General features: G+C 41.8%; 1 protein-coding gene across 1 annotated transcript; it reads left to right on the top strand.

The window, feature by feature from the left end:
• Positions 1-23,096: 23,096 nt before the first annotated feature.
• On the top strand, positions 23,097-58,512 carry LOC138629405 (carbohydrate sulfotransferase 15-like). The gene is made up of 8 exons (XM_069713070.1): positions 23,097-23,355; positions 43,162-43,768; positions 45,375-45,714; positions 49,480-49,623; positions 53,665-53,821; positions 54,723-54,879; positions 56,051-56,198; positions 57,988-58,512. Exons 2-8 carry the CDS (start codon positions 43,328-43,330, stop codon positions 58,185-58,187), a joined length of 1,587 nt encoding a protein of 528 aa, XP_069569171.1. The 5' UTR covers positions 23,097-23,355; positions 43,162-43,327; the 3' UTR covers positions 58,188-58,512.
• Positions 58,513-60,948: the final 2,436 nt, after the last annotated feature.

Genomic DNA, 60,948 nt, shown 5'->3' with positions numbered 1-60,948 from the left:
GCACCGAGTGAATAGAGCTCCAGGCAAATAAATGGTTTGTTATTATGAGAGGCACAAACAAGAAAAAAACAAGAGAATGAATGAGAGGCTGATAACAAAAACAGAAAGTATATTGTGAGTGTCAGCTCCAGCTAGATTCCCTCAGTTGCGTGTCTTTCTTTTATGTTAAGACTATTGATAATTACAGCTGTCACGTGAGACATTTGCTCAAAGAGAGCTTGTGTAACTTCTTTTTTTTTTTTTTTTTTTTTTTTTTTTTTTTTGTTGCTTTCTCTACCATGCTGGAGGAATTTGTGTTGCCTTCCAGACGCCTCAGGACATGAATATTGCATTCAGTTCGACCTCAAACACTGACATTATTTATAAAGGCAATCATCATCAACCATGAAGTGAACCCTGTCTGCCTCAAAGCAGCAGCTGACCTTCCAACAGTCTTCTTTGTGTTTGTAACTGATGCTTTCTGTGGGTTAATAAAGTTGGGATTCAATCAACACAGTATATAATTTTATATTCGCTACAAAATTTCTATTGTCTCTTTTGGTGCTTAATGATCTGAACGATTTGCATTATTATGTCCCGTGTCTGAGCTGTTTCTTCCCTCGGCAGAGTGATGAAGATCCCCCCTCTTCCTCCATCCCTGCATAGTGACTGTATCTTCATTGTGTGGTTGATGAGGCTGTCAAAGAGACCGTGTCTGGCCGTGTGATGAGATAAGACAGGGGTGATGAGTAGCCTCAGCCTCACCTGCAGCTGCTGGCAAAGTCAGGATGCGTGCGTGCCTTGTGACTCATACGCTATTGTGTGGAAATGAATCTGTGAAACCTCAGGTGCTCACTTTTAGTTCTACCCACAAAATGTACTGTGGAGAACACCAACGGGGCTTTAAAACCAAGTTATTTGCAGTCAGAGATAAATTCTTTTGTTGTGTTTGACTCTGGTGTGTTGGCGTTTAAGTGTAGGCTGAGCGATATGGACAAAATCAAAAATCATTATATATTTGACCAAATACGTCGATGTTGATATGTAACAATGTCATCGGGACGCCTTTTAGTGCATTCACTAAATATTTACAGATTTTTTTTTTTTTTATAAATAATCATCAGTAATGTGGATATGATGACTATAGGTGGGTACAAATAATAGAAGATTCTATAATTCAAAAATAATTCATGACCTTACAGCAATGGAGCCTTTAAAACCAGGAAAACAATACAAATATCACAATATTACATTATTCCAAATATATATACAAACATATCTAGTGTCGGAAAACTGATATAATGTCAATATATTTCCCAGACTAAACAATGAACATCAGAGTAAAATGTTGGCTTACAGCTGCACAGTAAAAGTGCATACATTTATATTGGGTGAGCAGTTTAGGAACTGCAGCTCTAAGATACTAATGACAATACAAAGAAAGAAGAAGAAAACAATTATTTAATTTCTAAAGCAAAGGGAAACCTTCAATGTTTGTTTATGTGGTTTGATTTACAAGCAGTATATTAATTGTTCATAACACAATATGATGCGTGACGGACATTTTGGGTGCTTATTGATGTGCTGCATTTCCATCAATTACAGCTTCTCCAATGAAGGCATATTTCATATAATTGCACCAATGTTGCATCATTCATCACCATCTGTTTATGTATCACCACCCAGTTAAGGATGCCTCGCAAGTTGGGGTTACAATACCATACTGCGAATTTATTTATGTTATTATACAAATTTATGAGACATCAATATCAATATTTGCCTGAAAAATTAAGTATCAAGTTGGCTCCAATAACGATAGAAGTTTTTGTTGTTGTTTTTTTGTGATAAAAAGATGCGACTGAATCTGCAGATTGTTGTTTACTTCCACCGCTGTAATCATTGTTTTAAATCTAATGTGCTGGATCACAGAACCAAAACAACAGAAAATGTTTTTGCTGTCCAAATTCTTACGGTCTACATGCAAAGTAGGTCAGGAGGAATGAAAAGTGGAGCTGGGGAGGACGGCTTGTGTGAAGTGATGAACAGAGGAGAGTTCATGAGTCATCACGGGTGGCGAGGTGGTGAGCAAACAACCTTTCCGTGTCAATAATGAAGGAGGTGCTCGGCGATCGAGCCGAGCCATCACCGGGCAATCTGCGAATTATCAATTCACAGCAGCTCACAAATGAATTGGAAAGTGTACATGCGCTTTTACCTTTAGAGCGATGGGAGGTGAAGACAGAGCCCAGTTAATTTCCCCAACTTGAAAGCAACACACACGCACACACACGCACGCACACGGACGGCACAAAATCATCTGGCACCAACTTTCTTATTGACTGCAGGTCATTAAGGTGCCACACTAGCTTCCACCGTAAACAGCCCACCGGGGCTGGACGCCTTTCCCTAATGAGCATCTGCACCACCGTCAGCAGCACAGTACATGTTTGATGGCAAACATTTGTAATGCATTATTCTGTTCAAGTGAGGAACAACAAACAACGTGGAGAGAGAAAAAATAAAGTCCAGGACACACAATCAGGGCCTGCAAATCCAGAGTATGAATAAAACATGAGCAGAAGAACACGAAGAGTTTTCGTTATGCGTCTTGGTGGACTTTTTCCTGAACACAGAAAAACTCTTCCAGGCAGCGGGTGATGATGCGCAGTGGGAGATGTCAAGAGCTGTGCATTTTTGTGCTCTGCAGGTATTCTGCTATACATGAAGGCTCATGGCAACTGGACTCGAAATATGGAATAATGAGGGAATACATGACGATATTGTCGGAGCTCAGCCTAGTGAATATTCTTTTAGGGTCCAGAAAACCTATTTTCTCAATCAGCTTCTTAATGAGAGATAGAATCCTACATGAAACAACCACTATTGGTAATTTCACAGGGGGCATTTCTATATTTGTATTTTTGTCTGTGTATAATATGATATATAATACTTACAGGGGCTTCAAAATCGGAACTTTTAGCCAGTATGAAGATCTGAAGTGCCGCCTTCCTTTTTAAAAAGATACATCTTTGTTGCCAAAATGGCAGCACAAGTGTGTCACACAAAACAACATAAAGAAGGAAAAAGAGGAAAGAAACAGGAAAACATTTAAATGGTGTTGAATATTTAACCACAAGAGGAAAATGGTGAATTACAACACTTGCAGTAGCCATTTCCTTCCTTAAAATGTAAATCTGCCTGCATTACTATAGCCAGCTTTCTCTTTGCATGTCTTGTTTGTATGTGCCTTAAGGCTGGAAGGTGCCCAGACTACTGTATATCAAATCAAAGCCTCCGTGCTCTTCCAAAATAAGCAAAATGAGATGTTTGTTTGCATCCAAAAGTGTGATTTAAGGATCCTGTGTCATAAAAAAACATGATCAGATATAGGAGTCATGATCACATGAGGAAATATGAAGTATAATCGTAGCCTTCAGATACTCTCCTGATTGTCTAGCCTCCGTAAAGGTGCTGTGATTCTGTCTGCAATTTTCCTCCAGCCCTGTGAAATCTGTGAGAAGTTTGCTGTTCCACTCAGCTCACCGGCACCTTGGTGACAGGCCAAGCCAGAGTTTACATCCAGGAGAGGCCCCAACTTTTCATATTACAACATCAGAAATTCCTGAGGGGTTGCTGCACAGTGCTCTGACTGTTCGTGGCTCCTGCCAAGTCCATAGTAACAGACAAGCCTATATTTAGCCGTGTTTACCGGCTGTTGGAAAGCGCTTAAAATAGTTTGGGGGGGGGGGGACACTTCTATAATGCTGCCCCACAGGGGTCCATCACACTTGGGAATATCAAAATTGCATGAACACAGCTCTTATTGTGCCATAAATCTTGGCACTCGAACGTGGACACTGCAAATGTGAAGAACATTCAAGAACTAAACTGTAACGTCTTTTAAGACTCAGTGAATCATTTACAGCCTAAAAGTTGTCCAGTAAGACTTTTTCCTCCTTTGTTAGTGGATACAGGAGCTTTTTTTTTTTTTTTTTTTTTTCAGCAAATTTGACCCAAAGCACGGTGTACTTTTAACGCAGCCCCGGTCCTCTTTTCTCACAGGTTCACCGCTTCACATCTATTCCAGGGGGAGGCCTGCAGCTTTAAAGAAAATGTCTGATACTGGAAAAGCTCCATATCTACAGGAAACAATGACTGACAGCCTTCAACATCAAAGGTTTAACCCCTTGTCGGCTTGATGCAAGAGTTTGACAGACACAAGCAGAGGAACATCAAAACTCCAGAGTCTCCAGCCTGAAGCGTGCGCACGGACAGACAGAGACACACACACACACACACACACACACACACACACACACACACACACACACACACACACACACACACACACACACACACACACACACACACACACACGCGCGCACGCACGCAGATGATCATACAGATCCACACAGCTCCGATGGATGTCAACCATCTCTCTGCATTTGAAATGAGTCTTTGAAAGGCCCGCACAATCAAAGGCTCAAAGGGAATTATAATATCATATGGGCTGCACCTTCGACATTATACGTATCTGATGTATTTTTAACTCTCAGATTTACAATAACTTTGACAAGCAACTCCGCACAGCTTCTTTTAAAACTTCTCAAAATGAAACACCACATCCTATTGTTTCCATCACTTTCCCCGGTGATTCTAACTGTGTGTATGACCTGTCATGAAGTGATCCATCTAACGAAGCATTACGTGCAGTGTTGGGCAAACAAAAATCCGATGCGAAAGTCGTTGGAACTTGCGAGCGAGAGCGTGATGACAGCCAGATGAGACCGCAATTGCTGTTTAAGCGTAGAAAGAGTCAGAAAATTGCTGGAAGCTGACATAATTATGTGGCATCAGCAGTTAAACCATGCATGCACTCAGCAATAACCTTAAACCAGCTGTAAAACTACAACCAGTAAATATTCAAATTCAGCCTGAAAATTGGTTTTCCAATTGCAGGAGCCAGAAGGAGGTGGAAATTCAGGTGTCCGAAGATAGCGATAGCAGAGAGGTGGAACTGTTATTTGGGAAGCGCAGTAGGCTCCAAGTAGCAGGGTGGTCCAGTCTTATGACCCTTGTGTGCGATGGTGTGAGGGGATTTTTTTTTTTTTCAGACTAATATTTAGCAAGCTGGAACAAGTTCCGAGAGAGTTCTTGGCTTGTTCACTGTGGTGTTGACAGCGAAGCCGGCACCCTGATTGCCCGGCTCCCTCCCTCCGCTCTTTGGACCTGAAAAGCTGCTCCAGTGAAGCACTGAGACGCTAATTATGCAGAGCAACGGGTGCTGGGAAGAGCACCAATTACCCTGATGTGCCTTTTCATGTTTGCACATTGTTGAGCAGCACATGGGCTGGTGTCCCAGGAGCACATAACATGCACACATGTCTGAGGAGGCAGTGCCAGCGACAGCAGAGGTGACTTTCTGCGAAGGACGGCGAGAGAAAACGGAGGGCACGGTCGCGATTGTCACAGGAAACATCATGAGAGTGAATATATGCCAAGAATGTGCCAATGACAACTGCTCTCAGTCCTTTATCAGTCATGGTGACAACAAAGGAAAAAAACACTCCTAAAGCTTCTTAATCGTTTTTCATAAAATATGTTTAATGCTGAAATTAATTGGGATTATTTTTTTTTTAAATTACTGGTTAATCTCTTGAAACCAGTTTATTGTTTGGTCCACAAGTTAGTCCCAAATTCCTTTGCAATGATAGAAAAGCAGAGAAAAGAGCAACACATTTGAACATTTAAGAAGTTTAAACCAGCAAAAACGATTTTACTCCAGGGACGTTGATGTGTGTGCCATGAAGTTGGTATTTTGACTTTTAGTCCCTCATATGGGTCAATCTCCCAAAATACTGTATCCTACTTTTTCCATAGGGCAGCCAAGGCCATCTTTTATTATTCATGTTGAGTGACCCAAACTTTATTTGTAAAATTGGGTCAATTAATTTTCAGTCATATAACTGAAATGACCATGTTTTGTTTTTGATTTAAATTTGTTTTGTTTGACTGCTCTAAAAAAAAAATAATATTTCAGTTAAGTTTCTTCTCTCCAAAAGTATACATTGGCCTAAAAAAAACATATTTCACACGTCAACTCCAAATCACACTTTTTCTGCTTAGCATTCACAAAGTGCTTGAGGTTTGATGTGAACTGCAATAAATAGATGACCCCATGTCAACTCCGCACCAGCACCCCGACCTTCCACATCCTCTGCGCCGTTAATAGCCTCATTGGCACTGAGCTGATGCAGCTTCTCACATTCCCCCCCCCCCCCATAACAACACCAGCAGAAAACCAAGAAGGGAGCACAAAAGGAAGCAAACTGCAACATTTAAATTCAGAACTGATAAGCCGTGATTTTTTTTTTCAGCTGTTGCAACAAATCGTTTAGTATCCATTTCAGAAAAACAGCAATCTGTGCTTTTTAAGCAGCTTCATACAATGAATACATGAAATTATAACTACTGAATGCTGACGTGTACATTAGGATGAATGAAAAGCATTTATCCCTTTTAAAGCTCTTTATTACCATAAGCTTCAGCTGACTCATGGCATGTGTTTGTGTAGTTACTGCTGCAATCGTGTTCTTATTTGTTTGACTCGACAAAGACAGCACACACACACACGTTATGTCTAAACGGATTTGCTGTAAAAGGGTCCAAACCTGTGATGTCATTCTGTTCATATCTGACAACATCTCTGCAGGCAACTCATCTCAAAAGGTGATTTGTTATTGTCTCCACGGGTCACAATTTCAGTCACATAGTTCAGATGTTGAGTGGGTGAAGCAGGTCCACAGTGCCAGTTTTACTTTGGGTTTTGAAGCCACTGATTTGCTTCTGGGCTCGTTTGAAAAAATATCAATTTAATTTTCGAGGTTGCTGCAGGAGGCATAGAGCAGCCGTGAAGCTCTGGTGTCATAATGCCTCATAATGCCATAATGCCTCTATCTAACCTCTCAGGCTGAAAAACAATCATGTGTGAGCCGGGGCGTCCTCCAAGCGTCTGCCTCCAGTAATAGCACCTGCCTCCGTCTGGTAGAGACACGTGCGACCGGGCAGCCATGTTGGAGGGCTTAACAGGGGCTCGTTTTGTCATCGCCGGTCCTGGCCCAGAGGAGGCTGATATGCTCTTAACAGAGCCCCAAACTCAGGCCGAGTTATAACAGTCTGTGGGGATGAAATCCACCTAACAACGATAACACAGGAGTAAGGTGTGTTGGAAAACATACGGGAAGGAAGCAAATAAAGACAAAAGTGCAAAGAAACGTGTGTGTTAAAATGCTAAAACCACAAATACACACAAAAAGCTGTGATTTTACTGGCACTGAGAGGAAACTACGAGTTAATTTAGGATGCATCATTAATCAAAGGCATGGGTTTGATTAAGATATTCAGCTTCGAAGCGCGAGGTTGATGGATGGCAGCTTTTAAAGGGTCAGAGATGTGCATTTCCATGTGATATTTAGCTATAGATGTAACATGCAAACACGAGGGATTATCCACAATTAGGGATGCATCCTCGTGAATATGCATGAGCAGAGGTTGATTGTGCAACAGAATCTCTCTCTTTATCAGCTCCATGCAGACACTTGACTGGGGGCTTTTTCAGGGAAATCAGAGGCCTCCTTTGATCTTCTCTAGTCAGTTTTATCTTTCCTTAAACTTTGAATTTGACAGATTCCTTCGGTAGATTATTTCATGTACAGTAAATCATATGGGTGAAGTAAACAAATTTGAGCCTGCTCGCATGCTTCCATGTAACGTATGAGCTAAGATTTCACTCGTGTTAACGAGTGTGAGAAATGACACGTATAGGCAGAAAAAGATCAATATCTGCCTCCATCTCATCTTCCTCTGACATCCTGCGAATGTGACAGCTTCAACCAAGCATGTGGCCTGCCCCGCGGTTTCACTCAGATCCCGGCGCAAAGCGAAAAGTGTCCGCACTGTATTTCACTCTGCAGATGTTTTCCACCAGCAAGCCGAGCAGAACGAGACAATCACTACGAAATTCATCCATGAACAAGCAAGTCTGTCGATCTTGAAGTTCATCTCCTCCTCAAACTGCTTCCTTTGTCACAACCAGCCACTTTGTTTACTGGAAAGTCCATAAGCGTGCAGCTGCCATTACAGCAACACTGACCTTTTCTAGGGATAAATGAGGAGGAAACTCTGCCTGGATGTTGTGAGACAGACTGTACCGACTGCTGAAAAACTTGGCGACCTGAGAGGCCATCAGCGCTGACCAGAAAGCAGTTTTTCCACTGGAATGTGGCCTTCATACTTTCCCTATTAAAGAAACATGAGCGCGGAAAATGTTCAGAACCGCATCTTCTTCAAGTCCAAAATTGCATTGACAGGCAACTGAGTCCCTCACAGGTTTTTATGTGGTCGAGATGATATTTCCATTAGCACACCAAAACAGGCCACTGCAGCACAGTTGACAGTGCCGATCGATCCAACACTCTAATGTCATCTATCAAAGGAAAGAGAGCTGTGATGTATGGCTACTAATTACGTACCATTCAAGTACTGTAGCATCACGGAACAGCTATGAATCCATAAACTAGAAAAAGACCTTTGTTGTACCAATAATCTCCAAAGTTCATTCTGTTTCTTGTTCTGTAAGTGGACAAAGAAAACGTTGAAACCCTTGAAAGGACTTTTATGATTCACTACTATTTACAACTTTCCTTCTATTTTTAGCTATTGTAAATTTGTAAATATTTTCTTTTCTTTTAAACTGTTTTCATTTCATTCATCTTAATATGACTGAGTTATATTTTTTGTACGGAATCTCACAGAGAATATTTACAGTGAAATTGTTTCTTTAATGGCAGATTTAATCCACAGGGCTAATTTCAAAGAAGAAAAAATAACAGCACAGTTCTTTACTTGAGGTTTACAGCAGGGTGCCACAGAACCTGGACAAGATGAAACATTGTCAAGTGACACTGCTGGTCAGTAAGATTGAGAACATTTTGCCATATTTTAACAACGATTAAGCAGTTTATCAAAAATATTTACAGAAGAGGCCCAGTCGGATTTCAGCGGTAGGTATATCTGGGTATCATCAGCATAAAAGTGATGGGAAATATTGTGTGTTTCTCAAAATAGACCCATATATAAAGAAAACAGAATCGGGCCCAAAATGGACCCTTGAGGGACATCACAGGTCTGAGGGGCTGACTGAGAGGAGTAATCACCCCTGGTAACAGAAAAGGATCAGACGGAAAGGGTTTAAACCAGTTTAGAGCCGAGGATACTGGCACATTGCTCAGGACAAGAGATAATACTGTCACGATCCACAGAATCAAATGCTGCAGTGAGATGACGAAAGTCAAATGCTCTGCTCATTGCTCAAATCACACAGACTGTTCTGTAGATCAGTGACGCTATCCTGTGGTAGCTAGAAAAACATTCATATATATGTTATGATTGATTTTTTTTTTTTCTCTTTTGACATGTGGTAGTATTTTTTGAAATGTTTCAATCTATGATTACAACTTTGGAAATATCTGTAAAATGCGTCTTTTCTCATTTGAAGCTCCTGCTGCAATAACCATTCAGTGAAGTAAGCACTAAAAATGCTGTTGACAGATGCATGGTGTTAATAATGAAAATGACCACTGGACACGACACTTTGCACATCATGCTGATGATGACAGACCGCCGGCTGTGTTTGGTCTGATGTGTTTCTGCCAAGTTATGGTCTGGAATTTTAAGCATTACTCCTCTGCATTGGTGACAACAAATACGCAGCAAATTGAAACCCTAAACAGTTTAAAAACCCTACCTGCATTTTTCTTACAGTATTTACGACCTAGCCTGTTACAATGAATAAGAAAGCATCCTTAATCATTGTGATTCACTGCTGTAATCCGGATTAAAAAAAAAATCATTCTAAATGTACTTTTCCTGGGCTCCACAAGATACAGCATAATTCAGGCTCCTGCGCACACTCTCTGCTGTTTTTATACTTCTTCTACACAGAATGCAGTACTAACTACTGTTGTCTGTAAAATGTGAATGTGTCCCTGCTCATCTGTTCGGACTCCCGTTCTGTTTGCGGGTTAATTTAGAGTGTCTCTTGTCTCCTCGTACACAAAAATGAGTTATTGCCCAGCAGCGGTGATATGCGCCTGATTAAGCATCTCAGAAAAGATCAACTGCTAAGCATACGGCGGAAATGAAATCCAAACCATCACTTGGTGATAAACAGACGAAAACATGGAGGGTGACAGCACAGACGGGGTACAAGTAACAGCTGTCAGTTTAGAGCACAGTTCATAAGATTTAATTCGAGCAATATCAGTTTGAGAGTAACTAAACCACTTAAAACCACTGAAGTGCTCACAAATAGCTTTAATGTGCATATATATGTAGACTGAGTCACTGTCGCATGGAAAATGTGAGGCAGTTGTGAGGAATTTGAGCTCCCTGTGCCTGCGTTGTGGGACGCAGAGCTGAGCCCACTTTGAACTTTATGCCCCAGTTTCTCTGTCGGACACAGCAGGCATCATCCCACTGTTTCCCCATGAAAGCGGAGCGGACCGACCATTATCCAGCAATAAAGCCTTTGGCTGTGCTGTATGGTGGCCAAAAGCCCCGGGGGATGAGATAAGACGTGAGGGTGGATTTGGCTCTCAAAGCTGTAAATCTTTTTTACATGCCCTCGTCTCAGCTAATGTTGGAGGCTGTTGCTGTCTGAGCTAATTGGCTGAAAGGACTCTCCCATCTCAAGGCTATGAAAAGAAAATGAGCGGCAGAATCCGATTGGCTCTGCCTACACGCACCGGAGTCCAGAAAATGACTGAGAGGGATAAAATGGGGGCGGAGAAATGAAAAAGAAAGAACAATGACGGGGGTGAAACACTATTTTGCAACACAAAAATGCATAAATATTCAATGTGCACCAAAATGTTGAAAGAATATTTGCATTGCTGATTTGCTTTTTTCATAAGAGATTACACCTCCCTCATATCTCTTATTATAGACTAAAACCATCAGGCATTAGCTTAGCTAAGCATAAACAGGTGGACTTGCTTTTTCAAAAGAGAACAAAGAGAGAAAATACAGCTATACAAACAAGTGGTAACAACAATAACAACAAGTGGTATTGATCTTCTCAAGGATGCAAATAAGGACAGAGTGATCCTAATAAACTCAAATTCATTTTCGATGTCAAAAACGAGGCAGTGGCACGTCCATGTAGGTTGACACCAATTCAGGTTTAGGCGAGTGTCCTGTATTTGTTCCTTTCAACCACTTGCAACCTTTTCACTCTAATGACTTTGTGACTCTTTGTACTTCGTCACATGACCTCCTCCCTCGACAGCACGTGTTTGTTTTTTTCCACATCTTGGCGAAGCAAAACGCGACACTGACACGGTAACCTGTAGTGCACTCACAGTTGTATTACCAGCTTTGGCACGATACCGTCCTTCATGCAGACATTATTATTCCTTTGTTTACGTTTATGTGGATGGAGATCCACATGTACAAGATGTAAAAAAATATATATTTTCTTAGTTTTAAAAATCCTGTTTTGAAAATATGTACAGAAACCTTGTTCTAAATATCATGACGGTGGAGTTAAACTGTGAACTACGCGCTGCGTATCGTATCGAGCTGAAATACGCATTGCTAAAGATGAAGAGATAACGGCAAGAGATGAAATCAGAGCGGGAAGTGTTCACAAACCTGTGTTTTGGAAACAGCAGCCTGAATAATGACCTTGGACATGTGCCCATGTCTGTTTCACTCAGCAGACTGTGTGCTGCTGCTGTGAGCGCTGCAGCTACAACACCCGAATGAGTGTGAAACAGCAAGCCGTCACAATAATGCTCGAGAGAGAGAGGAAGTGTGCGTGTGCGTGCGCGTGTGTGTGTGTGTGTGTGTGTGTGTGCGTGTGTGTGAATCTGCGTATTTGTGGGTGTTTGAATGGGAACATTGATTTGAAGGTTACAGCCCGTTCCGAGTACTAGATTCATGAATATTATCTCTGCATTATTTACTCTAACTCCAAATAAGCCAACACGTCAGAATGAAACAAGACAAGTCATTTGTGATGATGACAAGTAACCCCCTGTGGCGGCTTTTAATTTAAACTGTGCTTAATTATCATCGCCAGGGGAGTCGCATCTGTCTCAGAGGTCTTTGTCTCGGACTTAACTTCTACTGTGAATTTTGCATTTTGATACAAAACAAATGGGGACAAACTGACATGATGTACGGGTGAGAGACTTTTGATAAATTGTCAGTGCTGAAATGATGAAGTCAATCAACTGATGAGCCATTCAAAAGAAAATAAACAACTAACAACCAAAAGTATTTAAGAGTGTCATTGAGACATATGGAAGTCAACCCGTTATCACAGCAAAGTGTGTCATACACCTGTCAGTCCACTAGAAGATACCGTATCAGTGTCACGTTTTGCTTCGCCGAGGCGTGAAAAGTAAGTGGTCTTAGGTCTGGGCACAAAAATGGAAAAGATCATGGTTTGGGTTGAACAGTCATAAATTGGTTAGGTTGAGGAACCAAATCTACTTGGTTAGGAACAGAAAACATCCAAACAAGTCCTGTGTTTGTTCAAGCCGACCACCCCTGACCTCATCCTAATTTGTCATATGACTTCCCACACATGATCTCCTTCTTCGACTCTGATCATACATGCGTGTACTTTTCACAATTAGGCGAGGCAAAACCACAGACTGTACATACAAGTAGACGTATGTGGAAGTGCCTAAAGTACAATACCACCAAGGGCAGCTAGGGGTGGGGTCCAAAAAACCCTCCGGCTCCACTGATTCACATTAAACTTCTCATAAAATGCAAAGTCAATATATTTTTTCCATGAGTCGTAATGGTGTTATTCACTACCTTCACTCCTTCTCATTAGTTTTCTGGTGGTAAATCTGAAAATATTGCCATTATTAATTAGTTACATTACATTAGATTTCATTTAGCTTCATGACGCTTTTATCCAAAGCGACTTACAATAAGTGCATTTCAACCATGAGGGTACAAAACCCAGAACAACAGGAATCAAGAAAATACAATTTCTTCAAGAAAGTCAAACTACAAAGTGCTATCAGTAAGTGTCATTTTTAAGTGCTACTAAAGTTCTACTGTTCAAGGTAAAGTCGGAAGAGGTGTGTTTTTAGTTTGCGGCGGAAGATGTACAGAGTTTCCGCTGTCCTGATGTCGGTGGGGAGCTCATTCCACCATTTAGCAGCCAGGACAGCAAACAGTTGTGATTTTGTTGAGTGTTTAGCTCGCAGTGAGGGAGCAGCAAGCCGATTGGTAGATGCAGAGCGGAGGAAGCGGGCTGGGATGTAGGGTTGGACCATGTCCTGGATGTGGACTGGACCCGATCTGTTCAGAGCACGGTACGCAAGTACCAATGTTTTGAAACGGATGCGGGCAGTTACTGGTAACCAGTGAAGGGAGCGGAGGAGCGGAGTAGTGGGAGTGAATGTAGGAGGTTAAAGACCAGTCGAACTGCGGCATTCTGGATGAGCTGCAGAGGTCGGATGGCGCTAACAGGTAGACCTGCCAGGAGGGAGTTACAGTAGTCCAGACGTGCGATAACCAGAGCCTGGACCAGAGCCTGGACCAGAACCTGGACCAGAACCTGCGCCGCCTTCTGAGTGAGAAGAGGACATATTCTCCAACGACCTATGGACGTTGGACGTTGGACGTTGTCCAAGGTAATAGTCAGGTCGAGGGTGGGAGAGTCTTTCCCTGGAAGGAAGAGCAGTTCGGTCTTGTTGAGGTTAATTTTGAGGTGGTGTGAGGACATCCACTGAGAGATGTCAGTCAGACAGGCAGAGGTTCGTGCGGCTACCTGTGTTTCAGATCGGGGAAAAGAGAGGATCAGCTGGGTGTCATCAGCATAGCTGTGGTAGGAAAAGCCATGTGAGTGAATGACAGAGCTGAGAGAGTTGGTGTACAGAGAGAAGAGGAGGGGACCCAGGACGGAGCCTTGAGGGACACCAGTAGTGAGAGGACAAGGTTCAGACACCGATCCTCTCCAAGTTACCCGGTAGGGTGCAGTCGTTGAGGTAGTTACAGTCCTCAAAAAGCAGTACGTTGATCACTTAATGTTCAAATTGTCAACAGACGAGTCATCGATGAAAATAATCATTAGCTGCAGCCTAAATCTTAATTCCTTACTATACCTCGTAAGTATTTCCAATTTTAGAAGGAAACAAAAATAATCAATGTTGCCATGTTGTGATGAATACTTTGTGTCCACTTTCCATTTCCTTGGCTTCTTTTTTTAACTCTTGCCTGATCCTCCCCGCACTCCTCCAATATCCTCCCAGTTGTGAATGAAAGGGACTCAGTGTTAATGGAGGATGTGAAGTCACCCCTCTTGGCAGAGGAACACAGGTTGGCACCTGGACGGAGCAGCTGTCTCGCTGTCTGTGACTGACAGATTGCAGTTTGGGAAGCCGGACAAGCCGAAACACAGCCAGGCAGACAGCGCCCTGGATGCCGGCCACCCAATTAATCTCCACCGCCATCAGCCTCACAGCCATTTTGACTCAGCCACTACTCCGGCGTAGATTTACTCACCTGGGTTTCTACTCCAGAGGAGTGGAGCCCAGTTAGACAATATCCCCCTTTTCCATTTCTACAACTGAGGAAAAATACAGACGGGCTTCCAAATGGTGCGACGATACGTCTGGAATGCTGAATTATAAACAGACCTCTATGTCCCTTTAATTTAACACAACAACGTTTGACAGGTTCCATAACTTCAGTCCAGCCGGATGCACTTCGACGAAAATTCGATCAAGTAATCTGAGGCTGATTTTGGCTCTTGTGAAAATACAGTTGGCTGTCTCTTCTTGAATCTTTAACTTCAGGACTGTCAGTCTGCGGACCCGAGTCAAATTTAATTTGTTTTGACAAGTTTGGTTAAAATGCGGAAAATGGACGATGAAGTGTGCTTAGAAATGAGATGCATTTTATAGGTGAAATGATCAATTAAGAACCTCAGAGGTATTTTTGACCGGAATGTGTCCTTTAAATCACACACAAAGTAATTCTCTCCGACAGCCTTCTTTCAGCTACACAATATTGTCAAAATCAGGGACATCATGTCTCAGGGCGATGCAGAAAACTGAATACATGCATTTGTTACTTCCAGGGTGGACTATTGTAATTCCTTATTATCAGGATGTCTCCTCTTTGAAAAGACTCAAGTTGATCCAAAACGCTGCAGTGAGACAACTGGCAGGATTTAGCAAAAGATATCGTATGTCTGTCATATTAGCATCTCTTCATTAGCTCCCTATAAAATGAAGAATAGGATTTAGCTTCCTTCTTTTAAATAAAGTCCTTAATGACCAATCTCCATTATAGCTTAAAGAGATCATATTACTCTATCGCAATAGAACAGTCGGCTCTCAGTGTGTCCCTTAGTTATGCTGTTATAATTCTGCTTAGGCGCAAAATTTCCTTTCTTTACCATTTTATTTGCTGGATGATTGGTTCTTTTTGGGGTTCTTAGTTTTTCTGGGACAATGCTGGTGATTTTGAACTGAATTAGTTTAGAGACAGATAATCCCTCATCAGTTTTTTGAGTCAATTATTCAAGATATTTATTAAGTAAAATTGACAAACATTTCCTGGTTTTAGCATCTTTACTTTTTCTTTGTTTAATATCACTGAAGATGAATATGTTTGGGTTTTGGATTGTTAGTTGGACAAAACAAATGATTTTGTGTCAGCTCAACTTCTGATTGGCACTCTAAGTAAACACAAATATAGATTTTGACTATTTATCTAATATTTTATCAACTTACAAATCTAAATCTTCACAATCAGCTCTTGTATCTGCACTTAAACTGTGAATCATCAGATATATTTAGTGTTGTGAGTAATTGTTTTTGTTCCAGTGTCTCTTCATGAATAACCTGAGCTCGTCCTGCTGTGCACCACGCCGAGGACCTGCCATCACTTTTCTTGTCCATTTAGAAATATAATACTGGGCTGTGCTTCATAAGTACACACAATCCTCTTTAATGGAACTTCTCTTCATGCTCAATCTGCACATTACATTTTCCTTGACAAATTCATGGGCTTTATGACCTTACGGTCTTTGAAAAGCTCTTGTGATCACAGCTAAAAGAAAATCCAATTTAGGTTCCTCACGCACGTCCTGATGTTTAATGAAATGGCTGCCGTTAGCCGCTCCGCTGGGGCACCTCTACATGTGAAGGTTCAGACAGGCATCCTGCAGAATGGTAACCCATCAGAGCCATGCTCATTCCTCCACGGTCAGATGTGAAGACGAAAGTTATCGTGATGTAATAAATTACATTTATCATATTATGCGATGCGAAGTGCGAAGCTTTTGTAGTTATCTATGTTTGATCTGTGACCGGAACATCAATGAGTCCTCGTGCTTGTCTAATCAGCTTTAATCACTCGTATTTGCATGAAAATTTATATCGACTGGCGGACACAGTCGCAAAGCCATGTTACCGCTGGGCCGCTGAAAACATTCCTCATTTACTCCTTGTTCTGTTCTCTCAGGGAAAACAACGATGACAAGATAAAAATGTGGTTCGGAGCCTCCGGGTCCTCAGCGTGAATTCCAGCAGCAGGATGGAGGTATGCAAAAGGTGAGAATATCAAAGCTGGATATCCTCTCAAACTGTTTCATATGAAGCAGGGGAAATCTGATCTCCCTGTGGTGCACCTGAAACACTATGCACAAGATTTGAAGTCAGCTGAATGAAAAATAACATGTGCATCCACGCGCTGGCACACAGTGAGAATTCAAAACTCAGCATCACTTCAGAGGCTCCTGTGTATCGTCGTCCCCCCTCCCCGCCCCGCTTCACCTTCGAACATAAACATCGCAAAAATATACTCCTCAAGTTGCGTCTGCGGCGACCGAACCGACAGTGCAGGTTTGCTGTTGCCTGTCAGACAAGTAAAGCAATATGCCGAGCCAAAGGCTGACAGAAACCCAGGTCTGACTGACAGGTTTCCATTACTCTCTAATAATTGCTTCAACATAACCCTCTGAGGGTCTGCAGTTTATTTACATGACCGTGCCATTTAAAATCTCATTAGATAACCAGAAAATGCAAATGGGAAAAAAAAATGCTATGTACTTCTATTTACATCCAGCCATCTTTCAGTTCATGTTTGTGTCTCAGTTGCTATTCCGCTGTCGGCTCATTAAAATCTTCAGTCCCAAACCCATGATGTTTGTTTCACGGCATCGGGCATGGAAACAACTTTCCTCAGGAAGACGTGAAGGTGCTGGAGGAAGAATTTCTTACCCACTAAAATAGAATTTATGTCCTGTTACTGTGTGGAAGTGCACATATATCCTGTCAAAAAAAAAAACACGTTTCAATATTTTCCCAGAAATAACCCGCAGAACTGATATTGCTAATTGCATCATTAGTCTATTAGAACAGTAATTACCAAGAAGGACGTGACATTATTGCTGTGTGTACTGTTTATATGTAACTGCAGAAACAGCCAACGAGCTCTGTGAATATATTGCATTTAAGCAATGTGTTTCACATAATAGCAAATGCAAGAGATGTAACATCGTCGTGGCTAAAGAATTTGATATATTGGTCATTGTCTGCTGTTCTTGGAGCTTTTATGACTGCTATCTGTACTATTGGTAATTTGAAAGCTTAAATTTAATGTTTTCTTTCAACACATTTAGCCAACACAAAAATAAAGTCTTAAAAGACAGTGAGCTCAAGGTGAAGACGCAAACAATTAGACTGTTTCTATTCACTGGAATCTTGAAGTCTGCTAAAAAAAAAATCTGTCTGTTTGGACGAGTAAATGAACGGGCTGTCAGTTTTTTTCTTTGAAATGGGAGCACCACAAAGTCTTTTTATTGCTTCACTTTGAAGAAAAAAAAAAAGGCGCCACATAAAAATGCTCTCTGTTTTTTGAAGCCCAATCTTTTATTTTTTTTCTTTACTTGAAGTTGCTATCAAGTTTAGTTTATAAATTGCCATACAATACTAATGGCCTTCACAATTTCACAAAGTCACGTCTTCGATTTCTTGTTTTGTCCGACCAAATGTCCAAAACATGTAATCTAAATATTCAATCTATAACAGAGAAAAGGGGCAAATCTTCACATTTCAGCAGCTGAAACCAACAAGGGTTTGGAATTTGATAAATAATTTATCGAGTTTATAATTTGTTGATTAATATTCTGTCAGTTAGATAAATCTGCCATTTTATTTTTTCATTAATTATTCAGGCTATACAATGTTAAAAATTACCATACCCATGGTGATGTATACAGTTTCTGTTGCTTTTTCAGTGCAAAACCAAGAGCAAATTTAATATTATAATAATATATAACAAAGAAATGCCACACACTGAGAGTATGAAAGAAGAAAATATTGAACATTTTTGCTTGAAAAATAGCTGAAATGATTCACTAAGTATCAATTATTTTGGAATAGCTGATTCAGAAGATATTTCTTGCAGTTCTACTGTCAATCAAGTGTCTGCTCATCTAATTTTCTCAGCACCTCTGAGTTTATTTACTCAGCGTGCATAGATGCATTTTCCATGATGTTTTACATATAATTTGTTTGTGTTGGGAGTGTGTACGTGTTTCTGGAAACTGTGTGCATTTGGACTGTCATGGAAAAATGGGTGTTGATCCTGCCTGCTAAACTGATGTATGGCATCCTGTCCAGTACTGCAGGATTTGGCTGTATTGGCTGTCTCCAGGGACGGGACCTCTTCAAGAAAACAACAGAAAGTATTTTCCACAAGGAACAGAAGAAAGCCCTCATAAATCAACAGCATTCCAAGGAGAAAATTATTCTGATTCCCTTCCAATAACTCTTTTAGCTCAGCTTAGTCAACACATGATGCGGTTTATTGATTCTATTGAGTATTGCAACAGAAATATTCCATTTTCCCATTCATCCACGGATGCAAAAACGAGCATGCAGCCTCCAAAGCGCAGAGAGGTATGAAGAAGACAATGGAGTGTGGCAGCCTTGATCGAAACTCCCTGTTTGCTGAAGTGCTGAGGCAGCACTGTGCGCTGTGGCGTCAGGTATAGCGATGTCTCTGTCTGATTGTTGAGTCAAACATCTTACAGAGATTATAGCAGATTAACACATGCAGATGTTATCCTTTTTTTTTATCTGGGCGAAGGGCATACGTCCGCTTTAGTCATCTGAATTCAGAGGAACTCTTGTATCCTTCGAAATAGATGAACTGATGGAGATACATTTAGCCCGCTCTGTATGAAGCCATAGGATTCTCCATGATTTATTAATGTTAGTCCATAGTTTAGCAGACTTGAACAAATTATGAGTCCCTTTAGATTCGCGGTCATTTCATGTCTCCTTGACCAGATCTGTCAGGATAAAACTTTTAAACTACGAGAGGTAATAAGAGGTAATTTACTGATCTTATTAATCTATTCCTTTGTGTCGTAGACCTTGAGTACCATTTCAAGGTTATGGTCGAGGACAGTTCATTTTGACAAGACTAAGTAAAAACCTAGTATTTAGTATATTGGATTTTTTTTTTAAGCAGTTTTTCCAAGACTGATGTTATTAGTTCCGATTTTTAGGCAGAAGCACAGTTTTTCAGCAATTAACTTTTAGAATCAAATATTCTATCTTTGAAATTGCAACTCCGTCATCTTTGTTTGATCCTTATATTGGTGCTGAATATTTTGTACAAACATCATTAGGGTCAGGCTGTAATCACTGTGAGGCCTTGACACACACAACATGGAATGAAAGAGATGAGTAATACTCAGGCTGGAAAGAACCGCACGGCAGCAGCTGGCAGAGCTCCTGGGAGTTCAAACCAGACTTAGCAACAAACACATTCGCACTGAAGACAAAATAAAGACAGTTCATTCCCTGTGCATGACCAGAGATATCGGAAACATGTTGCTTTCAGTGGAAATTGTGAAACACACATTAGGTCAGCGTTCTTTCCTTCCCTTCCTGAACATGACTTTTATCAGACACCCCCCCCCCACCCCAACAGGCATGCGTAAAAGCTATTACTTCTACTTTCATTTTACTGTCCCGCTGGGTTCTTTAAAACATTTTAAACTCTTCCCATTATGCAGATTTGATAGTGGTGTGCTCTCCATAAAAGTACTCCTTAACAGATAAACCGCAGGGGGTCTTGCTCTGCTCAGAGACTCTTTGTTGAGTTTATTCCTCAAAATTTTAATTCATAAAGCTGATCCCTTGTTGCCTCAAGCCAGGTGAGACAGAAACCTAAAATATCATAAATGCTGAGATGGATGTTGCTCTCATGTCCACATGAGTTTATTACTTATTAAAAAAAAAAAAAAAAACGACACCGCGGTCATAGTTGACTCAACTACAAAATAATAGTTTTTGATTTGATTTATTTTGGACTCCCATTTTATAAAACCTGAGTATAAATTAAACTTCATAGACTTTTTTTTGTGGTTCTTTGATCAATATCGGAGGATTACTAATACAGTGGTGCGGTGGAAAACTGTCACACTATGATTTTTATTTGCTGACCACCAATATTGTGCAAGTCATGATGCTGAATTGAAGTTACGATAATCAAGAACACCGATAAGGGAAGCAATCATATCTAACAATACTGCCAAATATTAGCACTTTGATCTTTGACAAACCATTTTGAGAAAGCGCTACTGGAATATCGTGGCGAATCAAGAAATTGAATGCCAGAGACAAAACTGCACCACTTAGGTATTCATTTCTTTGGAATTGGCTGGAAGGTGAAGAAACTGGCACATGAACAGACATATTTTATCCTGTCGCCTTCGTATTGTGTGTGATGTAACACGCAAAACATCCTCAGGTATGCAATTTTCTGAGCTCAAAACACACAGCGAGATAAAACAAACAAGACCAGCGACTTTTTTTCTTTTTTGTGTCGGTTTCCTTTTCAGTTATTTCCACCGGGCTTTACTAGAAACAGAGGCTGGGACAGGCTGCTGGTGACAGGCATGTCTGACTGCAGGCGCGAGGCACACTGCAGGCAGCGTGACTCACATGCACTGAATGACTTGCTGAAGAGACAACCAGCCATTACACAATCACTTAATCACAATCATCACCGTGTTGTTGGCCTTACCAGTCGATTAGATTGAGAGCAGCGAGGAGCGAGATGACATGAATTCATATTGCGAGAAGATGAAATTCTAAAAAAAATCTATAGCATCCTTAGGGTTAGTTCTTTATTGCAATAAAGAAAAAGGACATACAGTACATTGACAATAGTGGATGCTGCAGGCTTATGAAACTGGCACGGGGAACAATACAACTGAAGGTTTAACGGTACTCATTACAACAACTGTGGGAAGGATGACAGCAGTAACAAAATTGTGGCAGCAACACTGAAAACATGATGTGAAACAACATATTTCCCAGGTGAGCGCGCACTTAACCCTCCTGTTGTCCTCGGCTCAGAATGACCCACAGCTGTGTTCAACCAAGTTCTATTTTATTTATTTATTTTTATATTTTTTGGGGATCATTGGTCATCATTCTTTAAAGAAACCCTCACAGCCTCCATGTCACCAATGATCCCAAAAAATATGAAAATAAAACAGAACTTGTTTGAACACAGCTGCGGGTCATTTTGGCCCGAGGACAACAGGAGGGTTAAAAGAAACACCCGCTCGAAGACAGAATTGCGGCCGCATGGAACACGGTCACCGCCGTGGAGCTTTGATTCATGCACCTCAGAATCGTCCGGATGCATCACGATGAATCACCTCCCACATCTATGGGCCAGATGCATTTCATTGTTGGATTTTGTTTTTTCAAGCACCACCGCGATAAAGAATCACACATTTTCACATGAATGTGACATTATCGCCCGTTGCGTCCCACAGTAGGCGCAGTGGATTCTGTTATATTCCTTTGTCCTGGAGGCAAATACATTATTCTTGCTTAAGTTTGCCCCGTTTCAACTCCCGTAGGAAAGGCACCACAGTAGTCCAATAATCAACATGTCCTCATACCGAGAGGACAAAATAGATCTATTTCCAACGGTTACCACAACAACATCTATGACCAGTGGAGAGTACCGGCGACCGTCCTTCTCACCATAACAATAATAAACACAAGGTTTGACATTGTGAAATGGTTTGAGTACAAATAAATACATTTGTTACATTATGTACATGATTTAAGTTAAATGCGTTACGCAAGTTATCTTATGTACGCGAGTTGAAATAAGTCGATGCCAACTTTGGTTTTCACATCAGACACGAACATCCAACCACCTCCGATGAGAACAGACCAATGACGTGAGCATTAGTTTGCGACATCACAAACTTACAGAAGTCCGAATGGCACAGTTGCTGAATATGGGCTGTGCGCATTATTTGTGTTTTGACACTTTCACAGAAACCCAGAAACACACGAAATGAAAACGGATATGATTATCTGAATTTATACAATATGGGACCTTTAATACACCAAGCAGTTGTTATGTAGCCCTTTAGAACAATGGTTTTTACATGGGAGAACTGGAACCAGTGTAACAGCTAAGATTTGAGCACAAGCGTGTTTTGACATTATTCTGACAGATTTTGAAATATATCCAGACATATCATGTCTTCATAGTGGAGTATTGGCCTTGTCAGAGGTCTGCGCTCTGCCAGTGCCCTTCTAGTTTATTACATAATCTTTCAATAGACAAAGTGTGTGCGCAGCAAATTAAGTTCTATTTACTTACCTCCCTTGTATTTGGATGAGTTAGAAATTTGAAACTGGTATCTAAAACCCTGTGCAAATAAACTACGTGCATGAATGTGCACCATTAGGGTAGGTGAAAAAAAAAAAAGAAAAGCCTTTATTATTATTATTTGTACGAAATGAACCTTGATCATGTTTTTTGTTCTCATTATATTCCAGCTGAGGTAGTTTTCCCGTCTGTGTAGCGGTTATTATAGTTCTTCTTAAGAACTCCCTCCCCCATTTGTCCCCTCTCACCTCTCACCCATACCAACCCCACCAGAGAGAGAGAGAGAGAGGAGAGGGGGAGAGAGAGAGAGAGAGAGAGAGAGAGAGAGAGAGAGAGGCTGACTGACTCCCACAGTTCATATCGGCAGCTTGAGAGAGAAGCAGAAGAGAGAGACTGTCTCACAGCAGACACTCCACAACTTGTTCTCATGTAACCGCCAGCGGAGGGGGGAAAAAAAAAAAAAAAAAAAAATTAATAATAATTACACGGATTTACAAATGCTATTAATCCCGTGACCAGTGACCGGAATGGAAATATACGAGCAGGCAATGAGAAGTTATTTGATCCGGCTGGACGTGTGAGCGCTGCCGGCTCCAAGACAGACACAAACTCATGGTAGGTTTTATTTGACACACTGTTATTATTTAGTTGTTGTTGTTTTTTTTTTCTCCCCCAGTGCCGTTTATCTAGCCTCGTGCTTTTTGAGTTGTGTCAGTGCATTCATTTCCTTTTCTTCGTTTCATTGCTGCGAAATCGTGTTGTCGTCTCCGCCAGTTTCTATGTCAATGAAGTTCATGCACCCGTTTTTTTTTTTTTTTTTTTTTTTTTTTTTTTTTATAGGCTTCACCTCTCTGAGGGGAGTGGGTACAGAAATGGAAAAGTTTTTGGCTGATTTGTGTATGCCCTGTATACAACCGGAGACATCACCAATATAACGGGCTCCTTTCAGCGGAGAGGCGCGCGCTGCTATAGAGAATGAATGGGTCACTATGTATTCTAATCTAACTCAAGAGTTGACTCATTTTTCCTCGGGTTTAAAGTGGGGGGGGGGGAAGAGCTGCTGTCTGTTAAAAGCTCGACCGCTCGACCGTCGCGAAGGAATATTAAGTAGGATAATTATTAATCATAACTATCGAAAAAAAAAAAAATCAGTCACGTCGCGATCAGTTATAATAAACCGCTTATATATATATATATATATATATATTTTTTTTAAATAAAAATCCAGAGTGAGGCATTTTATTGTCACATTTTCTACAGGAATATGTCGCTTCCATTCATGAGATGTAGGATTTTCAACCGTGAGATCCAAAACAATAGGATTTCCCACTGACCAATGAGCGCAGGGGAAGCCTCAAGAGGGACGGTGTGGTCCTCTCTTCTCTTTGTCCTGAGACACCAAACAGACCACACACTGCCGCGAAGCAAAATGTGCGACTGACTTGAGACTGTTAGTCAGACACCAGCGTCCTTTTCCCGTTTGCTTTCTCACCAGTTTTATGGGAAATCGCACACACAGCAAGAGACGCACCTCCTTCCTTCTATTTCAGATCATTACATGTTACGAAGACCGGTAGTGTGTCGAGCATCAGAGGAGCCATCAAAGCACCTGCTTATTAATCTTCCTCCCCCCCCCTTGTTCACACCACAAGATTCATAACTTATAACGGTTTACAGATCAAAGCCTCCTCAGCCGAAGCCAAGACATAAACATCTACAGTGTGTAGCTGCAACATGGAGTCATGAGAGGGCTTGCAGACATGTCTTTAGGGTGCATCACACTACTTTAACCCCCCACAAAACCCTTTTTTTTTTTCCAGGTTCGAGTTGCAACAATGAGCCGTCAAATCACTCGGTTCAATCTCCAACTATACTGATAATCGATGATTTGTTTTGGGTCATTTTTGAGTTTAAAAGAATGCAACATTTTTCTGACAAAAGCTTCTTAAATGTGAATATTATCTCCTTCCTTTCATCCTCCATGGTAAGACTGAATGTCTCTTGGTTGTGTACTGTTGTTTAAAACAAAATAAACACATTTTAGGCTGACCTTCGGGCTTCGGGGCACACTATTTGACAAATTTCACCATTTTCTGACTTTTGAATCAAGAAAAAGACTCCGAAAATGGATCCCTGATGACAATAATTGTTATAGCTCTTGTGTAAAGTACAAGAGTTTGTAATTGCTGTAATTGAGTTTTCAGTTAAGCACATGCTTGCCACCCGTTTCTCAATGACAGAGTAAAGTTAATGGGAGACAAAGCAGGTAAATGGGATGACAATGCAATCTGTCAAGAGCAGTTGTGCTGGAAGAGCTCATCGATCAGTTGAATGCCAGGAAATGAATCAACTATTTAAACTGTCATTCATCATGCAAAAATGACAATTACTGTATGTTCCAGGTATGTCACATGTGAGGATTTGCTGCCTTTTTGTTGATTGGATTATTACAGATTTAATATTTGTGGGTTTTGGACTGTTAACTGAACTACACCAGCAATTTAAGAGACATCCCCTTGGGCTGAGAAAATTCACGGTGAGCCTTTTTTTTTTTTTTTAAAGCTTACACTCGAATATTCACAAAAATTGCAAATAATGAAAACAACTATTCTTCACAGGCTTAAAGAGCACTCCGTTTTAAAGCACATATTTCATAATGGTACTGTTTACATGGCGTGGCTAGACACACTCTGTGTGTGTGTGCGTGTGTGTGTGTGTGCGTGCGTGTATGTGTGCGTGTGTGTGTGTGCCATGTCAGGGTGAGTAGCTGTTTGCAAGTTGACACAGTGTGTGTGGGAAGCCGAGACGTAGGCGTTGCAAATGTGGTGGGGATTCTCTTTCTCACTGCAATATATTATTATACAGTGAGTGGGATGGATGATTAGAATGATTTAAATGCCATGACTGGGTGTAGTGTGCGTGGCCTCAAGCAGGCACTCTGTTTTGTTTGAGCTCATTTCATCTCTCCCACCGCAGATTTCTCTGGAGTGACTGAAGCACTTTGATGAATTACTCTGTCCACGAGAAGTTGAGTTACAATACGTCTGGCTGATCAGTTTGATTTAGATGCAGAAATAACTTCGCTCTCTGTAGTGGCGCGGCGAAGTATTCATTTATAAAAACTTAAAAGGCAGAACCATGAATGAAGCACATTACTTACAGTGTGTCATAACTCTTCAGTCAAATATCAAAAGGAAGACGTCGGTTCGTCGCTCAGACTTTGATTCTATGTCATCACAGCAGGAAACGCAGCTTTTAGGTTGAATTTTCCAACACTGGTTTTCATCCGAGATTCCTGTGATAATGCTTCTCTCAGTAAAGGACCAGCTGTACCCTCTTAATTATTGCAACACAGACAAAGAGGGAATGCCTTTGTTATTGAAATCTTTGTTAGAGATTTCTCAAAGGAGGGGAATTCAATTGAAACAGCAGAGGGGATCTATGCAGCAATTCAATTTAAATGGGCTTTTTAAGGTCACTTCATCGTGAAAACTGAGAAAGAATTTGGCAGCGAACGTGCAAAGAGCCGTGCCCTTTTCAGATTTATGGATTTAAGGTCACTAGACACTGACCGTGACAGAACGCATCCCCCATTTCTGGACTACACGCTGGATTAGTGCGAGCTCAGTAGATAAAACAAGTGAGTTGAGTTTTTGTTCAATGTTTTTTTGTGTTTTGCAAATCATGCACTGTGCAATTTGTGCAACGGAGCACTTTTTATTAGCCGAGACACCTGCAGTCCAAATGAAGACTTTCATGTAAGTCGGTGTACCATTCTGCATTTAATGTCACGTAGATTTAACATGCTGGTGATCTTGTTTATTCACACAGTTTTAACTTAATGAAGAAGAATGCTGGCTTTATTCCCATCTTTAAATGTTCGGTTCAGTGATTTAGTAAAGCAAATTAGAAATCGGAAGCAATAATGAACATTGGCGCTGCACGGCTGACTAGCTTTCTTTTGCCCCACATTTGCCTGTCTGGGACATTTGCACCAGACGGGGCAACCCACTGTCCCTGAGCCTCTGTGTCTCTGACCAGTCCCTGTAGATATTCTTTGGTTTTCCCAGTGACTCATGCATTCTAGCCGTGCTCTGATAACTCTGACACCTTTTTTTTTTCCCCCTGCTTGTCCTTTTCCAGCCTGAGAGCCTGAAGCAGCACTCTGTGTTTCTCAAATGAAGCATTTGACCTCTCTTTTCGGGGTCTTTTATTTCAGTCACTGCTGCAGGATGCTTACAGTGTCAAGTGTGCATCAGGGGCCACTCAACAGGGCTCCCGTGGGACACAGGGCACACAGACTGTCCATATGGACCCACGACCCCCCCACCCCCCCAAAACCATGAATGCATTTCCCTAATATGGTTTTCCACTTAGTCGAGGTTGGTCTGCTTCAGCCATACCATGCCATGCCAAGCCAAGCCAAGCCAAGCCAAGCCACAATGGTACGTGTTTCCAGAGCAGCATCACAGACGGGCTCAGCCACACTGCTGTTGTTCTGCTCGGTAGCGGAGCAGACCACAGCCGACTCGCCACGTCTCTTCCTCTTATCTGTGTCCTCAGTGCCTAATGTCGTGCGTGTCAGTGCAGGAGATTAGAAAGATTTTAAAGGTCTCTCCGTGTTTAGTACCTTTTTGTAGCTTCTGCCTGAATCCCTGTGCTTTGGAGTTTAGTTTCACTCCCGTGTTCCTCTTCTTACTTTCAGATCTTAGACTTAGACCGTTTAGCGAAAGCTTTCGACCCCACATCGGGAGCCGTGCGAGTTTACTGTTGATGCAAACTGAAGCTTTCCCGATGTTGCTGCCTCACATTAAAAGTTGTTTTTTTTCCCACCGGTGGACCATTGGGATGCTGTTATTTTGAAGAAGTTATAGGAAGTGCAATGTGTTTATCACTGATGTAACCTAGCTTTAAAAGTGGTGCGATAGTTGAGTAAAAACCCCCCAATGTAATTAACCTGACTCGGGGCATATTCTGGACTATTTGGTGAGCAGTTCGGTTTTAAATATCGTACGGTGGAACAGTACGAACAGAAACAGCCAAAGTGAGCTGAAAAGGCCTGCAGGTGACGGGTGAACAGCACACCTTTAACTCGTCATCACGGTAAAAAAAACACTTTACCTTCACCCAGCTCGATTCAAGACATGGCGAGGTGCGACTAACCTCACCACAACAACAAAAAAAAACTATGACAAAAACCTTCTAATACTTTTCTTCCTGCAATGGACATACATTAATTGTAGTAAAAGCATTCATTCTTTATTGAAGTGTTTCTGTCAGTATTTGGGCAGGTTTTGAAAAATAATCTCACTGGTACAAGACATCCGCTGTGTTTCTTTGCTTGGAGATAATTGGTTTGTGCCGAACCAAAAACTCAAATAATCGTCTAAATAATTGTCAACATTTGTGATTATAAATTAACCATTAGTTAATAAATGCAAAATAACCAACTTGTTCCAGCTTTTCAAACATGAGGCTTTTGTCTTATTTTGAATGGAGTATATTTTGGCATTTGGGATGTTGTTTTGAAGAAAACAAGCAAACCGAAGATAACACGCTGGCTCGGGAAACATATGATGAGCATTTTCTATTGCTTTTCTATCGCTGTACAGATTTGAATCTGGAAGGAAACCGATTGATAGAATAATCAGTTGTTAGTTAAAGTGCCCTCATTTAAAGAGTTTAGTTGTGAGAGTGACGACAGCACATCATTAACCCATAAAAGTCAAACCTACATCATCAGCAAGGGAAAGAGGTTTTGCATCAGCACAAACAAACTGCCAGAATCTGATTTGTTCTGTATGTCTGTTTAAGTCGTAGGCTATTCAGCAGCCTATCAAAACATGTCGGCTCTTAAAGATGTCATCTTTCACTTCACGCCCGTCACCAGTAACCCTTTGTTGCAAACGTTTTCATAGACAGACTGCCGTTGTTGTGAGTCTGCATCTAAGTGACAACGGGCTCCAGTTTTAGACTGAGGACCTGCAATGGAGACAGTATCCGGCTGCGCTCAAGTGTAGGAGTTAAGTCTTTGAAAATAATGGTGCATGCAGGACGGGCCCCGGTGATAAATAGATCCTCCAATGAAGTTATGTTATGTATTCCTGATGAGAGCAGTGGCTCACTGAAGAGAATTTATGTGGCTGTGGTGGAGCAACTACTCCAGAAGATGTTGTCTGAATGAAGTAGCGGTCCGAGGCTGTTTGTCAGTGTGATTAATGAGCTTCCAGTGATTAAGCTGCCATGCTGACAGACATTCATCTGCTTTATCAAGTGAATGACTTAACATGGAAGTTGTTGTTGTTTTTTCCAGTGCCACAGCCTCCAGTAAACAAGGAGAATCATGATGGTGACTCATACTTTGGTCTGTTTTGTCTCAACAGTGTGAAATTTACACGTTGAAATAGGAAATGGTCACCAGAACAATCAGTTCCTCAGAATAAGGCACACATCCTTTAACACTCAGTAATGACACTTCAAATCAAAGTTTGACAGGAATCAAATGATTTTATCGGCAGTTATTTTATTTGATGAACTTTATAGTGTCAATATTATAGTGAAAATATGAATGATAACAAAGGATAAATGTTGCAAGATGAACTAATTCCTGACGTGCAGGCGGAACTTGGCATGACACCTGCACATCAACTTTGGACAACGAAGTGAACGTTCTTGTTTTAAGCTTCATGAATCGCTGAACACAAAAACAATCCACTTCACTCTCTTGTCTTCTCTCATTCAAAACAAGCTTTTTTCCGTTTTGTTTTCTTTCCATCAGTGTCTCTCACTCGCTCCCTTACTTTCCTCACTGCTGGTTTCTGCTGCTCTGCGTCGCGTGGTGTAACGCCGCCTTGTCATTTACTGGAGGGAGAAAGCACGAGCACTTGGATTCACGCAGCTGATGTCCCGAATGAAAATGCGTCAAAATCGTCCTTCAGAAATGAGATCGCATACGGGCATAAATTACGGCTCGTGATTTTAATATGATTAATTGTGCAATCCTAAACATGTGAAACTGTGTATAACCTGGACATCATGCAGGGACTTAGAGGTGCTGAGTAAGAAGGTAAATCTGGCAACCCACAGTTGCCGTGTGCCACTGCCAAGTTGGGGGTCACTGCTTGTATTAATGACGCATGGGAAACTAAACTGGCTTTTATTTCCCTCGCCATCTGTACCCAGTTGTGCCAGGCAGATGGATTTCGGGGAGTAAAAACAGCCCCCTATTGTAGCTTGCAGTTTGATTAATGAGACTCTGTTGTCATGCTACTTGGGCAGAAAAATCGTGTTACAATTATGTAAAGATCCTTATTTACAACGTACATCCTCTTTTTCAATGTAGGGTTTATTGGTTTTGATTTTCAAATGAAGTTTTCAGAAAACAAAAATACAATTTTAGACAAGGTGGTTGGTTTAAACAGATTTTCACCAGGATTGGACATCGAAATATGGTCCAAAAGTGTTTCCTGCTGCAAAAAGGCACACATTGGTTGGAACGATGTTGGGGTGTTAAAAGTGTAGTTTGCATCCTGACTCCTCCCAACAGTCAATGAGTTTCTTTCAAGAAGTTTCAGTCGGTGGCAGGTCAGAAAATGCACATGAACTGGTTTTTAATGATTGTTTTTTTTCTGATTTGTAAATGTGGGATGTTTATAATAAAAACAAAAAAACTGATAAAATAGAAAGGAAAAACAGGGAGAGAGGGAACATTAGTTGTCAATAAATAATTAAACTATGGCAAGGTTGTGCAACCAGATTTCTAGTTAATTATTTTCGCTTTTTTATCCAATTCAATTTTTATTCTTTTACTTACTAAATAAACACACACAGTTCCAGAAAACAAACGAAAGTGAGACAAAAAAGAAAAGGGGAGCCTAGATTATTGTCTGATGTGGCACTGAAGGGAAACTAGACATGAATGTTGGGTTTTTGTGTGTTATTATTAAGTACTCGTGGTTCTCTTTTTACACAACTTTTAAAATATATATACTCCACCACTGGGTCAGGGATGCTTTCATGTGTTGCCATGGCATCCCTTAGGTCAGCAGAGAGACCCGGTATTAGCGGCTGTGTGTGTGCGAGCGTGTGTGTGACTTCAGTATCCATCTTCCAGATGTCACTCTAATGAGCACAGACCTCGACAATGTTCAGTACCACAGAGAGATGTGGTCCTTTTCCAATTACCTCTGGCTACTGTTTTTAAATGAGCAACTGTGAAACCTTTCAGTGCCCCAGCACTTCCTCGCTCCCCTTTTTGGAGTGACCTACAAACCAGTGAGATTGTTCCTGTTAATTTCACCCTGCTGAGCCGCTTCTCGGTCTTATTGCTGACCCGTAGACAAGTTCAATTTTTGTTTACTCCGTCTCACGCCTAATACAACAGAACAATTGGTTTAAGTGGCGATCATAAGCAGCCTCAGCAGCCTCGGCAGCCCCCGGGGCTCATTCAACCCAAACAAGGGGTGGCGTCTTAACATGCATGTGCCACTCGGCCGCACGTCTGTCCGAGATCAGAGGTCAACATCGAGTTCCGTTTACCAGACAGCTCCGAAATGTCCAGCCGAAGTGTCAGACGCACCTGCGGGGGCCGTTTAAATTTTTTAAAGGCTTTTTGGCGGTGAGGAGATGCACTCCGACCGTGCCAGGGTCACAAGGAATTTGTACAAATGCTATTTTCATCGCTGCAGCTATCACTTTGTGGGATTAATCCCTGCCAAGTTCATTTGGAGCTGGAGTTTTCTATCTGTGCAGGCAGCTGCTGCCAATATGAACCTTGGGCGTTCCAGAGAAATTGTTCCACTTTGCAAGATAGATGTGCTGTTGTAGTTGGAACGTCTCTCACTGTGGCTCTACTTATCAGGATGTGGCCAAGCAGGTAGAATTGTGTTTAAAAAAATTGTTTTTGTTTTTACTACAATCTACTTCCAGGAGGAACTAGAACAGGACAGATGTATCATTGTGATTTACCTGACACTTAAATTACAGCGCAAGTAATCCTTCTGCTGGAGGTGGAACATATTGGCAACCTTGAAAAATGTAAATGCAATGGAGTTATTCCTCTGTATTAAAAGGAGACCTCTTAATGCTCACCCTTAATTGGGAGAATTAACCTGCCTGCCTTTCTGTTAAGCCGGGAGAATTTGTCCAAGCCTTCATTATTGCGGAGTCATATGTATAATGTAGCAGGGAGGAGATAAAGAACAGCATCTTAGAAGTTGAAAATCCACAGGCTATGTTAATATTATGGATCCGCTGTGATGCCCCCCAAGTAGCCTCCCTAAAACTGTTTGGATCAGACCCTCTCCCAAGCGAGGGAGCAGTAAGCCAACCGACTCGTTAATAGCCTACGTTTTGCTAATTCACACATTTTCTTGGCAGTCATAGGCTAACACTCAATCCATGCGCATATCCCTATCTGGCAGGAGGCTCAGCACCGTTGGAGATGAAACTCGGACTATTAACTAGGTGTAAAACGCTACTGCACAGGATTACTATACGTCTCCTGGAGAACCCTAAGAAATCAAGGAATTAAGGACTAAACAGGAAGCCGTTCTGAAAAACATCACAGCCTGTGGTGCCTCTCCTCATCATCACACATCACAGACAGAAAAAAAGAGTAGTCTTAAAAAAAAAATTGGCTGATTTCCAGTCCACTGAGTGGAGATGGTGCCTTGCTGGGCGTCAGGAAAATCTGCAGAGAGAAGCTGAATTTCACTGATTATGTTACGCCTGAAATCCTCACAACTGCAGGATTTAACAAAGATCGTGGTTTGTTTTGTTGGGAGGTGCTCAAGTTTCTCTCCAGCTTTAGTCATAGTCTGATAAGTAAACATGTTTACGTGATGGACGCCGAGGAGAAAGCGGATGAAGAGCTCAGCTGCTGAGGAAGTTCCCATCAAGCCGTGTTTGATTTAACGAATTAGTTCCTGTTAGCTTTCTTACTTGGATGTCCGGTCGTCAATGACTACATCTTATCTGAGTTCAGGGGGCTATCACTATCTTCATCTGTCTGTTGGGAAACTATCAGGTCCTGTGTCTACTGGCAACAATTATTTACAAGTAACACAACACATCCCTAGTTTCCTTTTTATTCTGTCGTGATGAATCGAGACTAACAACATCTTTACATATTACAAATTTATCACGCAACCAGTACAAACTTCAAACTGTGATCATTTTTTGTTGTTGTTGTAATCCAAAAACTCAAAATAATGAAGTTACAATTTAAGCGTTGAGTATATACATAGTGAGGGTTAACATATAACTGCACATTTTATGGATTTTATTTCTTCATTTGTGTTCATCAAAACACATTTTCAAAATGTTCTCAAAAACAATAGATAAACTCATCAGTTAATGAGCGAAGAAAACTTTAAAAAAAATAATCAAATGTCACAGCTTGTCGACACAGGAATTGAAAGTGCATGTAGCGTCACTTTAGATGGTCAGAGGGAAGGCCGCATCTAAAGATCGTTTTCGTACATAGTTGATCGGCTTTATTTTTTTTTTTTAAGGAATCAATTAATCTCTCATCTGCTAACACACTCACAATGACAATGTTGCCTAAGTGTAGCAGATATAAGTAAAGGAGAATAAATGTTGCAATTTTTTTTTTTTTTACTGTTTTAGCGAGGTCTGTTAGAATAAAACGTAGTTGATTTTGCCTGTAAATAACGATAATTCAGATTTATTTCAATCAATGTGACTACCGTGGCTCGATGGGTCATACTAACTTTTCACTCTCCACCTTCGTGGTAGAGAATCTGGGAAACGCGGAGTCGCCTTTTAAAAATGATGATGTTAATGGCTAGAGAAGAAATTCAGAGATTATCTGGTGGTATTATAGATTATCCTGGGGAGACCATGAATATCTGGAACAGATTTCATGGCAATCTATAGTTGCCCAGACACTCCAGACTACTCAAAACCGCAACGGCCAACCTGCTGGTGATGCTACGAGAAAAAACAAGGAGGGGGACAGGCTGACATTGTCCTCCTCTCAACTGATAGAGGAGAAAACTTCAGCTCTCCTCACAAGCCAATAAGTTTGGAACCAACAGCCTGAAAACTATGATTTTTTTTTTTTTTTTTTTGTGTGCAAGATTTTAGCCCAACAGTAATTTGTCGCCCACATAGTCTCCAAAAAAATGATTCGGTCTAGTTTTCCTCAGGATCAATGCAAACTTGTATATCCACTGTAGGGAACAGACATTGCGAGCACTTTGATCTACGTATTGAATTTGTTTGCTCATGATTGTCCCACTGAATGTGAAGTCACATTTTACAATTAAAATGCAAGAGCGTCAATGTGCAACAAAACAAGGGTGGAAAAATACTGTACAACTGCAGCATTGTTTTACATCTAAATATAGTCTTGAAAGTGCTACCCACAACATTTGGCCTCTTTTTTATCCAAGTGTTATTTTCTCTTCTTTCTAACCTCAATATCTGGTTTTTCCCCCCAAATTGCGAGCCGATTTGGATCAGAGTCATTTATGCTGCTCTGTGGGTTCAGAGGCATTCCTTTGGAAACCGTAAACATTCCCATTGACTTAATTACCAGCTGCTTTTTCCTCCGGTCTGTCTGTTTCTTGTCAAAAAGGAGGATTAACAGTAGATTGAACTTTGGTCCACATGTAGAGAGCCTGGCTGTCAGGTCTCATAAAAGAGAGAGAGGAGGAGAGCAGGACCAGGTGTTGGTGGAGTGTTGAACAAATGAAAGGATGGTCATCTGAAGGAAGAGGTCAGATTAGGTAAAGGGACAACTTCTATCATGTTGCAGTTGTTTACAAAGTTGTCTGATGTGCGTGTCTCTCTAATTTCCACGATTACATCAGTAAAAAAAAAAAATCATGTACGCTTGACAGTTTCCCATTTGTGGGCAGTCTGCCTTTTTCTTTTTATCCACGCTCTAGAAAAGCAGATATGTTACTAAATTGCTTGATATAAATGTTACAAGCTGCATTTTCCTCCCACAATACTGGCAATTTAACAACAACAGCGATAGACCTTAAGGTGATTAAAAACCAGTTGGCATGTCTTTTGCAAATCCCCAAAACATCTCGTCCCTCCTACACAGCGCTGAACATCGATTAATCAAAGCGGTATTTCATGATTCTCATCCAGTTTGCTTTTTTTTTTTTTTTTTTAACTTTTTTTTATTTACTTACACTAAGTTTCCTTTGTCAGTCCGTCTTCTGGTGCTGTGTCTCTTTTATTTCTAACAACATCTCAAAATATTTCAGCAAAGCCTATTAATATTTCACACACAGAGAAAATGAATCGAGGGCAGGCGACAACAACGTCTGACCGACAGAAAAGATAACATGGGAAGACTGAATTTAAGTGAACTGAAAGAACAGTTAGAAAGCTGTAACCAGAAAAAAAAAAAAATCAGTTATGTATTAGATATCGCGGGGGAAATACCAAAATACACACAAGGATATCTCCAGGATTATCTGAACTCATATGGGTATAAATTTTCTAAAGTTAAATAATAAGTTACAGACACATCACATCCAAGTTCTTCCTGATAAATTATTCATTGGAAACTACTGTGCGAACGCAGCACTGTTTTGCATATGCCCCTCAAACTTGAAGCCCCATCTCATTCACACAAGAAATCCCTGATTGTTTATTGTGTTAAAGATGCAGCTCTTCAAATAATATTAGCATCCTTTATTCATAACATGATGTAAAGTAGACTCCCATCCGAGATAAGACACATAACCCTTCACCTTCCCTCTTGTCGTCTTTAGTCCTAATCTATCCTCGTTGTGCAGCATGTGGTTCTGTGGTAGAGCACAGAACGCCGCGTGCTCTTCACAACATATCCGTTACCACAATCAATGATTTAAATGTCAGCCATTGTTTTCTGCTCTTTTTAATGACACCATCATAAGCACTTATCCACCTCAGAAGGAGCCGCGGCTGTGGGAGACTGCCAGCGAAATTAAAATAATGAATAAAAGATAAGGCGGAGGAAAGTGCTGAACTGGGACTCCGGCTGAGCGGCCGTTATGAATGCGGGGCGGAAGTCACGTTTCCTCACCAACTTCCTCTGCAGTGACAGTGCCTCCGGGCTGTGTTGATAATTTGACCCGTCGGCTCATCAGCTGGGTCGTGGTCAGGTCCCCTGCTCTCCAGGGGGTGGGCGCATGGGTTGGGGAGGGGAAGGGGATTAGATTCTGATCTTTTGGTCAACAGTGTGTGTGATCTGGATGAGTGTGATGGATGACTTCTCCCTTGGGGTAACATGACGAGTGAATCCCACTCTAAGCCACGGGGAATACTGATCTCCTCTTTCCTGTTACATGGTTGTAATTTACATGATTGAACTGGGCCGCAGAACCTGGGAGGGGGTGGGGGGCGGGGGGGGGGGATTGCAGGTTGTGGGGTGGGGGTCTGCTGAAGGAAGTGATATATTTGACAGGCCAGAAGGCTCCTGCTCGCTTTATCATCAGGGGTCTTTATGGTACATCATAGACATGTAGCCTAATGCAATCGTATTTCCAGATGTTTCTCTTCTCCTCCCAAACTATCGTAAGGATTAATTTCATGCTTCAGTAGTTTGCTTTGGTTCTCGCTTCATTTACACTCACCACTGATGCTTTTTCCCAATTGATTTCATTTATTCAAATGACTACTCCATGGTTAAAGCTTATAGTGTTCATTTATTACATTGTTAAGAACATTTATTTGGATTATTTAAATGGGATTTTTTTTTTATTTAATTTTTTTAATAAAGATCAATAATACAAAAATATGGTGGTAAAAGTCATATTTACACTGCAAACACACCAGAGTTGAACCATTTCTTGTATGTTTCAAGGTACTCTTGGACGGGTTTGCAACTCCTCACCATTTTTTTTTATAGCTTCTACTTCTCCTTTTTGACACCATGTATGATCTTTCTTTCTCACACTGGATCCAGATTGCCATCGCTCGCTCAAGGGATTCATAGGAAATGATGCATGCATGTAATCCAGCACAGTTTTATCCCATTGATTACAGCCTCACTGTTTAATGTTCACTGTCTTTGAACCGTGTCGAAGACGTATTATGTTACTGGTAATGCAAACCGTGCCAAACTGTATCCTACTGCCGCTGCTTCATCCAAAAAACCTTGTGGAACAGAAAGTGGGTTTCACTGTTAAGCAGATACAGGCAATGTAATTAGTTTTCAGAGCAGGTAGTGCTGACTACGATTGTTCATCAAAAATACATATATAAAAAAAAAAAAAAAAAAAAAATCAGTTTTGTACTTTATTCATGACTGGATCAGTACTGTCCCAGAAGCAGCTCAACGCTCCCCTTCTATAAAAATAGTCTATTTTTGGCTGATAACAATGTGAGATTATTTAGTTGCACTGTAAAATGATACTTACGGCTGATTCCTTGTTGTATTTCAAACAAAGTTGCTGCTCAAGAAGCATTTACTGTCTCATTAAAGTGCATTCGCTGTTACCACGTGTGTCTCCAAATCAACCAGGACTGAAATCCTGGTAAATTTACAACTTCAAGTCTGTTAAAACGAATCAGCTCTAAAAATAATAATTATGCTAAATTTGACGGAAACTATATCTAAATATACGTAATAGTACCAGGGAGCTCTTTAAAATCCTCCTGGCAAAATAAAATAGCCTTGATACTGGAGGCGGCGGTGTCAGTATCATCAGCAGCTATTCATCATCAGCCCTCTTCAGCCAATGAAGGGGTTGCTCCAGTGCCACATGTCAGACTGCGTTTCACGGCTGTACCACCCTCGCAGTGGCCTCATGCTGAACTTTAATTATTGTGAGTGGCCTGGTGGAAAACCTTTTTTTTTTCCAGCTGACACAGCAAGCACGTCCCCTTTGTTCTTCCTTCTGACTGCTTTCTGTCACATTCTTGCCCTGACAGTGCTTCCTGTGTTTTTGGTGGACTTAAACCAAAATCAACTTCCCGACTCTCGCAAATACTAAAGAGGTCGCGGCAGTGAGGATGAAAAGATGGTTTCTATTGTCTTTTACAGTCAGTTCATCGGCAGTTTCTGTAGAAAAAGCCATTACGGGAAACTGCCTGAGTCTGCAAGCAGCACAGTCATTCTGCTTACAGTCTGAAGTGAGTCATTAGCTGTCTGTTCTGTTGTTCATTTGTCACTTATTTGCTTTGGAGGATCTGTAAGTGGTCCTAAAGGGGAAATGGCTTTGATAATGGTTTGTGGACAAGATTGTCCCTGAATGACAAACTATTTCTTCAGCATGACAGCAGTTAGTTGAAATCTGTCTGAGAGCACATGGAGAGCCCTTGTGGGTCGGCGCTCACAAGGACTCTGTGGCCAGAATGTCCAGTTCTATTGTCAAGGTCTCCCAAGTCTCTCTATTGAAAGGCTTTTAATCCACACCATCATTTCATTCTCATATTTTATATTCCTCTACACCTTGAACAAATCAAAAGTACTGAGCTCCCTGTGCTCAGTGATTGCAGAGGAAAGCTTGCAATAGATTGTTTTTTTATGCTGTGTACATTCCACTTGTGTTAATCTGTTGTTGTTGTTGTTGTTATTTTTTTAACTTCTAACACAGACACCACAGAGTCTAAAGGAAAGCTACATGTTTGAAATCGTTTTAAACAATAATTTGTCGCTGACCCTAACCAAGTGGTTTTGGTGCCTAACCGGGGGCGCTAATGTAAGAAACACTCCTGTAATAAACCGATATAATCGATATGGCCGTATGGACTGGAAGACTTGTACTTTACACACATGCACAATGAGTAAGATAACTTTTTTCTTTAATTGTCTTTCCTTCTTTTTCAGTCAATATTACGTACCGCAATCCTTATTGTTTGTATTTTGCTTTCTATGCCTCTAAAAATAATGTTTACTCTCTTTGTCCGATGACATCTTCATTTCCTCTTCCATCATCCAGGTTTATGATTTAACTCGAGTATAAATTGGGTATTCAGTGATTAATCTGTCTGAGGATTTCACAATATTTCATCGGCTCTTTGTGTTATGGATCTGGCTCGCTCAAGCTTATCGACTCGCCAGCATCCCAGCCTCCAGTGCAAGCTCTGATCTGCCTGTTGCTCCTGCAGATAAGTGAAGTTTAAGCTATCATGCAGTGTAAACAGCACTGAATAATAAAAGACAGTCTTACAATTTAAAAGACCTCCTTCTTTTGGTGCTCGGAGGACATATACTCAGGAAAATTGTCTTGCGGAGCGTTGTCAAGAGTCTCTTGCAGTTTTTCAAAGCAAAACAACAACCAGGAAATGTTTGATTTCCTCTTAAAATGGGTTAGTGTCATGCCCAATTGAAAAGAGACCATTTAATCTTCTTAAGCAGTCAAAGATGAAGACAGCAACAGCACAGGGAGGTCTGAGAGGAGAGCCAAGATATTTATCTGCGATAGGGAGCAATGAGTTCTCTGTAGCCTGAGAGAGAGAGGGAGAGAGCTAGTGCTTTGCTTTGAATCAAAACAAAAAGGGCATTTCAGGGGCCCCGTCAGCAGGCTAGGCTATGCAATTAAATTCCTCCATTTGAAATAGCATAGCTGAGGAAGTAGGACAAGCGTGCTCTCCGCTGCACGGCCAGGTATAATGATAATTCACCGTTATGGTTTCAGGAATGATTTAAGGGTTGTGGAGTGTTTTTGGCATGCAGAGAAAACTTACAATGGACATGACAGCAACTCATGGGCAGTGTGGGGAAAAACATAACAACATCTGCAAATTGCAAGTGAAGTCAAAATGTAGCAGCAGGTAGTTTGAAAGTGATTACCAACAATACATTTAGATTGGTGCTTTCATACAACACACCGTTTACATTGCAGCTTTTCACACAAACATCTTGTATTGACGGCAATAAACATAAAGGAAAGAATAGATACGCGGAAAAGAAAAAATGTTACAAAAGAGAACGGCAATTGGCTGTTAGTGTGTGGGGGTTGGTTGGTGCTTCCAGAGCGGGGCTGGGCAGCTTGGAGCGAAGCAGACAGCAGACTTTAAACAAATCTGCCTGATTGCCTGTTTCCCTGATGTGTCCCTGAATGACAGGGTCGACAGTATGAAGAGGTCTCCCTCTGATTAGTTATTAAGGCCGTGGCCAATTCCATTTGTACCACATGGGGTGGGAGCCATCAGCACAGCATGCAGGCCATTACCACTGATGCCTGTGTATTTGAAGTTGGTCATAATGAATTTAAGTTATCCGTGTGGTTAATTCGTTTGATCATTCCAGTCAGATGACACTTTTTTTGACTTGCAGACTCCTTAAGAGAGCAATATTTTCCTGTGCAGTAAAAGTTTCCAATAGAGCATAATTTATTAACAGTTTATTGTTTGTATCTAAAAAAAACAAAAACAAAACATTTATTAAGGATGTATTGATCAGTAATAAGCCAGTGATAACAGGTCTAAGATAAATAAAATCCCCTTGGCTGTTGTATATCCTCCTCTTGCATAAGTGGTTTGTCTTGTTTGTCATTTAGCGAGCTCTTTAACTAAACTTGATGGCTTATTAGAAACTCACTGTCTGCATAAAATCGCCAGTTTCCAATTATAAATGAGTTTAAGCCACTGACAGATTGATCAAGCTAAACCAGGTAATTGGCTGGGCTGAGGTTTGGCCAGTGTCAGCTCATTTCAGACACATCATTGTCAGCATATATGTCAACCTAATAATCTCTATTACAGAGTTTGACCACCAGAAAATACTTACAAGTTGATTTTCACGCAGTTTAATGAGCCACTATGTATATATTTTAGTAAAAAAAAAAAAAAAAAAGGGTTGCTTATGTTATGTGTTTATTGAATCTGAACAAGATGCAACCATCAGCTGATAAATTGGTGTCAGAATTTTAAACTCCCAAATATCAATATCGTATTTGCCTGGAAAGTATCCGAACCAGTATCAGTCAAGCTATCATCACTATTAAGGGTTCATCAGAAGTTCTGATTATTAATCGGTAAGATGTGCTTGATATATAATCATATCGACAATATGATAAATTGGCCGGGCCTTCATCTCACTTGGGCATATCTTGGTTAAAATTACTTCAATGATTAATGTTAAAACAAATAATGTCCAAAATATCAAAGCAGATTTCTTTTTCAGATCCCAGGTGCGGATGGATACCGGTCGCACTCGAACAGTAAAACAAACAAGCTATAAGTAATATTTAAAGGCAAAGCACATTATGCTAGCAGCCACAGTGATTTTCCACAACCTGGCAACCCAAATGTTTGCTTTTATAAATGCTTAATGGAGCTCTAGAAAGCATTAATAAAACATTTATTACAAATCAATAAAGCTTTAACCTTACTCACTTACAATAAACCCCTTATAGAAACGCGTACCCTCTTACAGGAAGTGTTCAGACGGCACTTAAGCATGTTGGAGGGCCAGAAATTAAAGTGGTAAACACCATTCACTGCTGAAGATGTTCATTATTATGGACGTGAAGGGTTGTCAGCCAAAAAAGGCGGATGATGCAACCTTCTGTCCTCTTTGTCCACTGCCCTCTAGACATATTTCCGTTCAAGTTAAGCTCTTTCATCATGTTTGATGGACAGGGGGCAACGTATTTGCTTTATGAGTTGAGCAGATCTGTCAAGCTGCCGGCAGCCCGCTGCTACAGTTAACTGACTGATTGATTTATATGCGACTTCCCTGGAGAGTGACATTCGCTCGTCAATGGCAAAGCCCCCTTTTTCCCCTTTCCGTCCTCCCTTCGTCTCCCTCCTCTCTCTGTATACATTTAACCCCCGTGACCCTTTCTTCCTACACTCCATCTTAAATGGCCTCTGGCAGGAGCACACAATTGACTGCAGCCTTGATGAAGGACGCAGACAATTCAATAAGTGCTAAAGGCATGACGATTACAGATGAGCGCGCAAGCTCATCGCTAGCAAATATTGGGCTCGTTAAATATGATCTGGAAAATGTCATCTGACTCTACATTTACCGCTTTGATTAGCTCGTAGTGTCCATCTCTGTGATGGAACATCTGACCTGCAGTAATTACATTCCTGCTGTAAGCAAACCTCTTAGTCTTTCCAAAGCTTTCACTCCTTTGCAGTTTGAGTTTGTTAAATTGGAGCGCACACCATTACCAACTAGAACATGAACGCGACATGTTCAGGTGACATTTTTTCATCAGACAAGCAACTATACGCCATCTGCCACGTGTGGGGCAAACGTTAATTGAAGTAGCGACCATAATTTAAAATCCATTACTCCGAAAGTGATAAAAATGATCCCGCTCGAAATTATAGTTTCATCTTCCGGCTAAAAGCGAAAAACATAGATGTCCGACTGTGGCCTCAACTTTTTCTATTTTCCTGCCCTCTCTTAGCTGAAGTTGCGGTCAGACAAACTTCTTGAGAGCTGGAAATCAGTCTTTTCAGAGCGCAGCTTGTTATTGCTACACCTGTCTGCTAGACAGACTGTTGCTGTGGGGTGAAGCTGATGGCCCAGCTGGGGGTAAATGACTTTGCTTGGGCGATGAGACAGGCGTCTTCTCATCAGCCGCAAGCTTCACGAATACAGAGTTGTGCAAAAGGTGTGTGTGTGTGTGGTGGTGAGGGGGGGGAGATGGTGGTGGTTTGGGGGGGGGTTGGTCAGATGGTATCAGCAGCTGTGAGGCGGAGCGATGACTCACTTCCATAGTGCCCTTATCTTATGATGCATGCAAGCAGGAGCGGGTTGCAGGTAGACCATACATCAGCGCATGGCTGTATCCAGGCAGTTTTCGGTGTGAAGGTGTGAAACATTGCAGCCATATTCCAGAAACATCCTGCTCATCCTTTGAAATGTGTCCTAGACCCTCGGCTCTGTTGGCTCTTTGTCATCGTGCTGTATTGTATTCACATCCAATCACGTCGGCTCCAGACACAAAGAAAGCCTCAAGGATGAAACCAGACATTTGCTGCTGCAGGAGAATTATCATTAAAGATCCCCAATTCTTTCACCGTTTAGACACTGGCCCTCCTTTTTTTTTTTTTTTTTATCTGTGGATGACTGTTGATCCATGAGACTTCACACGGAGGAATACTATTTTCTGATAATATAGTTCCTCCTCCGGTCCAGGCCGGCTATCTCTAACATTCGCGTCCCCCGCCAGGAGAGTCTGACACGCAACCTCGTAGTTTCTAGGGTGAATGCATCCCTCGTCCTTATTGCCCCCTCCATATTGTGACTCCGATGCACGGGGAGGATGGGAGGATGGACTGTGAGGTTGGGGAGGGCGTCGCTGTGCTGTCTGATTAAAACAAGGAAGTGTACAACTCCATCTGCGCAGAGGTTTAAGTAGAAGGTGTCGGTGGTAACAAAGACGTATTTCTGAGAATAACTGCATCAGAAGTTGCAGCATGAAAGCGGTGAGACGGTATGAATATCTGGTCAGCTCTCTGAATCTACTGTCTTTTTCCTTTCAGTGGGCCGGTGTCAGCGGATGAGGTTGGCTGTTCTCCGCAAACCATCATGGATCTAAACTACTGGCCATTCCCCCATCTCGAAATGTCCCGTCTGGATGTCTCCTGCTCCACAACACCTCCCTGTGTCTGATCTGTGACCCCTGGGACTCCCAGGCTCTGGACAACCATGACGCAAATGGACTACAAATACACCCTGCTGGGCTCCACGGTGGACGACTACCGCAAGAGGCCGCTGCTCCTGCAGGTGGACGATACGCCTGTGAACCTGTTTGCGGTCCTGGAGGTGAAACGGGAGGCACCAAGGCGCTCCAGCACCCTGGGCTGCTTCCGCAAGATCCGTCTCTACAGCTTCCTGTTCGGCCTGGCCGTCATGTTCCTCATCATGGCCTCGTACATTTTGACCGGGGACAAGAAGGGCCTCCTCCTCACCCCTTCCCCCTACCACTTCAGCAGCCTGGTCAGCCCGGGACCTTTTGCCTTCAACCTCTCCTCAGTCAAGGACTACGCACACATCAAACTGGTGGTCAAGTCCATCACATCCAAGGTGGAGTTTCGCAGCCGTCGACAGCTTCCGGAGCTTAAAGCGCTGCTTAAGAGTGAGCCACATGTGAGTACCCAAACCGTACTGTATGTCCGTGTGTTCGGATTTAATGAACTCAAATAAATCTTAAGGGAGCAAATTGGATCAAAAGTGTGATTTTGTTATCAAATTGATTGCATAATGAATACTTCAGAGTTTTATTAATGTTATCTTCCAATTTTAATCATAACAAATGTGGCCCAGCATGACATTGATCACTCTTCTAATTGAGAATCACAGATGTGTCTTGAAGCATAATTAAATCTTTAGTGAAAAGGTGATTCCTATCAGTATTCAAGCCTACATGCTGACGACACAGGGTTCAATACAGCGACACTGGTGCAGTCTCCCACTGGTCGCGGTGTCTAATTTAATTTATAAAGAGATAAACCTGCTCTGAAAACCTTGTATAACACTTCATGTCGTACCAAATAATTGCATACCTATTTTGTTCTTAGGGGATTTGAAGCTCAAAGTCATTCCGCAGTCTTCAAACACATTGGTCCTGCGGCTCTCTCAGTGTCCGTCTCACCTCAAAGACTGGTTCAATTAATTAAAAAATAATCCGAATGATAATGGCCTGTGCCTGGGCTATTTGCGACATAACTAATTTCTTATTGAACAAGCTAATGAATGGGAGAGTGCGGCTGCAGGACAATCAATACCGCGTCTGGGGATGGATCCGGCATTAATTGTCCTTAAAGTAGCTGTGTGCCTCACAGGAGGCAGCGAGCGGGTCGTAATAACGTCGTCCTTTGTTGTGTTTGAACAACAACAACAACAAAAAAGATGTTAAAAACTCTTTGAAAGGGGAGTAAAAAAAAAAAAAACCATCAGAAGTGTGTACTTTACTTCCACACCAGAGGATGTGTCAGTTTTACTCCCACAGGGCACACCGCATGTATGCTCATGTACACGGCTGTCACAAAGCATAAGGATAGATAAAGGTTAACGTTTTAGAAGTTTGTACATCCATACTGGGAGAACACTGAAGGACATGGAAGTCCTATTTAGGGTAGTTAGGACAATGAGCCGAGTTTGATGATCAAATCAACTGCTTGAGACCACGCTAAGGACAAAAAGCCTCCAGAAACAAGAAGAAAATGAAGACCAGATAGAGTCGCAGATTTAAAAGACACCAAGTCTCTGCTGATGTTTGTTGGAGTGTGACCTTCAGTCAGTCACTGAATAAAAGGAATTGAATTATGAAAAAGATTTGTTGCCTTGTTACTTTATTGTCCGTGTAAAACATTGTGACAATAACACATTGTTCATCTGATGTGGATGTCAACAATCTCAAACAGAGAAAACGTATGTGCGCATACGTGCACTCGCTTCTTTCAATGCGTCTCGGCAGCCAATTAACGGCAAGCCTGCCCCTCTAGAGACTGCGTTCTCCCGCACAAACTTGTCACTGTGTTTGTGTCAAAACAGCAGCGCGAATACCATGAAGTTTTTCATTTGTTTTAACAAACCTCCCCGCTTGAATGTGTCACGTGACGGGAATGTGTTTATCTTCCGTCGTGCAGCTTTAGCAATGATAATCTTCAGTTTACTGGAGGTTTACTGAAATATCTTTGGACGCAGGTCGACTCAGGAGCCTTGACCCAGCCCGCTTTCTTTGCCTTTACAGATGTTTTCTGTCATCCCCCGCAAATTCCTGCCCGGTGTCAAGAACCCCTGCTGGTACGAGGAATACACGGGGAATATCACTTCGGACCCATACAGGACAAACTTGTACGGACGCTACTCGCGGCGCTTCCGGACGGTTTTTCAGCACTTGAGGAACACTTTCCAGGAACAGTTGTTTCACCACGACAGGAAACTCTACCGCATGCGGTGCCTTCCGTATTTCTACATCATTGGCCAACCAAAGTGTGGCACAACGGACCTGTATGACAGACTGAGGCTGCACCCGGACGTCAAGTTCACCACTTTCAAAGAGCCACACTGGTGGACCCGCAAGAGGTTTGGTGAGTAAAGAATACTATAATTTCCTGTGGCAGAGGCCTCCAGGCTGGTTCACAATAATGAGAGCCTGAGAGCATTGTGAGTGTGAAATGTGACTCTCTACAACATATCATTGTGGCAGCGCTATACCTCAGGGGGGCCTCAGAAGAGCACAGTGCCAGAAGTTTGAAGAGGACTTAAAGGCAGGCCTGTCTGTTTCATGAGCAGCATTAAATGTATCTCCCAAACTTGTACTGTCATATTGTTAGGATGTGTGGATTCTGGTAATTAAATTTCCATCATTTCTACACATTTCAGGAGAAGATTTGGGACAACGTCCTCTAGGGATTGACTGACAACTTCACACTACATCAAACTGGGATTTTCTACATCGAATAAACCAAAAACTGTAATCTTTATGTAAAAACTCAGCTCGACGCGAGCCCTGAATGCGACATTTATTATGTATTTCTGATGCACGCTGTTCAGTCTCCCAGTGCAATTCCAATGCAATTAACTGAGAAATGAATATTCAAGACCCGTTTTGTGCCGTGCATGAGAATAAAGTTAAGTTGTTTATTTTCTACCTGAGAGCTGTTAGCCCCAAATTTACAGCTCTGATGGTGTACTTACAATCTTTATCGCCTTCTCCATTCAGCATTCTGAATGTTAATCTTCTTTTTTTTTTTTTTTTTTTTTTTTCCTCCTCCTGTGTGGATTTCCACCATCATTAGCCCCTTACCGGCGCCGCTTCCCCATCTTAGCGCGTAGACGGCAGGGCTCATGTGGTAACGATGCTCATTAACAGCTCGACTGAAACTCTACGCCGAAGAATCGAGACTGCCTTAGTTCACCGTCATCTGTGACATAGATTTGTCTCCGCGGTAGAAACCACTTGAAAGTAACATGTGAAAAATTGTGTTTGAAGCCTCCTCACACACTTTGAGCCCACACATGTGGGCGCACCGTTTCCTGCTCTCGTTTAGCAAACGTTCATGTTGCACTCGTTTCTTGCGACAGCATGAAGTCGGCTTCCCTCGGCTTCTCGCTGCTGCTTAGTTTTACAGCTTTCTACCTGGTCCCCCTTTTGCACACTGAATATTTTTGTACTCTCCTTGAAAAGAGTAGGAGCGATCATACATTTATCTAATCACACAGAAAATGATTTGATTTTTTTTTTTATGATGGAGCCGTTTCCTATTTGACAAACTCTTGTTGTTGGAAATATCTGCCAATTAAAGATGGTGAAGACTTGAGTACTATCTGTTAATCACTGGCTTGTTTCAGTTCGGATTTCTTAGACACACACACAACCTACTGCTGCCACAGGGCCGGCTTTCACGGTTGGCATTCAAGGAGTTTGAACAGGTGGTAACTCAAACAAGTCATTTACTCAAACAAAGAGACGAAACCCTCAAACTGCGCGGCGCGAAAGTAAGAGCCGCCTCACAGCAGACATCTGGTCGAACGGCAGCTCTGTCATCTAAAAGTGTAGTTGCCATCGTGGTTTTTCTTTCTCCGTGAGCATCTGTCATGTTAAAAGAAGTACCACACCATCACAGATGGGATTAAGAGCCACGCGAAAATCTGGGAGCGAGAACTGAAACCCCTCTGTACTGTACAAATCCAACACTCACTTCACTTGCAGGTGTAACGTTGGCCTGCTCCTTTGGTTTGATAGATTTTATTTTTTTTCTTGAATTAAATCTAGCTGATAATAAAGCGAGCGGTAAAAGTTTGAAGTAGGCAAACATTCTAATTCCGTCTCGTGTTTTTTCCGCCCCCCCCAAAAAAAGGCAAATCATCACGCGCGATACCTGTGTTTCTTGTTTCCCTTTATAACCGAAACAGTCATTAAGATTCATGAATAATGGAGAAACTTCAACAGCTCAAGAGAGAGGCATCAGTAGTGTGAGTTAGTGTGTGTGCGTGTCACTATTGTGAGTCATTGAGAAGAAACATTTTAAAGAAAAATGATGAGCAGTTAAACTGCAGGCCATTGATCTGCCTCTCGACTGATGGAAAATCATCTCTGATTACGAAATCAAAGGCAGATTAGATAATGGCTTTACACCGAGTTGTGTATATACAGTGCGCACATAATCTCATAATTCTCCTTTAAGAACAGCAGCTGCACTATCACATCAGTGCAGTGTGAGGACTCAATTATCATGGTGATTTCTCACAGTGGATACAAGCTGCTCAGCAATGACTGATACACGTATTTTGTTTTGCCTGGAACTAACTGTATAAAGATGACTTAATGATTTTTAATAATTTAATTTGGGGTTTTGGCATAATTATTGTGCAACGCACCATGTTGGGCAAATAAAAATAAAAATAAATCACCAAAATTTTCACCACAGATATCAAGAGAAGCTTAACTGTCACAGCCAGAGCTCTCCCTTTGAAGTTCATCCAGTTGCTGACTATGCCCCTAATCCCTCTTAGACTCACAAAACCTAATTGGTGGATTGATCAATCTGCGTGCAATACTTATTTTAAATGTGTTGCATTTAGTTGCAGTTGAAAATTATTTGAAGCTCATGACATTGTGGGGCGTGGACGAGTTGTTTGCCTTAATTTATCTGCCTCCCGCGTATGTTTTCTGCAGCTTGTGATGTTGCGTAGCAGCAAATGCAGCTGTATCCCAAGGACATAGGTCCCTCTCAGTTATTGTCCCCTACCCCCCCCCCCTACCCCCTCCTCCTCCTGCTCCTCCGTGCTTTCATCTTCGCTGTCACTTTCCTTCTTTCCATCCCTTCTAGTCCTGTACTTCAGGCTATGTGCTGGTAATCAGCGCTTTTCTCTTAACACATCCTTTGAGAACACTCTGAATTCAAATGGTCTTGTTTTGTATTTATTTATTTCATTCCCCTCGAGGTGCCGCTCAGCCGATGCAGTGAAAAGGTGATTTGATGCGATCCGCGCCACATAACTTTCTTAGAGGAGCAGTTTGAATCTTAAGCAGATGTCTCTTCTGTGTACAGTTGCCATCGAGAGAGACGCCCTATTTGAAAATTGCTCTACGCTTAATTCACATCAAAATGCTAAAATAAAAAAATACAACAAAAAGTAGGACACACCAGAGCCACCACACCTAACACAAGCGTGACCGTTCTGGATGAATTACGATGCAGGCTGAGTGTTTGGAGGCTTTACTAGAGTTTTCTAATCATGTTTTCCTGCCAACTAGAGAAAGGTGTTTTACTCGGGCACCATCAAAGCATCACTGAGAGTAACAGACACCCGAGTTACCTCATTATCCTCATGCATGGATATTCCTCAGTCTTACACCGTATCTCTACAATTGCCTAGTAAATTCTAATTGTGCCGAGCACCACAGCAGCTCAGATGGAAAACGCCTTTGCCAGTGCAGCATTTAAAGCATTAACTTGACATCGGCCCTTAATTGGAAAGACAAAAATCCGAACAGGGACGGTTGTTCCCTGACGAGTTTGGATTGGATCTGAACTTGGATTTGTTTTTAGGTCACCCTGCAGTCAGGACAACACACAAAGAAGCTCTAATGACTTCCTTCAATGTGATCACAGAAACCCACGGAGAGGAGTGCTAGCAGGCTTTAACAAAAACATGCCTGATGAATACACACCCACCTCTGGCTGTGGATTCCCACCCAAAGCCATGTCCACTCGAGCGCTTTTTTCCCCCCAGGCTCATGTGATAAGATGAGATGTGATAACTCGCCAACAAACAGAAACCTACCAAAACATATATGTGTCTCCTATGAGGTGTGTTCACCTTGACTTGTCTTCTTTCCCTGCCAGGCATCATTCGTCTCAGTGAGGGCTTCCATGATCGATACCCAGTGGAAGACTACCTGGACTTGTTCGATCAGGCTGCTTACCAAATTCAGGGCAACCTCACAGCAAATGCCAGTGGATCCCCGAGTCACCCTGACATCATCATCGGTAAGTCAAATGACAGTCAGTCTGACTACAGTATCGTGTGTGTCCCCCCCCCCAAAATGTGAACTATCATCTTATAACAAGCACATTTGATAACCATATGAGCCATATGATAACCAATACTCAATATATAAAGCGCATAATTCAAAACCCACTGGATCGGGATCTATTTGTGAAATATTTTGCTGACATAGAAATCATCCATTCTTTACCACAAACGTACTTTTTGGTCAAAAAAGTTCAACTATTTGTTTGAGGGATTGACACGAAGAGGATGTGAAGGACTGCTGCACTGAACTAAGTTACAAAACGCAACTGCATACTCGGGCTACCGAGATGATTGCAGCAGCTGCAACTTTCTGATGCAATGAAGACGACAGGAAATATATGAAAATTTTTTTTTAAAAAAAGGCTCGGATGTCAACTGCAAGTGTTTTGTTTAGTAAAGAGAGAGCAAATGAAGAATGAAAACAGAGTATGGGGATTATAATGAAAGCACAATCATCCTGAGTACACACACACACACACACACACACACACACACACACACACACACACACACACACACACACACACACACACACACACACACACACACACACGATACGGCCCCAGAATAATATCACAATACTCGCTTTAACTATATTATTGACCATATGACAAAATACTGAAAGATATTTTATTACTAATTTACAAAAACAAACAATTGCTACAAAATCAGCATTAATGCAACAGCTTTCCTTCAAATACTTGGTAATGATATTGGTGTAGTTTGTTGTACATCTGATCTTTATCATTTTCATGATATCATTTTTAACATGACGAATAAAATTCATAACAGTATTATAGGAACGAAACAATATGGCACATCCCTAACAAATAGATGTACCTGGTGTTGCCGTGACGATATGAACGGTAAAACTGAACGCTGAACAACGATAAAGCCATGCCTCGTTTGTGACAGCTCTCCTGTTAACGTCTTCTTTAAACTATAAATGCAGTTTAAAACTAACCTTCATCCGGCCCCTTTATATATATATATATATATATATATATATATATATATATATATATATATATATATATATATATATATATATATATATATATATATATATATATATATATATATATATATATATATATATATATATATATATATATATATATATATATATATATATATATATATATATATATATATATATATATATGGGGGGGGGGGGGGGGGGGGGGGGGGGGGGGGGGGGGGGGGCTAACGGTAAACACATTCTTTAATCCAAAAGCAACAAAACCAAACTTTCTATCTAATATCAACTCCAGGCCTAAACTTAACTGTAACACAGACACTGAATATTATATTCTACTTTTTGCGCTGTGCAAGCACAAGTAAAGCATAATTTCCAACTCAGCACACCTTGGGGTGGCATATTATGACAGGAAGTTGCTTATCAGCGTTTGTCTGACCCAGTAAAACACAACCAATCTACTGCAGAATGATTATCTTGAGAATTACACGTTAGTGGGAAGCTAAGAGAACGAGATACAAATGATAGCCGTGTAAAACGCTGTCTGACATCCTGCTAATCAGATCTCCAGGCAGTTTTAGTTGCGCAAATATTTCCTGCTCTTTAATCTCTGCCTTCCTGTTTTGTCAGAGCATCAAGTCGTGTCAGGCAACAGCTTTCGATGGTAAACCCCCTCCCCCCCCCCTTTTTTTTTTTTTTCCTCTGCAGAATCATATTAGTTACTCAGGTCATGTATCTGCGCTGCGATCTGTGCCCGACAGTACCCGGCGCCCTCGTCAGGCTGCAGTCGATGGCGTTTTGGCTCGGGGTGACCCGACACTTGCCGGGAACTTCACTCGTAATCCCGTCTTCAATATTACGACGCTACAATTAAAGCAGCAGGTAGCGAGGCTGAGGCGCACGGCCGCTCCGTAGCGGCCACTGTCGCTTCCTCGAGGGAGGGAAGGTCATTTTTAAGAGAGATAGTGGCTCAGCCCTAAAGAGAGGCTCTAACAGCTTAATACTACCGGACTTCCTTCTGCTTCACTTAGCCACTTCACTGAAGTGCGATATAAAGGAATCATTGTTTTTTTGTGTCAGGACAGCAATAATATCCGCAGCGGGGTGGAGAAGTCTCACAAACCTCCTTCCTCTATCTGCATATCCTGTTTCCAGCCTCTCTGCTTCTATCTGCTTCTGTCTCTTCCCGCCGTCCAAACACGATCTCAAAGAAACTGCTCAGCTGCAAAGAAAAACTGATTTAAGTTTTCAACAATGGGCTTTTCACACTGGACTGAGTTGGAGCATTGAGAGCAGCTTAGCATGCTGCCCTGTTTTGTTTCCCTCTTTAAATAAATAATCCTTGTGAGGGGGGGGGAGTGTGCCAAAGCCCCTCTCAGTATTCACACCATGCCCTGGGAGAGCCCAGCAAGGTGCAGGCCTTCGGCCAGGATCACGGGCTTCTGATTCTCTTCAACCGCCGGCCAAGACCAAGCCACTGTGAAACACCAGAGGCACGCCGGTCTGGCTCCTCCATTTGTTTGTCCTATTGCAGACCTCTCCCCGCGGAGCGAAATGAGCCCTTTTAATGGACACGGAGACCTTTAAATAGACTTGATCACAGTGTGTATCATTTTAAGCGTAACGGCATTAGCAGCGATGGCGTTCCACTCGCACCGCTGTCATCGCAAGAAAATAGGTCCTGGTTGTCATCTCTTTCTTCCGAAGGAAGTGAGGTAGATAAAGGCCCGTGTTGTGTTCTCTCCAAATACATCACGGCTTCACTTCACAGATAAGAGGGTAATGAAGGCACGGACAGCCTAATGAATCCTGGATATCATTTCTCAGCGCGGGAACTGATAAAGTTTCTCGTCTCAAGTTGTTTGAGAAACGACGTCCTCCGACTCGCTACGAGCAGCAGTACTGTCGCCGGGCGGACTGCAAGTCGCTCCGCTCTTTGTTTCTCACAGCTGCAGATGTACCTGTTCTTGCTTTTTTTTTTTTGTGTGCCTGTTTGTGCACTTGTTTCAGCATCTCTAATTTTATTGGCATGTTACATGTGGGGTGGGAACATGCTGCGTCTGTGAGTTCTGACCATAATTTAGAGGCAATTATATGAAGGCTTCTGCATATTTATCGTTTCCTAAACAGACAAAACTGCAGGAAAATTAGCTGGGTTTTTTTGGGTGTTTTTTTAATGACTAGAGCTAAAAAAAAAATTAATAATTCAAAACTCTAAATGAAAATTGGATCTGAAGAACAACTTTAGTGTACAAACAGCAGTAAATATTTGTTTTTTTTTTACTTTGACAGGGTTTGGAGGTCAGTCAGCCAATCATTCATTCATGTGTACTGTCAATGTCACAAGAAAATCTTGTTTACTGTAAACTAAAATGAAAGGACTTTTTTTCAAACATAGCTCATAAGTGCACAAGGACATTAATTGTAGTAGTAAATTAGTTTGACCTCTGCATCTAACTATCTTTTAAAAAAATTTCCCCTCGGGGATTAATAAAGTAACTACCTAACCTAACCTAACCTAACCTATCTTCAATATTGAAATCGCTCTTTTTCACTACTTTGACCGGCCATGCACTGCAGAAATGTCTGTCGCAAGAGTCAAAGATCACGTATTCAGTTGGTTTTGTTTGACCTCCAGCTCAAAACCCAATTACAAAGACATAAAACAGGGAAGAGCTGCAAATCCTCACTTTTGAGATGGCTGGAACCATGACATATTTGGCATTTCTGCTTGGCAAAGGATTAAGCAATTAATGGATCCTCAAAAGAGAAGCTAATTAAATTTTCTGTTGGTTGGATAAGACGGTGAAAGGACCAGTAGTTTAAACCCCTCTGCTGCCTCGAAAATATCTTAAATCAACAACAACAAAAAACAAACAAAAAATGTTCAACGACGCCAAACAGTGAACACATTTGTTTCGTCCCGGCGTGACTGACTGCGTACATCCCCCCCGCGCGTGATGGTCCGCGTGCATGTTTTTGTGTTTGAATTAAATGTGGCTGTATGTTCATGCAGGAGAAGCCAGTGCCTCCACCATGTGGGATAACAACGCCTGGGTGTATTTCTATGACAACACCACAGAGGGAGAGCCTCCCTTCCTCATCCAGGACTTCATTCACGCCCTGCAGCCCGACGCCCACTTCATCGTCATGCTCAGGGACCCGGTGGAAAGGTGGGAGAAGACACCCTTCCGTCTCTCTGCCACCCGGTCGCGCAGCCTCGACCGAAATGGCAGTAATAGCAGGATGCGGCTTGGCGCCCCTATCGTAACTGTTGACACGTTGACAGATGTGTTCCAGGTTTATAACAAACAAAACACCTGTTGTCACAAGAGACGTGACGGGCGTTTACTTAGGCTGGCTGTCACACAAGCTTCGTTATGATGCCTCTATCAAAGCGGGCGGACAGCTCGCTGCCGAAGGCCCGCGAGGGCTTCTGTTCGAACTGGGATTTTATGCTTGATAACATTGATTTTTTTTTTTTTTTTTTTTTTTTTTTTTAACGGCGGAAAAAGTCTGAACATGCCCTCCGTAATTGCCTTCGTCTGTCAAATCGCGGCCCGTGCGACCTTTCCCCAAACACAATTCTTGGGGAAATGAATTTCACGCTCAATTAGATCAACTGCGCCATTTTTATTATGCGAGACTTGTTTACAGCCTCTGCATTTCCTCGGTACGGACACTGTCTTAGATCTCAAACTAAATTGCAGTGCGCCGATGATGTGGCTCGGTGTCTCCAGCATTCCTTTTCATACATCAGGCGGCAGACACATTTACTCAATCTTCAGGGCAAACATTAGAAGTCAACTGAACGAAAATTCACTACGATATGAGATGAATATATATATATAAGGCTCATTTTGTTATGATTACCTAAAATCAGTTTGAAACAGGATAAAAAAATCCACAAAAAAAAAATCAATCTTTTTATAACCAATTTTTCTTTAACAGCGTGACTGCATAAACTGCTGCTTTTTAGTGCATGAAGACAGAATAATATTTAAAAAAAAAAAAAAAAGGTTTATACTCTTGCGCGTTCAAATTTGGTCACTGGGCATCTCCGTTGTCTTGCAGGCTCTACTCTGACTACCTTTACTTTGGCATCGCCAACAAGTCTGCAGAGGATTTCCACGAGAAGGTGTCGGAGTCACTGCAGTTATTCGAGGGGTGCCTTACGGAGTACACGATGCGCTCCTGTGTGTACAACACTACTGTCAACAATGCCATGCCGGTGAGTGTTCCCTCCCTCCCCGCCTTTCTGTCTCACGGCCCCCCCCCCCCCCCCCCCCCCCCCCCACCCACCCCTGCCGAAAACCGGCATTTAGCGAAGGGAAGGGACCGGCAATGCTGTTGAGCACTTCAACACCTCAAGCCTCTGTGTACAAAATCTAGTTCCACAACGCTGCGAACGACCTTCTTTACTCGCAGACTTAGTGTCGGTCGGCGCAGGGCTGTTAGGGTGTTAGGGCCCACCGCCAGTTTTTTTTTCTCAAGAGTTATTTGCCCATGTGAAAAGCATTGCAGCTGTCCACGCAGCAGCCTTTCACGCCTGTGGCTCCTTGATAAAAGTTTTGCAGCTCAGACTAGGGTCCAGGGAGTGAAAACAAACACCAGAACGAGAAGACGATTGGCCGAAACTGTTGTACCAAATTAATTTGACAAAGACATGTTCACTGGCCTCCGCTTGGAATCATTCAAATGGCTTCTCAGTTGGACTAAAAAGGGTGTGAGGTATATATATATATTTTTTTTTATGTACACTTACTGTTCTACAATGAACTGTAACACAGGTATCTAAAAATCCATTTCAACATCAATTAGGCTATCTGGAAATGCTCTGGTTGAAATCTCACAAAAGATCAGCGGGCTAAATCTATTTGTCGGGCTGCAACTTGCTCCCAGAATACAGGCTGATTAAATCGTTTGTTTTACGAGAAATCTAAAAATATTTCAATTCATCGCTATATAAAAATTTTTTTAAAAAAAGAGAAGGAACTGAGGTATCGATATAAGTGGCTTCACCTCATTGTGAAGTGAAACTAAATTGCAAAATCATGTCGGGGGAGGGGGAAGGGAGGGGGGGGGCGTGGTATAAAATGAGTGCCTGGTTTCTCGATTCTCGAGGTAACTCCGTCTTTCTTATATCCCTCAGCCACTCCACATAATAAAACACCACATAATACCAGCACATGTTCACATGCCCACACGGTGTCTGGCATCACCCAGTCGAATTGACGGGGAAGATCAAAGAGAGTTAAAGCAGTTCAGACTCCCTCCCACAGCCGTTGCCTCCCGACGCGTGTTCGTCTCCTTCAAGAGGCGTATGCACGCATCCGTCCGCTGAGTTTCCAGGACGAAACTCGGTTACATCTCACCTCGGTTGTCCCGTTTTGTGCCCTCAGGTCAGATTGCAAGTCGGCCTTTACATCGTGTACCTGATGGACTGGCTGACCGTCTTCGGCAGGGAGCAGATTCTGGTCCTGAGGTTGGAAGACCACGCCTCGAACAGGAAATACACGATGCACCGAGTCTTTGGTTTCCTTAACCTGGGTGAGTGAGCGGCACATCGCAAAATGTGACCCCACATGTGATCATTCCCTCTCGGGACTCGGGAGCAGCGCAATGCAAAACGAGCTCACTAAATACGAATAGGGATACGTCGAGTTACAATGGCTGGGACCACAAGCAGCAGCAGCAGCAGGAGGTCGCCATCCTCGGACATGCTGATTGAACAAATCCGATATCAGTCAGTCATTGTCACATTAAAATGCCAAGACGACGATGTGATTACAATTTTGTACAAGCCTGTACTGAATACTGGTGGAGACAAATTTGCATTTTTTTTTTTTTTTTTTTTTAAGGCTTCATGTTTAATCCCAAACAGTTTCACACAGGAAGATTGACAAGTTTGAGAAATAAAAAAATGATAAAAATAAAAAATAAAAAAATAAAAAAACCTCAAACAAAGCAGAAGAAAAGACTTGGTCCACAGCCTCTCAGTTGTACTCGCAACCGGAAAAATGTATCTACGTCTTTTCGTCTTTCATTTGTGCGGTGTTGTAGCGCGGCAATTGAATGCTTTGATTTGCGAACGGCGCTGCGTCTCAGCCACAAACGAGAGCTTCTCGATTCTGGACAAAATGAGAATCATCATTTTCCGACTTAGAATTGAGATCACGATTCTCTTTCCCCGATTCTTTTTCAATACAAATGTCGCCGGCCTCGTTTACCTGATGCAGAAGCGATCTTGACACATAACTCGACGGTGATCATTCATCATCATCGATGAGCCTGACGCAGAAGATTAGACTGCCTCTAAACGATAATCCTCCTACTTTGCCAAATCATTACAACGCCTGGTAGTTTAGTCTCTGTACGCAGCGCTGCGAGGCGCTCGCAGGCCCGACGCAGAAACATCCGCTTCGGGCAACAGAGAGGGAAGGCTTTCGTTTTCAACTCAAACGCAATATTTTCACAAATCGGACACTGAACATAAAAACAATCAACTTTTGTCTCCTGTCTTATTTTGATCAATACAACCCTGAACTTGTTTTTCGCCCGGGATCGCTGGATTTACTTTCCTTACCGACGGTTCCTGCCGCTCCACATCGCAAGGGTTAACGCTGCATTGTAATTTGTTGAGGAGGGGGGGGGGGGAATAGGACAAATAGTGTCATTTTGTAAAAGAGATCGTACAAAGGCATTGACCGAGATCGGGATTTGAATACGCTCGATCGCGGAGCCCTGCCGCGAACGCTAAATAGAAGTCGAGGGAGCGATTTCTGCTTTTGTTCTGCAGTGCGACTAAAAAAAAAAGCAGTGCATGTATTGAGCTAGCAAATTTGTGTTTGTTTTTGGAGTGCTCGAGTCATGTACAGCCCACCTGATTCTCCTTTTACCTTCGGCATCAAAGATGCCAACCTGAGGTAAACAACAGACGGGTGGGAAATTAGCACCAACCACCAGCTGGTAAAATATGAAATTGATTAGTAGACTTTAGACACAAAACATTTTTTTACTATTGAGTGGCTGGCGAATTGAAACAATTTGCGTCAGTGGCTGGTAAATATGTACATTTTGAAAGGTTAATTTAGCAGTGTATCACAGTTCTGCCCTGTGGTATAGAAGCCCCCCCCCACTTGCTTCTTTCTCGCTAGTTTATTCCGCAGTGGAATTGCAGACGGAGCTCCTCAAAGAGCATCCAAGGTGCTGTTACGTCCCAAACACTATTCAGTTTCAGAGTCCTCCAAGAGTATTTTTGTTCCATTTGTTTAGAGCTGCAGCAAAGTCTAAAGTAGTCCAGAAAGCGGGGATGTGAAACATGTGTTTGTTTTCACAGGGCCGCTGACAAAAGAAATAGAGTCGGAAATAACAAGAAGTCCAGCATCCAACACCAGGAGGCCGGCTGACAAAAACCTGGGACCAATGCTGCCCATCACTAAAGAGATCCTGCGGGACTTCTACATGCCGTTCAATGAGAAATTGGCAAAAGTGCTGCGGAATGACTCCTTCCTCTGGGAGAATAACTCCAAACTCTGAACAGCCCACGTCCCGATTACTTCAGTAAGAAAAACCACTGATGCGTCAGCCAGCCCCTTTGTTTGGTTTCATCTCTCTCAAGTGCCCATGAAAATCAATGTTGTTGTTTTTTTTTTAATCATTTTTTTTAATTTAAATTATTTTTTAAGTTATAAAAGCAGAGATGAATCAAAGATAGAAATTAGCACAAGCAAGTGTGGTGGTTTTGTGTGAGTGTTTGTGAGAGTGAGTGAATACGAGAGAAGCTGGCAGGTCTTGATTGTTTTTGATTTTTTTTTTTTTTCTTGTGACCAGATGTACAAAGTTAAATAGTGAATTAAAAAAATAATAATAATAAAACAGTCTGGTGTTGTCCTTTTATGTTTGGTTTGATTAATTCAAAAGATAGTCCACCGCACACAACTAAAACAATGAGACCTAAAGGTTTTTGTACTTTTCATCCAAATACAGCTGGAATATGTTCAAACAGATGAAAGACTTTGTTTGGGCCTTGAAGTCTTCGGTGTTAAATAGCGAAACCCAGCTCGATGGCAATAGCTCTAATCAGAGCACTGCGGATTAATGAAGCAACAGCACCATCTGCTGTAATATACAAGTAACTGCAATCTTGAAATCGTCCTCGTCCAATACTACTTGCTGAGGTCCAAGAGGCTAAAAATGGACGCAATAACACACCTCAAGACAATAATGTGCTGTGTTTGGATTTGTTTGTGGTGCAAGCATTTAAAGGCAATTAAAAAGAGGACTTACATTTGGTAACTGAAGTGAGTCCGTTTGCTTAGAGGCAGTTACAAATACAGTAATCACTCGGATCAATCCATCGCGATAATCTCTCCTTCCGTTGAAATACTGTCACAATTGCCGTATAATAATAAATGAGCAACAGGCTGAATTTAAAGACTTGTAATTGGATTTAAAGGCTATACATCTGCTGAATTCATTTGGCAATTGAAAAGGCTTTTGAATAACTCGGGACAGCAGCGGCTGCACTAAAGCAAACATCGATGCAACGTGTTTTAAAACCCCGCAGAGGGATTCACGTCAGATAGAAATTCGATGCGTACTGTGTGGAGCACGTCCATCCTCGACACCAGAGGGCAGCCTATACCGAAGAATATGCAGCTGAAACTGGGAGGTCAGGTTACTGAAACAGCAGGGAAAGATCAATACCTTTAGCGCCAACAAATATCCAGAAAAAGTACAATAGTAGACAAAACATCAGTACTTCTGTCTTTTCTTAAATGAACACAGCTCTTTCACCGTGCGGTCTCAAAGCGCCAGCAGCAACTTTGACTACTTTGTCCTCATTGAAATCAAGACAATCGGGCTGAATTTGTGTTTTTTTTTATTTAAAAAAAAAAATAATAATAATAAAGAGAGACTGCAAATCATTTGCATATTTTGTTTAGAGTTGGACGGTTCATCTGGCCCGGCTGAAGAGGTTCCACTTCACTGAGCAACTTCAATTTCCTCGGAATTCACAAATATTATCAAAGCTTCTTTCGTACTCGTCTGTGCTGTATCAGAATACAGTGACTGACAGGAAACTGGACAACGACTGCCACTGAGAAAACTCCACAGACTTTTTGAGACACACATTTAGCCGCACACTCCACCATTGCACTTTTTTTTTTGTCAGCATTGCTCCTGTGCTGAATTTAGTCCTTTAGTGTCCTAAAAATACAACCTGTTGTCATGGGCAATTATGTCTTTTTTTTTTTTTTTTTTTTTTTTTTTCAGACCCTGGCAGTTTTTCTCAATCACTTACCTCATGTGGAACAGACTTATAATGGTAATACAGAGTTGATATTTGGCATTTAAGAGCTGACCTCATCCCTCACAGGAATACACTCAACTCAGCAAAGCAGAGCCTAAAAGTGAGGATAATAAACTTCAGCCTCTACAAGTTAGCCTTTAAGTAGATGCTGGGGTGCAGGTGGAGCTTATTTTCACGTTTATTTTATATTTCAGCATTAGCAGCAACTGTGAGCAGAAGAGGTAGGCAGGGACTATAGGAGAGGGTGGGGGGTGGGGGGGGCAGACAAGGCACCTGCCTCAGTGTTAGACATGTCACATCTGTACCAGATGTTGCTCACTTCCTCTTATTAACACAGGATATGTACGTGGAAATGGGCTTAAGGTCGGGAACCAACGTAAACCACAGAGGAGCAGCTCAGAAAAATGTAATTATGATAATGAATAGCACCGGACAACTCAAGTTCAACTAAATCCCTTGTTTTGAATTGAATTATTTCTCCGACACTTGAACTGGGCATAAATTGTGTGTAGAAAAAAGTGAATGTGACCACCAATGTGTGGCAAAAGCCAGAAAGAAATATACCGGGAGGAGAATAATAAAGAGGTGTAATTATATAAATGGACTGTGAGAAAGACAACAGTAAAATATACATCCCTAAAAACAAATATGCAATAAAAAATAAAAAAAAGTGAAGCCATGCAACAAAACAAACCCAAATCAACACAATACATATATTCATCAGCAATAAATAACAGCATCAACATTTCACATTTGCAGGTGCCAGAAAGCAGCCAAAACACACAAGTTTGCACCACAAGTAAGCTGATTCATTCATGACTAATAGCCCACCTCTTAAAAAGCATGACATTAGATTGGCAGCGGTATAAAATCGGGGATTAGACACAACAGCCAGCAAGTGACAGAAGTTTATCTTCCTGATAAAAGCTGAGGCAAACATGTAAACACCGACCGAACACGTAAACAGATCCAAGACATTTGTAA

Source organism: Brachyistius frenatus, unplaced genomic scaffold (assembly GCF_029030835.1).
Source record: "Brachyistius frenatus isolate BFR_SWC_R1_liver_20210118 unplaced genomic scaffold, ASM2903083v1 Contig_115, whole genome shotgun sequence".
Lineage (NCBI taxonomy): Eukaryota > Metazoa > Chordata > Actinopteri > Embiotocidae > Brachyistius > Brachyistius frenatus.
The sequence above is the reverse complement of the archived record's forward strand: the minus strand, read 5'-3'. Positions and strand labels throughout refer to the sequence as shown.

Bases quoted from the DNA above. Each gene is read 5' to 3' on its own strand.
- LOC138629405 (XM_069713070.1), top strand. From the start codon at position 43,328: ATGACGCAAATGGACTACAAATACACCCTGCTGGGCTCCACGGTGGAC. The intron at 53,822-54,722 runs GTGGGAGAAGAC...GTTGTCTTGCAG, and splicing joins CTCAGGGACCCGGTGGAAAG to GCTCTACTCTGACTACCTTT. The intron at 56,199-57,987 runs GTGAGTGAGCGG...TTGTTTTCACAG, and splicing joins CTTTGGTTTCCTTAACCTGG to GGCCGCTGACAAAAGAAATA.